The sequence below is a fragment of the Meriones unguiculatus genome, chromosome 3 (genome assembly GCF_030254825.1).
Source record: "Meriones unguiculatus strain TT.TT164.6M chromosome 3, Bangor_MerUng_6.1, whole genome shotgun sequence".
In the NCBI taxonomy this organism is placed as follows: Eukaryota; Metazoa; Chordata; class Mammalia; order Rodentia; family Muridae; genus Meriones; species Meriones unguiculatus.
The window spans coordinates 71563848-71635936 of record NC_083351.1 but is presented as its reverse complement, the minus strand read 5'-3'; the positions used below and the strand labels follow the sequence as shown (position 1 = coordinate 71635936).

Sequence of the window (72089 nt, the reverse complement as noted above, 5' to 3'; positions counted from 1 at the left end):
GGCTCCTGTGTCAGTGTCACCGGCTATACCATTGTGGATACTACTCTGTAACTCCACTCATCCATGCTAAAATAAAAATGATAATAGTATTATCAACTTCACAAAGTTGTTCTAAGTAGTAAATGAGAATAAAATATGTTTTCAAATTCTTTGCAAACTACTATTTTATTTATATGACCTTATGTTTTTGTGATGAGTTGTAGCTGAGTGGAAGATCTTGATAGTTCATCTTTTTATGGCTAAGTAATAATAAGATGTAAACAGAGTAAAGGAATTTTCAAATGTAAATTTTCATGGTTTGGCAAGCATACACTGTAACTGCTTAAACTAGATTGCTCCTATCATTTTGTTTTATTTGTTCTAACAAGTACAGCAAGCAATGACTTTTGCTAAGACTTATTTCCAACTAACCTCGCTAGCATAAAGCACTCAATTTTTATAGTGTATGCGAAGCAGGTAATAAGCACAGCATATGTAATTGCATCTTCAGAAATATTTGTTTTCAATTTAGGCTTTGGAGTAATATAGAGAGCTAAATTATGTTATTTTAAATTGCCTTAGTTAGGTAAAACTCTCAGTATCAGTAATATATTAGGTAATAGAAGCATAGTTAGAGAAAAGGGAAAATGAGTTTATAGAAGCATTGGACCTTGAATGCTATCATTTCTCTATAAACCACAATAGGAACAAAGACTATTGAGATATTATCAATCATATCGCATAGTATTTTATTTTCAATTAGTTCTACTTTGTTATTGTATTATTTTAATATAGGATTTAATTTCATTTTTATAACCAAGAAATAAAATGCATGTGTCCAAATTGATGCTAACTTTAAATTCTTTTCACCTGTATGCCTTTTTAGCTTCAGATTTTTTTTTTAAATACCATGTTTAAAAAATATTATTTAAGGCTCTTGTCCCTACAGGTGATTCAAATATGTGGGTGTCCCACCCCATCTTTTTTCCTTTATTCTAGAGCTGAACTATAACTTTCTCTTCACTCCAAAATATGCTCTTGCCTACTGTGTTTTCACCTTGTCTGTCCAATTCTATGCTAGCTACATCCCAGTTATTTACCTTGTACATTCAATTATTTTTCAGACAAAATCACTGTCTTCACTCAGGAAAGGCTGGCAAAAAGGATATCAGCCATCTTCATCCTCAAAAAAAAAAAAAATTCTGGCTATAAAAATAGACTTAGTATGTTTCTTGCCTAAAAGTGGAGATTCCAAATGGAATAAGCAAACATCTATGTGTATGTTCATTCATTCATACTCCATCCCCAACTCTCCCTCTCACTAGCTTTGTTACCTTCAGTGACTAAACCTCTGTTTAACCTCTGTTCTAGATCTTTAAAATATATAAAATCAGTGAATCTGTTCTATTAGATCATTGTAAGAAGTTATTGAATTAACATGTATGAGGTGTTTTTTTAATGTCTGATATATAGCACAAGTCAAGTAGGTTTCTTGTTTTATTGCTGCTGTCATTGGTTTATTGTTCATTAAATATTTGCTGATCTCTGCTAGTGTTGTGATGCCAGGCAAAGGAATACAGAAAGTCCTAGAGGAATAATCTACAGAATCTACATGAGGCAGATCAATTTCACCCATGTATGAAGATAGAGAAGCATGAATATGATATAAATACCTAAAAGATGACTAGCTTCATGGAAAAAAAAAAAACTATCTTGAGCCTACCCACCAAGTTTCTGAATACCTGTCGTTCTGTTTCTCCTTTGTCAAAGGAAGAAGCCGGCTCTATGGCCAGTCAGTAAACTAGTCCTGACTTGCTCACCAAAGGCCTTAGTGTCTGAGTTCCAAGCAAAGGCCTTATTCCTGCCGTCTGCAATCTTGCTTCGGCACGTTCTTTAGAACAAGCTACTCTCTCTGAGATAGCATCACAGCACTGCTCCTGGATAGTCGTGTCTCTGGTCTAACTGCTCCAAGCCAGCAGTGTGTCCTCTGGGCCTCTTATCACCCATAGCCTGAGGACCCTTCCTGCCTGCCCTTTGCTGTCCTTTCAAGTACCTACACCTGGCTTCTGGTGTTTCCGGTGCAGCCCCTGCTGCTTGCAGTGCCCACTTTACCCGGTCATTCCACCCCCTCAGTCTTTGTCACTCATCAGCAAACCGGAAATCCCAGAACTCAGGGAGGCAGACGCAGGTGGATCTCTGAGATTGAGGCCAGGCTGGTCTACAAAGCATGTCCAGGACAGCCAAGGCTACACAGAGAAACCCTGTCTAGAAAAAATATATGTATATAATGTTATATATAATATATATTAGCATGGAGGGGCTTAAATAGGATTAAACGTTTCAAACAACTTACAGAATCTTAGGATTCAATAATTATATTCATTTATTTAATAATATTTACTCTCAGGCACTAAAAATATTTATGCAAAAGGTAATCTCCAAGCATAGGCTGTACAAAGTAAAGACAAATTATTTCTTTATTTACAAGGTTTATATCCTATAGTGTATTAGCTACTTTTCTTTTGCTGTGATAAAATTCCATAACTAAAGGAATTTATACGGAAAAATTAATTGATTTGGGCCATAGTTCCAGAGGTAGTCCACAATGGTAGAGGAGGCATGACAGCAGGTGGCTGGAGCAGAAAGCTGAGAGCTAACACTTTCAACCACAAATATAAAACAGAAAGTGGATTGGAAGTAGAACAAGCGATAGACTCTCAAAGCCCACCCCTATGCATTTTCTCCAGCAAGGTTGCAGCACCTCGCCAAACTGCACTAATTGAGGACCAAGTGTTCAAATGCCTGAGCCCATGGGGAACATTTCTCATTCAAATCACCATAAACGGGGGGGGGGGAGGGGGAACACCTAAGTAATAACTAATTGTAATTACAACCATAAAGAAACAATACAGCCTGCTGCACGCAGAGAGCTGCACGCTCAGCTCCGCGGTACAGACAAGCTGCGCGCCCCAGTACAACAGGGACTGGAAACCCCTGTCCGGAGAGGACCCCACAGAGAAGAAAGAAACCGTGCTGCTGGGGTCACCTAGGGAGAGTCTAGCAGACTGCAGATCACAAACAGATGAGTACGGCCAGCCATCACAGATCTGGGCCCAAACAGGGAGCACAAAGTGATTGGAAACTCAGCTCCCGCAGACTAGCAGGTGGGCACACGCTCCACCAGCCCAAAGGCCTGCATTGTACCAACTACTCCTTACAGACAGAACTGAGTGCCCCAAGACACCAGAGCAGTACTCACCCACTACAGATTACCCCTTGGGTTCTGGGGCACAGAGCCCCAACCTCAGACCTACAAAACACCGGAAACCCTGAGATCAACCCCCAGATACTGCGCCAAGGGGCAACCAGTTATCCCTAACAAAACCGACCGAACCACGGGACACACAGGTTACAGCAGCTGATCACTAAATTTACAGCAAGAAACCCAGAAGGAGGGCAGCTGTCTCCAGGACTTCTCCCGGTGAGAGGAGAGCCCTCTTGACTAATCAGGACCACAGTTACCACCCAGGTCTCTATGCCTGAGGTGAGCTGTAGCAACTCCTGAAAAACACCAGACATCCAGGGACTATACCCAAAAATCTGGGAAGGCTTCCTTCAAGAAAAACCATCTTCCTGCCAAAGGGATTCTTTCCACTACAAGAGTGCAGGAACAACCAGAAACTAAATTCAAACAACTAAGATAGCCCAATGGGTAGAGGACAGCATAAAAGTTCAACGAACAAAAGCCAGAGCATTATGGCATCTCCAGAACCCAGTTATCCAGGGGCAAATAGCCCTAAACACCCCAGAATAAATGAAATTCAAGGAGATGACCTAACATCTATGCTCAAGAAGATGATAACAGAGGAAACAAATAAAATACAAAAAGAAATAGAAGAAGCTGCAGCCAAAAAGTATGTGGCCTTTACAGAGGAAATGCTTAAATCACTGAATGAAATAAAAGAAACAGTGGATTGTTCAAACAAACAGCTGAAGGAATTGACGGAAAAACATGAAAATACAGTAAGACAGGGGAAGGAAACCAACAAAATAGCTCAAGACCTGAAGATAGAATTGGAAAAATTAAAAAAAAAACACAAATGGAAGAAATTGTGGAGAGAAAGAACTTAGGGAAGAAAGCAGGAACTACAGAGGTTAGCATAACCAATAGGCTACAAGAAATGGAAGAAAGAATCTCAGGTGTGAAAGATACAATGGAAGAAATAGATGTATCTGTCAAAGAAAATGTCAAATCTAAAAAATTCCTGACACAGACTGTCCAAGAAATTCAAGACAACATAAAAAGACAAAACCTAAGAATAATAGGAATAGAGGAAAAAGAAGATTCCCTGCACCAAGGCCCAGAAAATATTTTCAACAAAATCATTGAAGAAAATTTCCCCAACTTAAAGGAGAGGCCAATAAGAATATAAGAGGCCTATAGAACACCCAATAAATTAGACCAGGAAAGAAAATCCTCCCACCACATAATAATCAAAACCGTAAGTATACAGAACAAAGAAAAAATACTAAAAGCTGCAAGAGAAAAAGGCCAAGTAACATATAATGGCAAACCCATTAGAATCACACCTGACTTTTCAACAGAGACTATGAAAGCCAGAAGGGCCTGGATAGATATCATGCAGACCCTAAGAGAACACAGATGTCAGCCCAGGCTACTATACCCTGCAAAACTCTCAGTCCTCATAGACGGAGAAAACAAGATATTCAATGACAAAAACAAATTTCAACAATACCTACAAACAAATCCAGCATTACAGAAGACACTGGAAGGGAAAATACAACCCAAGAAAGCTAGCTACATTCAAAAAAACACAGGAAATAAATAACCCCACTACAGTAAAACAAAAAGCAACCAAGCACACAACCATATGACCACAGCCAACATCAAATTCAAAGGATCTAACAGCCACTGGTCATTACTCTCTCTCAATATCAATGGGATTAATTCTCCAATAAAAAGACACAGAATAACAGAATGGATGAAGAAACAAAACTCAGCAATCTGTTGTATACAAGAAACACACCTAAGTCACAAAGATAGACATTACCTGAGGGTAAAAGGATGGAAGACGACTTTTCAAGCAAATGGAGGCAAGAAGCAAGCAGGAGTAGCCATTCTAATATCTGATAAAATAGTCTTTCAACCAAAATTAATCAAAAGAGATGGGGAAGGACACTTCATACTCATCAAGGGAAAATTCCACCAAGAAGACATCACAATCCTGAACATCTATGCCCCAAATACAAGGGCACCCACATTTGTGAAAGAAACATTGATAAAACTCAAACCACATATAGATCCCCACACACTAAAAGTGGGAGACTTCAACACCCCACTCTCAACAAAGGACAGGTCAACTAAACGGAAATTAAACAAAGAAACAATATCTCTAACAGAGGTCATGAATCAAATGGACCTAACAGACATTTACAGAACCTTATACCCAAACACAAAAGAATTTACCTTCTTCTCAGCACCTCATGGAACCTTCTCCAAAATAGACCACATAGTTGGTCACAAAGCAAGCCTCAACAAATACAAGAAGATTGAAATAATCCCTTGTATCCTGTCTGATCACCATGGAATAAAGCTGGACCTCAGTAACAACAGAAATAGCAAAAAGCCTACACATACATGGAAACTGAACAACTTGCTATTAAAAGACAGCTGGGTCAGGGAAGAAATAAAGAAAGAAATTAAAATCTTCCTAGAACTCAATGAAAAGGAAGACACAACATACCCAAACTTGTGGGACACAATGAAAGCAGTGCTAAGAGGAAAGTTCATAGCACTAAGTGCCTTCAAGAAGAAATTTGAGACAGCGCATTCAAGCAACTTAATGGCTCACTTAAAAACCCTAGAAAAAGAAGAAGCAGACACACCAAGAAGGAGCAGACGGCTGGAAATAATCAAACTCAGGGCTGAAATCAATCAATTAGAAACAAATAAAACAATTCAAAGAATCAATGAAACCAAGAGCTGGTTCTTTAAGAAAATCAACAAGACAGACAAACCCTTAGCCAAGCTAACTAAAAGGCAGCAAGACACCATCCAAATCAACAAAATCAGAAATGAAAAGGGGGACATAACTACAGACACTGAGGAAATCCAAGCAATCATTAGGACTTACTTTAAAAGTCTATACAGAACAAAATTTGAAAATTTAAATGAAATGGACAATTTTCTTGATCGATTCCACTTACCAAAGCTAAATGAGGACCAGGTAAATCAATTAAATGGTCCTATATCCCCCAAGGAAATAGAAGCAGTCATCAAAAGTCTCCCATACAAAAAAAGCCCAGGACCTGATGGTTTCAGCACAGAATTCTACCAGACATTCAAAAAAGAGCTAACTCCAGTTCTCTTCAAACTATTCCACAAAATCGAAACAGAAGCAACATTACCAAACTCATTCTATGAAGCTACAGTCACCTTGGTACCTAAACCTCACAAAGACCCAACAAAAAAAGAGAACTTCAGGCCAATCTCCCTTATGAACATTGATGCAAAAATACTCAACAAAATACTTGCAAATCAAATACAAGAACACATCAAAGATATCATCCACCATGACCAAGTAGGCTTCATCCCAGGTATGCAGAGGTGGTTCAATATACGGAAATCCATCAATGTGATCCACCATATTAACAAATTGAAAGAAAAAAACCACATGATAATCTCCCTAGATGCTGAAAAAGCATTTGACAAAATCCAACATCCATTAATGTTTAAAGTATTGGAGAGATCAGGGATACAAGGCACATATCTAAACATAGTAAAGGCAATATACAGCAAACCTATAGCCAACATCAAACCGAACGGAGAAAAACTTAAAGCAATCCCACTGAAATCAGGGACAAGACAAGGCTGCCCACTCTCTCCATATCTCTTCAACATATTTCTGGAAGTCCTTGCTAGAGCAATAAGACAGTTGAAGGAGATCAAGGGGATACAAATTGGAAAGGAAGAAGTCAAATTATCACTATTTGCAGATGATATGATAGTATACATGAGTGACTCCAAAAACTCTACCAGGGAACTCCTACAGCTGATAAACACCTTCAGCAAAGTGGCCGGATACAAAATTAACTCAAAAAATCAGTAGCCCTCCTGTATACAAAAGACAAAAGGGCTGAGAAAGAAATTAGGGAAACAACACCCTTCACAATAGCCACAAATGACATAAGGTACCTCGGAGTAACCCTAACCAAGGAAGTCAAAGACTTGTATGAAAAAAAAAATTCAAAATTCTGAACAAAATATTAGAAGAAGATATGAGAAGATGGAAAGATCTCCCATGCTCATGGCTTGGCAGGATTAACATAGTAAAAATGGCCATCTTACCAAAAGCAATCTACAGATTTAATGCAATTCCCATTAAATTACCAACACAATTCTTTACAGACCTGGAAAGAAAAATTCTCAACTTCATATGGAATAACAAGAAACCCAGAATTGCTAAAACAATCCTCTACAATAAAAGATCTTCTGGAGGTATCTCCATCCCTGATCTTAAGTTGTACTATAGAGCAACAGTTTTAGAAACTGCATGGTACTGGCATAGAAACAGAATGGTGGATCAATGGAACCGAACAGAGGACCCAGAAATAAACCCACACACTTATGGACACCTGATATTTGACAAAGACGCCAAAACCATACAATGGAAAAAAGATAGCATCTTCAACAAATAGTGCTGGTCCAACTGGATGTCTACATGTAGAAAAATGAAAATACATCCATACTTATCACCCTGCACAAAACTGAAGTCCAAGTGGATCAAAGACCTCAACATAAAACCAGACACATTAAACCGGCTTAAAAAAAAGTGGGGAATACCTTAGAACACATTGGTACAGGGGAAAACTTCCTGAACAGAACACCAACAGCACAGGCTCTAAGAGCAACAATCAATAAATGGGACCTCATGAAACTTAAAAGCTTCTGTAAAGCAAAGGACACAATCATCAAAACAAAGCGACCACCTACAGATTGGGAAAGAATCTTCACCAACCCTTTATCTGACAGAGGACTCATATCCAGTATATATAAAGAACTAAAGAAGCTGAAAAGCAGCAAACCAAGTAATCCACTTAAAAAATGGGGAAGAGAGCTAAACAGAGAATTCTCTGGAGAGGAATACCGAATGGCAGAGAAGCACTTAAAGAAATGCTCAACCTCACTAGCCATTAGGGAAACGCAAATCAAAACAACCCTGAGATTTCACCTTACACCCATGAGAATGGCCAAGATCAAAAACTCAAGTGACAACACATGCTGGAGAGGTTGTGGAGAAAGGGAACCCTTCTCCACTGCTGGTGGGAATGTAAACTTGTACAACCACTCTGGAAATCAATCTGGCACTTTCTCCGACAACTAGGAATAGTGCTTCCCCAAGATCCAGCCATACCACTCCTAGGCATATATCCAAAAGAGGCTCAAGCACACAAAAAGGAAATTTGCTCAACCATGTTTGTAGCAGCTTTATTTGTAATAGCCAGAAGCTGGAAACAACCCAGATGCCCCTCAACTGAAGAATGGATGCAGAAATTGTGGTACATCTACACAATGGAATATTACTCAGCAATGAAAAATAAGGAAATCATGAAATTCGCAGGTAAATGGTGGGATCTGGAAAGGATCATCCTGAGTGAGTTGTCCCAGAAGCAAAAAGACACACATGGTATATACTCACTCATATAGACATACAACATAGGACAAACCCACTAAAACCTGTGCATCTAAAGAAACTAAGCAAGAGAGAGGACCCTAACTAAAATGTCCAATCCCCATCCTGAAAGGCAAAGAGGATGGACATCAGAAGAAGAAGAAAACAGGAAACAACCTAGGAACCTACCACAGAGGGCCTCTGAAAGCCTCTGCCCTACAGACTATCAAAGCAGATCCTGAGCCTGATGGGCAACTGTTGGGCCGAGTGAAGGGAATTTTATGTAAGAACTGGGAAATAATAAGAGCTGGAGAGGACAGGGTCTCCACAAGGAGAGCAACAGAACAAGAAAATTTGAACACAGGGAACTTCCCAGAGACTCATACTCCATCCAAGGTCTATTTATAGAGATAACCCAGAACCCCTGCACAGATGTAGCCCAGGGCAGTTCAGAGTCCAATTGGGTTACATAGTAATGTGAAGAGGGACTGCCTCTGACATAATCTGATTGGCCTGCTCTTTGATCACCTCCCCCTGGGGGGATTAGCCTTACCAGGCCATAGTAGAGGACAATGCAGCCACTTTTGATGTGAACTGACAGACTAAGATCAGAAAGGAGAGGAGAACCTCCCCTATCAGTGGACTTGGGGAGTGGCATGCATGCAGAGGGAGGAGGGAGGGTGGGGTTGGGAGGGAAGAAGGGAGGGGCTTATGGGGGGATGCAGAATGAATAAAGTGTAATTGATGAAAATTTTTTAAAAAAAAAAGGGAAAAAATAATTTAAGAACCTTAAATGACTTTCAAAAGTGGAGGAAAACATGGAGTTAGTCAATCTACATGGAGCACGTCTCGCCCCTGGGGGCAATGGTCTCCTGAACCTACTCAGACCTTGGACACCACCACTGCTAGTTCTAGAACTGATGCAGGATGTTCCAACGAGGGGGTTAAGGCTTCCCATAATATTTCCTATAAGCCCACACCTGTTTGTTTATATCCCCCATTTTTATTCATTATTAGCCAGATAGAGCCAAGTAATTGTGGTAATGATACTTGCTTTTTTGCCCAATGCTGGAATGCTAGTAAATTTAGGTATGCCCTGGTTACTCGCATGCCTCACTGGGTGCCTGTGCCCATTGATGCCCCTCACACTATGACTATCTTCAGACAGAAAAGGGATCTTGGAATTACAGCCGCCATTGTTACTGCCATCTCATTGGCGGCTCTTGGAGCTACCACCGCGGCATTAGCCATGAGTCATACTGTGCAGACTGCTCAGACCCCGAATAATCTTTTAGCCAATGTAGCTCATGCCTTAGATGTACAAAAAGAAATTAATGCTCAACTAAAAGGAGGCTTGATGGTGTTCAATCAGAGGATTGACCTCGTGCAGGAGCAAATTGATACCCTATGGCAAATCGCTCAACTTGGCTGTCAATGAAAGTATGTTGGACTTTGAGTCACTAGCATACAACATGAGAATTTTTCCTGTGCTGCAAATCTGTCTAAACAATTGTCGAGCTATATTTTAGGTAATTGGACTGGAGAATTCGATACTACGATGGAGCAGCTGAGAGTGGCCATTGTCACGGTAAATTCTACCAGAGTGGACGCAGGACTAGCCACAGGATTATCATCATGGATTGCTGCAGCCATGAATCATCTGAAGGAATGAGCGGGCATGGGAGCGTTAGCAGGCCTTCTGGTGTTGGTCTCCTTGGTTTGCCTGTGGTATATATGCAAGATTAGAGTTTCACAACAGCGTAATGCAGCCATGACCATTCAGGCCTTTACAGCCATTGAAGCAGGACAGTCTCCCCAAGCATGGTTGGCTACCATAAAAAGCTAAAATGTTACGCTCAGGATGCGAGGCTAAGCACTGCACTCAGGGTCAGCCGCTTTGGACCCAGAGAAGAGCATGTCTGATTGCATGCGGGTTGATGCCCCAGGTCCTGCCTCTGAGAAAAAGGTATCAGACGGGCCTGATGCTCTTTGGGTGGATGACACCTAAATGAACATCAGTACAAAGTCCCAATTTATTTATAATATCAGAGATCAGACCTCTACTCTTGCCTGATGCGTCTAAAACAAAAAGGGGGAACTTCAGAGAGCTGTGTAATGCCGTGCCTTAAAGATGAAGCTGGTTTCTGCCTTCCACCTTCCCGATGGTGAGTGCTCTCTGTCACGAACAACTCCACATTTGGCTAAGGCCAAGGATCTGGCTTGCTTCCATGTATGTGGACCTATCTGCATTGCCCACATGGCACGCTGGGGTTGGCTACCCAGAGGCTATTTAAGCTGTGGGCTGGCTTTCCCCAGGGTCAGATGATTGTTCAAGGTTCCTGAATAAACTGCATTGAAAAAAGAAACAATACAAATTGATGCGATAGAAAACTAGGATTTACTATATGTAGAGTGGTCATGAAAGAAAGAGAAAAAGAGGTAGGTAGCATTTACAAACGTCCTGATGTGGGGAGGGTTAACATACCCAAAGGCCTAAAGTTTTTCTGTGGCTGGAGCTTGAGAAGACAAGCACTAAGGCAGATATGAGGCTGGAGATGAGAATGTTCTAGGAATTCATGGTAAGTGATTTGGAGATTCCTTGCAATCTGATTTTCTCTCCCTCTCATCACTGCCAGACCATGGCTTTCTGTTTTGAGTACCAAAAACCTGTTACTTCTCAAAAATCACATGGATCTATGCTTTGGGAATTAATTCTAACTTTTTTTTTTCAATGAAGAGGAGAAGGGGAAGGTTGCACGTTATGGTCTTCAACTTTCTTCCTCTACTGTAGCACAGGCTACTCCAAAATGCATGTGTTGGATAAATGAATGAATGGATTAATAAACAAATGCCCTAGACTATCCTACATGAGCAGTGAGGCCCATCTAGGACTTTATCCCTCCACGCATTCAGAATAGCTGAGATAGAGGATCTTTACCAATGAAATCTAAGGACTGGGGCCTGAGGGAACAGTTCTTAGCTAAGTAGGCAGATCTTTACTTGATAGCTGCTGTGTCCCTGATGTCAAAATGCTCAGATTCAACTATGCAATTTTTTTTGTTGTTGTTCAGGTGTGCATTCAGTGAGTTAATAAATGTGATAAACACAGAACCCTGCCTGGCACATAGTAGGCCCTCAAGGATCATTAACTGCTGTTAGTATTACTACTTCTATGGCTGCAGTTAGTGTTTAAAACATTTTGTTACTGTTAAAGTAACTTTTCCAAACATGATCATATCATTTTGGGTTCTTAGTTAGAAGCAATGTAACCTAACCCCGGCTGACTTAAGTAATAATAATAAAGTTTTTTTAAATGAAGGGTGGGTCTCAGAACTCCTGTGAGAGCTGGGCAGAGGGGTATGAAGTTTGCACTTTTTCCATCAACACTCCAGTCCCGCCTGCTGCACACAGCCAGCTGCTACTGCCTCCCATTGCGTTTCTCATAGTCCCCACATCATCTGCTCCGTGAGTCTAGCATGGTCTACATGTCAAACAGTATTGAACACTACTGTTAAGGTCAAAGTCTGGTATCACTGGACAGCCCTGAGCTTGAGGATGAAATTATGGACTCCCTTCCTCAGCTGGGTTCCCACCTCTCCACCTGATCCGGGGAAACCCCAGATCCTCTAAGGGGTGTCACATAGCCCTTGGGGATATCACAGGCCCAACCCTTCCCTGATTTAAAAAAAAAAAAAAAAAAAAAAACCCGTTCAGTGTGAACCTAAGAACTCCTGGAAATACACTTTCCCAGTAATGAGATGTCTTGGTACCTTTCAACCATATCTAAAGTTCTTCCCCCAACCCCTGCTGCCCGCGATAATTAAGTATCGTGTTCTCCTTATTACAGGACTGTCTTCCGCATGCAAATAAAGTACCCCTGGCACACCTAGCCCCATCGAATCAAGCACATTCACCCCTGAGCCCCTCCCACTGCCTAAGGTTTATAAGCCCTGTTTTACAAGAAATAAAGAAGGCCACCATCATCCACTTCACCAAAGACCACCTGAGACTCATCATTTATTCTGGGGAAGAAAGCGCTCCCACCCCCTGCCTGAAGGATTCACTGCTGGACCTGCCAGACAGGCATAGCTGTCTTCATCACTGCTGAAGCCCGCTTGACCATCATGAACTGCTGACTGCCTTGGAGCAGCAGCCGGACCTGCCTTCCGGCTGTGAACTGACCATGCACAGGAGTTTGCCCAGACCCTCTGCCATTAGCATGGCAACTTAACTAAAGGGCTGAAAACACGGCCACATCACCATCAGCTGTGGAACTCCTGAGCTTCCGCCACTCACCTGCCTGTCAGGGCAGATTGCTGCCGCCATCTTTCTAGTGCTGCTCCACCCATGCCCGTCTGCAAAGGCCAGTGGTCCGCTGTTTTCCGTCTGCCTGAATCAAACTGAACTCCAGCACTGCCTCTTGGAGCCCCGAGTGTCCTTTACCAACTATTCTCAAAGCAGCCACTGACTCGCCCAAGTCAAGCCGGGGCTTGTTGCCGCCCTTGCCACCTCGCTCCAGTTTCAGAGCCGAGAGCTCCTCGCTGCCAACTGGCCCGGTGTTGTCAGCTCAGCTGAAAGGGCAGTAACGCTTGTTTCGGAGAAATCTTTTTTCTCCCATCTCTGGCTGAACTGGAGATCTCCTGGCATGGATCTCAGCTCCCTGTTCTGTTCTTCTTTGCCCAGGGACTGGTGTTCCTGAGAAAGGTAGAACCTTTGACCCCTCATTTCACCCTTTTCCACCCAGAAACCTGGAGGATTGTGCCCTTCCAGAGTTTCCCGGGAAAGGACCTGACAAGGCTGGATGCAGGACAACAAATCAGAAGCTGAAATAAGCAAGCACTTGGCATTTTAGTCTTCTGTGGGTGCACACAAGCTTGCAACTTTCAATTTCAAATTTTCAAAAACATAATTTCAAAACATAAAGTAGTAACTGTCCACCACAATGGCCAGTAATGATTTATTCCTGATGAACATGGGTTTTTTAAGTCTAAGTATTAAAAATTCATTAAGTTTTTGCAGAGTTCTCTCAAAGATTTACATTCATCATTTTATTCCTTTCTGAGGTCTAAATGTTAATTATGGAGCTGGAATAAAAGAATGGTCAATATACGGGTTGTTTGTCTGATTTCCTCGGTGCTTTATTTATTTACTTATTTACTTATTTTTTATTAATGGCTTTTCCTTCACCAGAAAATCACTGTGACACTATTTTTCCTCCAAGCCTCCTGACTCTTTATCACTCACAGGCTATTTTAAGCTTTACATAATAATTATGCATATTTGTAGGACACAGACTGACGCTTTAATGCATGCATACATTATGTAATGATATAATCCGAGAATTTAGCGTATCTTTCGCCTCAAATATGTATTACTTCATTACAATAAAAGCATTCAAATCCTCTCTTCTAGTTATTTCATAATATCTAAGTTGCTTGCTTCTCGGAGGAGGTTCAAAGTCGTAGCATCAGGATACTTTTATTTGTCAGTTTCCTTTCTCATCAGACACTTCAGGGTGGTGGCTCCAACCATTGTGGGTGGCTCGAGGGAGCACGTTATGAAGATGCATCTCCTCAGCATGCTGCAGAAGTGACTTTAGATGCCACAAGTCAAAGAGAAATGGTCTTTTAAAAAATATATAACAGCATTTTACATGCCTATGGACAACTACATCACTTGTAAATGCTGGAAACCTGAAAAATTTTGGCTTCAATTGCTAGTATTTTAACAATCTGGAATTTTTCTCCAAAGTCTGTTCCTTGAGATCATAATTTCCTCTTATATTTTTTTTCTGATGTTCCTCAGCTGTGGAAGGTCACCCAAAGAGCATATGTTTGGAAATTTGATCTCATTGCCTTAAAACATACGTTCAGCCTCCATATCTAAGGGTCGTACATCCACATACTGAACCGCTCGATCAAAAATATAACTTTTTTTAAGAAACAATTACTTACTGGGGGACCAGGGAAACAGATCAGTGTGTGAAATACTTGCCATGTACGCATAAAGGTTGGAGTTCTAGTCTTCAGTGTGGTAAACTTTGCCAGATATACCTCAGGCTCTTAATCTATTAGTCCAACGTAGTTCTTCAGGGTCCATTTCAGCCATCATTGTTAACTGAATAAAGCAGCTTAACATTTGGCTTTTTAGTTGTACATTTTGGATGCAAATTTCACATTTGAGATAATTTATCCCAACATGGACTATACCAAAATTCAGGAGCCAGCAAAGGTGAATAGTGGTACCTATGTGATTCCACCTGGGTGTAGGTTTCTAACAGGGGAAACAGCTTGTCTCTAATTTATTCTATTTTTGTCCAAGGCAACACATCTGGACCTGTATTCGTTACTTTTCTGTTGCTGTGATAAAATACCTGACCATAACAACACATGAAAGAAAGAGTTTATTTTGGCTTAGGGTTCCAAACGTGAAGTCCATAATAATCAGGAAAGCATGGCAGCTGGTGTCCAGAGCAGGAAGCTGGAGACCACATTTTGTCGTAAAGAAAGCCACAAGAGCAAACTAGAAGTGTGATGAGGCTATGAAGTCTCAAAACTGTCTCCAGTAATGTACTTCCTCCAGCAGGACTCTGCATCCTAAATGTTCTATAACCTCTACAAACAGTGCTACCATTCAAATACCTAAATCAATAGGGGGCATTTCCCATCAAAACCATTACAGTGCTTCTTAAAATATAAACTTATAAAACTGCTAGATGTCAGGACACTCGATCTACATAATAACATCCATGACTTAAAGAGAGTCTCAGATAGATGGGAAATAGAATGTTACACTCACACAGACTTTCCACGTGGTCTTAGTGCTAGTTCAGAACATGGCTGTTCTCACCATGTAGGAAAAGTATAACAGCTTATAACAGCTTAGCAGCTTCAAATTATCATCACAACTTGCCTGGACTTTTAACTTACCCATTTCTGCCATCAGAGCCAACCCAATCACTGATTCCACCAAGCCTAAGCTTACCTTGACCTTTGCAATTGCTCTTCCATCTGCTGGAACATTATGCTGAATGGGTGAGTTGCTTTTTGTCTGCCCTTGGAAGTCCCCTCTCTAACAACCCTTCTTTGACTGCTCTAAATAGCTCTTGTTGGCCTCCAACACATAACAGTCATTATAGCCACACCCTCTTTTTAAAAATTCTCTTATGTTTAATTTCTAAATACCTAATAAGGGAATTGGTGTGGGACCTGGAAACATACGAAGAAAAAACTGCCAGTGTACTATTAAGTTAAATCCCTGGCAGCAGGGATCTATAGTTAATTTTTATAGTTATTTGAAACCACTATCTTCTTTTTTCTTTTTTCTTTTTCTTATTGAAGATAGATTCTTTTCTCATCCAACATATCCTGATTATAGTCACTCCTCCCTCTTCTCCTCAAAGTTCCTCTCCACCTCCACTTCCGTCCAGATCCCCTCTTCTTGTTTCTCATTAGAAAAGAACAGACTTCTAAGAGGTAACAATCCAACATTACAAAATAAAATATAAGATGAAACAAAACTAACATATCAAAGTTGAACACAGAAACCCAACAGGGGGAAGAGTCCCAAGAGTAGGCACAAAAGGCAGAGACCCCTTGTTATCACAGACAGGAGTCCCATTAAAATACTAAGGTTATAGCTATGATATATATGCAGAAGACCTGATATTGACCCTATAGCCCTGTGCTTGCTGCTTCAGTCTCTGTGAGCTCATATGCACCTTGCTTAGTTGATTCAAAGGACCTTCTTCTCCTGGTGTCTTCTATCTCCCCCAAGAATTTCCTGAACTCAGAGAAAATGGATTTGATGGAGACCTCCGATTTAGACTTTCTGCATAGTCTGGCTGATAACCACACTCTCTTAGGCTTCATCTTAACACTTAACACTTAGCACTTCACTTAACACTGAGCTGAAATGGACCCTGAAGAATACATTGTTTATTCTTTGTCTCTTCCATGAGAAGGGGGCTTGTCTTAATTACTGTTCTATTGCTATGAAGATACACCGTGACCAAGGTAAGTCTTATAAAAGAAACCATTTAACTGGGGGATTTAGAGTGTTAGTCATGATTATCATGGCAGGAAGCAGACAGGCCAGGCACTAAAGCAGTAGCTGAAAGGGTTTGTATCCTAATATGCAGGCAGCAGGCAGAGGGAAGCGCAGCTTCAACTTTTGAAACCTTAAAGCCTACTCCCAATGACAGGCCACACCTCCTCCAACAAGGCCACACCTACTCCAACAAGGCCATGCTTCCTAATCATTCCCAAACAGTTCTACTGGAAGCCAAGCATTCAAACGTATAATCCTGATGGGGGAAGGTGGAGCTGAACTGGCTAGTTTTATGTCAACTTCATACAAACTAAGTTGTATTCATAAGGAACCTCAGTTGGGAAAATGCCTCCATAATCCTGCTGCAGGCCTGAAGGACATTAATGAGGGACTTTGATGAGGGACCCATTGTGGGTGTTGCCACCCTTGGGATGGTGGTACTGGGTTTTATAAAAGAGCAGGCTGAGCAAGCCAAGGGGAACAAGCCAGTGAACAGCGCTCCTCCATGGCCTCTCCATCAGGTCCTGTCTCCAGATTCCTGCCCTGCCTGAGTCCCTGTCCTGACTTCCTTCAATCATTAATGAAGGAGACGAGGAAGCATAAGCCAAATAATTCTTTTCTGCCCAAGTTGCTTTGGTTATGGTGTTTTATCACAGCAATGATAAGCTTAACTAAGAGATGGCCATTCTCATTCAAACTACCATAGAGCTCTTATTTTTTAATCATTACTTCCTTCTTGATTCCTTAAACAGTTTAGTGTACTGAACAAAAATGTTTGCATTATTTGTTTCAAAACTATTTTATGTTGAAGATCTAGTAGAATTAGTATTGTTGCATTGCTTCTTTCTGCTGTCTTTATAAATATAATTATTATAAAGTCCTTCAACTAAGTTAAACATGTTCTACCCTATATAAGTATAAAACTATAATTTGTTTATAAGGATTAGGAAGCTTACACAGATATAAAAAAGAAATCAACTACAAGCCCACAGTTCTGGGAATATCACAGTTAATACAAATATTAACTCTTTCTTTCCCTCACAATGGGGGCAAACTAGAAAATGGACTCTTACCAGAACTCAATCATACTACCATCTGATCTTGGGTTTCCTGACCTTTAGAACCATGATAAATGAATGTATTTCTTTAAATCTTCTATCCTATAATACATTATAACATTTTACACTATAATGCAAGAGATAAATAAGAAGCAGTTGTATTATTCAAGATGGGATATGGTATTTCACTGTAGCATACAATGCCTACAATTTTAGTGCCATTCAATATAAAACATTGCTCAATGATGCTATGTGTATACTATGGACAACAAGGGAATCTTCTTGACACTGTTACTCCAGATCTTGGCTTATGGTTGCCAGTATATTTGGAAAAGGATACTAGAAAAAAACCCACAACAGCAATCAAATGCTTAGGTATTTTGTTAAATGTTAAATGTTCTGTTTCCATCTCACTTGCCAGAACTAGTCACAAGTCTCCACTTAAGCCCTAGGGACCAAAGTGACCTCCCCAAAAGAGAAAACATGAGCAAAAACTATTGATAATCAGTTTAACCTTCTGGTCCATAGATATTGGGGTTATGCTTTCTCCCACATGCAAAATAAATTTATGTCATCTTATAAGGAAAATAGTCCCGAAAGTTTTATGCTATTAGAGCATTGGGCTCACTGAGGAGCATAGCTTGGTGGTAGAGTGCTTGCCTGGAGTATCAGGTTTCCTAGGAGCACAGTTCAGTGGGAGTTTGCTTGCCTAGCAAGTGCAAGACCTTAGATTCAAAAATTCAAAACTACAGAAAGAAAACAAACAAAGCATACAGGGCACTAAAGTATCAAGCTCAAAGCCCAGGGTCTCACAATAGGGTTTGTATGCCTTTGTTGATCTGGAGAATATTAACTGAGAAACAAAGTATCCTTCTCTTGTGCCTAGTACACAGATGTATGTGGGAACATGATAACCACAATAACCACTCCCATTCAAAAAGAGGAAGAATGGGATAGAGACACCAATCATATTCTATGGCAATTTTGCAACCTTGCCCAGGCATTGCAAGGAGCCCCTTGGGGGAGGGGTGGTCTTTGATTAGGCCCCAGGTCTAATCCTTAGCACCCTCCTCCTCCTGTCCATGGCTTTTGGCGGTTCTTAGCTACATTCTCCTGAAGGGTTCTTTCCATGCTCTCACTTCTCAACTTGAGTAAGTATTGGAGAATATGTGCTCCTTAGAGTTCAAGAAACTTTCTCAAACAACATCCTGTATATAGAGGAAGAGGCCCTGAATCATTTCAAGACTATCCACAGTTTTCTAAAAATATGAATGATAGGCCATTTGCCTTACTCTTGAAAGTTCACTCAGTTGTTTCTACAGTTGATCCGAGTGTGCTCTATGTGCCCTAATACTAGCCACTGTCATTTCCTGCTTATTTCTTTCTTGTTTCTTTCAGCCTATAGGCTAGCAATACATGTGGTCTTTTGTATTATTGAAATACTATTTGAATCCACAATGTGATTCTGTCCATAAGTCTACATTCTAACCTTTGTTTCTCTCTGTGTGTATGTATCTCCTCTCTTTTTGTTTATTTTAAATAACTGAAAGTGAAAAATCATTTATTTCTTCTAATTGCTCTTATTTCCACATGTTTGGGCTCCCTATAATTGACTTAGTTTTTCAAGCATTTTATTTTAAATATATATATACATATACATAGACAGACATAGACATACATATACACATACATATACATATACATATACATGTACATATACATGTGTGTATATGTCTATATCTGTGTATGGGCATGTACACGTGAGTGCCAGTGCCAGTGAAGGACTGAAGAGGGCACTGGAGTTGAAGTTACAGGCAATTAGTTACACACTGCCCAACCTGGTTGCTGGAAACTGGACTCTCTGCTCAGAGAGTAGTACACACTCTTAACTCTGAGGCATCTCTTAGGTTCACTTGCATTTTTATTTGCAAACTGGACAGCTGTTTTCTAGGTTGATCTTTTCCTGTACTGTTTTGTATAATTTATTTGTCTCTATTTACCAACACAGGAAACTGGGTTTCTATTTCCAGGCTCTTCCACTACAGCTACAAGCATGTGAATTGCATTATTTGCCTCCAGGCTTCACCATGTTCTCATAAGAGTCTTTCTCAATCTTCTGCTCCTGTGAATATGAATCACCATCCTGTGACTTCTATCATTTCCTTTTATATGTAAACATCTACACCTTAGTGGTTAAAACAATGACTTGTCTCAATCATACTACATATTCATCACAGGATGGGGAGAGCTCTGTGCATGTGCTCCTACAGGATCCCTGGTTGTCTATGTCATCACTGACTTGAGTGTCGTTCATTGCTACAGCAGAAGAAAAAACTGGGTTCTAGAGAGTCTTGAACTAGCCAGGCTGGCAGTGACTCGTATCACTTGTTTGTACTCACAGCAAGAGGCCAAAATTAGTTACATGAAATTACTCAACTACAAAGAATCCAGGAAAAGCAATTCTCTCTTGCACCAGAATGCCTTTGACAGACAAAAAGAAGCATTTATTGAATACCACAAAGATCTTCCAAAATAGGTAAATGTAAAAATAAAAATATTTGAGCTAAACACCATGAATTGAAAAAAAAAAAAAGGCTATATGATTGAAGTGAGTAGTTTTAGCAACCTCACTAAAGGTAACATCTGCATGCAAATCTCAAAGATTGGAAAGAGCCAGTAAGAATTAAAAGAGAATCCTGGACAGTAAATAACATACATGAAGACCATAGGCTGGCTTTTCATGAAAATGACAGAAGTAAGATAGATGGAAACTCAAGAAGCAATGTTTGAGGGAATGTCATGGGATTAGGGTTTTCCAGAGAAGATCATAGAGGGCCCTGATGGACATACAAACAGGATGTACACCAGGAAACTACTGAACACTTAAGACGAGAATTCATGCTTTGTTTGTGCTTTAAAACAGTAACACTCTGTGTGAAAAATTACCTGGAACAGGATGACAGTAAAAATGAGATCAGCTGAAAGTCTATCTCTGTCTTCTTGGTTGAACAAAAGGATCAATATAGAAATCTACAAGAAGTCAACTAATTCCGGAGTATTTTGAGGGACCTTAAATTGTTGGGTTAGGGGAAAGTTGGGAATAGCTGGTGCTACTGTCATGTTCATGTTTCTGGTTTTGGTGTCTTGGTGGCTGGTGAGGCCATTTATATAATCTGGAAGTATGGAGAGTTAGCTCAGTTTAGAATCTATGAGACAAGGTCCTATTTTAAATATAAAAGCTTAATACACTTAAGTGAAATGCTGACTGTAGGAGTAGATCACAGAGGAGAAGTCTTGGTTAGTGATGAACCAAAAGCTGCCATGTCCTGTAACTCACATATCACTGGGGTAGGTTTCTGAGGAAACAAAACTCAAAACTCACCTTCCTTTTTTTTTTTTTTTTAATAACTGAAGTTTCCTTCCAGAAAGATGTCATTGTTGGGCAAATAGATTTGTATTCTCAACAATCATAATTAAAATGAAGAGAATAACTGGCTAAGCTGCTCTTAACTGTTCAGAGGTTTTTCTTTGTGAGGTGAAGTCTTTAGCAATTGTTATTAAATGATAGCAAATGCACACATACTCACCAAACAGCATTAATCCACAAAGTTTGAAGCAAAGGGTTAAATAACTTGCTGGGGGTGACACAAAATCCGTCAGAGTGCATTGTATATTTAAAATCCTGTGCATTTCACTCCACTGTGCTTCCAACCTCTGTAATTTGTGATACAGAAGTAAACTAGTTTGGTTTATTTGTTTACTGAATAATAAATAATAGGCTATATGCATAAGAGTTCCTGTAAGATTTTTTTTCTCAACGTTCTTGGGTATATACATATATTTGAATCATTAGTATTGTATGATAGAATTCACCAGAATTATAAGATGTTTGAGCCAAACCCTAAGAACCAAACTTTCTTCAGAAAAATACTTTTGTGGCTACAAATCAACTAAAAAGTGAGCGTTTCTTAAACCACACACATTTTTAATGCAGATTATGCTAAACATGTTTGTTAGCTGTCATTTGCTGGTCAGGAAAATGAGCTAGTTTTTAATCACCATCACACTGAAGTATTTACCATCATGGAACATAATGCACAGTACTAATGTACTAAATTTACATTGTTGAGCTGGCAAGATGGTTCACCCAGTAAAGATGCTTGCAACAAAGCCTGATAGTGACCTAAGTCCACCAGAACCCACAGAATAGAAATAAAGAACTCTCCCGTGGATGCTGTAGCACCCTCGTCCTACATGCATACATCTGTGTGTGTGTGTGTGTGCACATAGTATACAATTAAAAATAAACATATCGACATCTTTGTCTTAGCTAAGTGTTGAAGAATTCCTTTTGGGCAAATTTTGCTTCATTTTTTTCTTCTTATTTCTTTCTGGTGAACAGCAGGGTCTCCAGAGTTCCAACCAATACTGCCTAGTTAAGGAAAGGAAGGAAAAAAGCCAGGAGTGGTGATGGGGAGGGGGAAGAGAAAGAAGCAAGGGAGCAAGAGAGATGTCTAAGAATAGGAATTCAGTCTTAAAGACGAAACAAAGCCGGTCCCACGTGCATGTACACACAGGAAGCACCAAGTGGACTCAGCAGGCTCAAAACACAAAAGAGAAGTGCTGGAGAGATGCTCAGAAGTTCAGAACACTTGCTGCTCTTGCAGAGGATCCTAGTTTGGTTCCCAGCATGGTCCACATGAAAGCTTACAACTGTATGTCACTAGCTCCCTGAGATCTGATGCCTCTTCCAGCACCTGCACACATAAATGCATACGTTCTGGCAAAACATCTATACACATAAATAAAAACGTCTTTTCTTTTAAGGGGAAAGGTTGAGTAAGGAAAAGTGGTGGTGGAGATGGGGAAAAACAGGAGAGGAAATCAGGATTGGATTTGATCTAAACGTGTAATATGCATAAATGAAATTCTCAAAAATTTTTCAGACTGGGTTGTTTTTGTTTGTTTGTTTATGATTTAAAGTGGGAAAGCGAGGCCATCTAAGGTAAACACATTATTTATGTTTTTGTTATTATTATGAATATAAATTATTGGGATTATTAGAAAGTGAGCCCTCGAAGACTAACTTTCCCCTCTGTAGTGGAATGGTAGTGTCATACTTCTCACCTAAAACCTGTAAACCTTCCCAGGTTTAGACCCTGAAATTCCAGACCTCCAAGAGCCCTGTCACTCAACCTCTTGGCCCCGCCCACTGGACCACGCCTCTCCTCCGCGTTGGCAAGCCGGAACAATGCGCCTGCGCACAAGTGCTCCTCCGGGGTAAGCAGCCGAGGTGGGGTTCCGAGACAGGCGTTCTAGTGGGAGGAAGAGGAAGAGGAAGCCGGAGGCGGGTCCTAGCGGGGCGTGAACCGGAAGTGCAAGCGTCCTGCTTCTCTCCAGCCAGGCGGAACCTGCTCTGCTGGGCCCCGCGGCTGCAAGAGAACTTTCTCTCTCCGCTACGGTCGCCGCGGCCCACGGTCTCGCCCGCCCGGCGGCCTGAGGCACGTCGTCTCCTCGCGTCCCCTCGTCGGGCGTACCCGCCACTTCTGCCCGCCCGCCGGCGCCCCCGCTGCAGTGATGTGCGACAAGGAGTTCATGTGGGCCCTGAAAAACGGAGACTTGGATGAGGTGAAGGACTATGTGGCCAAGGTGAGCGGGGATGCACCGAGGTAGGGTGGCCGCAGGGAGCGCCGGGAGCGGCGCCGGCCGGGGAGAACGCGGGATGCCGAAGGGCCTGGAACTCTGTGGCCGTTCGGTGCCAGGGAACCGCTGTGTTGCTAAGGCGGCTGTGGCCTTTCTGACCCCTCGGGTAACCGGCGCCCAAGTAGGCTCTTCGATCGTTAGAAGCTGGGCCCTCTTCAGTTACTGGAGTCTTTCTTTGAATGAGGCATTTCTCCATCTTGGACTAGCGAGTTACTGAGAAGTAACCCAAGGAGTTAGAATCAGGAACGATTTCTTGAACGTGAGGCCTGGTGGAAAAGGGAAGAATTCATAGAAATTCGTTAACCGTGAAACTAGGTGCTCAAAATAGCCATAGTTAAATTTCTGAAACTTGGTGTCACTTCACCGTGAAGACTTAACTTGGGTGTGGCCTTTTTCCTCTCCACTACCACACAAAATGTGTGTGTGCATTATTTCCTTCCAGTGATAAGGTTGTCATTTGGCATCTGGAGTGTTTAGGAGTAGTTTTTTCAAAAGCGTTTTAACTTTGGGTACTCCATGATTTTATCTGAAGTTTGCAGTCTGATCACGTTGTATTCGGGGTAAAAAATATGGTTAAGAAAGCCAAGTTCAAAGCGAAACCCAAATTCATAGAAATAAATCCACTTTGTGAGGGACTTGAAAGTTTTAAGCTAACTGCCTTTGGATCTTAAAACTGCACCTTTTGTAAGTATAATAGTTTTTGCATAATAGTAATTGCATAGTTTTTAAAAATTGTTTTCCGAAAGTAAAGTTTTACAACTGCGAGCGCCTTGGTCCTCTTCCAAGTGTGAGCCTGCGGTCAAGATTTCAGTTCTTGAAAGGTGTGAGCAGTGCCTCACAGGCCTGTGTTAGGAAGCAGCAGAAGCAGGTTTTCGTTTTTGTTTTTAAACTACAGCATTGTACAAGGCTGGTTAGATTTTTCTGCATTTGATGCCATTAATTTAGACTTTTCGCGTGTATTTGACTTGCATAATTGTTTGCAATGGGTGTTTAAGGCAGACTACCTTCTGAACTGCATTATCTAGTAGCAGGCAGAAACCTGAATCAATTGAAACCTTTCAATGAAGGGAAAAAGAAAAATACATCAACCAGTGGAACACCACATAGTCTGTGTAAGTGAATGTCTCTTGTTTTTCCTGTGCTCAAACTTATGTGATTTAAAGTACAAAACATTGATAAAGACTACCTGAATTTAGTTACAAAAATAACATGCATGAAATTGTTTCTATTGTCTTCATGTTAACTACAACTTCATGACTGAACCATTCATCTGAACTGGAAACTGGGAGACTATCTGAGGGCTGTCAAGACTATTACTTCGCTCTCCAGGCTTAGCACCGCTTCAAGTTAGTTGCTGCAGTTTTCCAGCCCGAAGTTTATTTTCTTGATTTGGTTTTCCCATTTCCCATCCTGGTCATCTTAGATAGTTAGCTGAAGGGATCGTATTTATTTAAGCATGTTGTTTTCTGGATGAACTTCCTTCTCCAACTTGGTGATGGATTCTACATCTTGTGAGTCTACTTCACTTCCAACTCCGCTTTTGGTCTACTGAGCCATTGTGAAATGTTGAGGGATTGTTTTTCTCACCTGTCTGAAAGCTAAACTCCAGACCCTGACTTGTATTTCTTAAAGTAGATTTGTCCATGTCCTCTTACATCCTGTTTGGCCAAGTCAGCTTCAGAAGTTAGCCTCCAAGCCGGTGAATTCATGTTTGTCCTCTTAGCCTAAATATCACCTCTTCCAAAAATCATCTTAATGTGAAAGGGAGCTGAGCTTCTTATACTGTTTCATTTGCCTGGTCACTGATTTTGCTGCGTGTCTGTCCTTCCTTAAGCCCTGAGCTTCTGGATAGTAGATGCTATGTTCCTTTTCATTTTTGTATCTCCAATATAACCTGAAGGAGTTTCACACATTAAAAGCATATGTTCCTAGTAAGAAGTTCTTCCATTAGCTTTTAATAAACTAGTAGTTATATAATAGTAATTACCTTTTACTGATTAGTTTGTTACAAGGTAGTAGATAGCACTCTGAGACTTTTTTAAGCTCATTTTCAACTTTAACCATCTTATTTCAATATCCCCATTTTAACAATGAGGAAATTAAGGTTTGGAGGAGTTAAATTGACAAGGTTGCAGACTAGCCCAACTTGGATTTAAACCAAAGACTGTCTGAATCTAAAGCATATACATTTTTTAAAGCAGTATCAGTTTGCTTTAAAGTAGTTGTGTTTTTCCATTTTCTTAGGGTACTAAGGCTTAAGAGGCTTGCTAAAAGAACTTAGCATGAATGATGACAGAGAGAGAAGGCTTTTTATTTAATTGTAACAGTTGAGAAATAATTAGCATAAATATGGATATCTGTTAAACATAAATTTGCACCAGATTGTCTTGTTCAATGATTATTTTGGCAGCTGGTAGAAATTATTTTTTCATGATCATAATCTTGTTTATGTTTGTAATTGTGATCCTGAACAACAGTCCAGAAAAAGGTAACATTGTATCTGTTGGCCTTAGAAAAAAATGGCTAACTAAATTTCTGAGATTTCTATTCATAATTGTTTAAACACTTTAAAAAAGAATATGTTTTTAACATTTTATATACTTGGCCATTGTAATGTTACAATGTTACAGATGTTATTTCATTTTCTTATTGAATCAACCCATAAGTGTAATTTTAGACACTTTATAGGTAAAGATTAATTTGCCCAAGATCTTGAAGTTCTTGAGTGGGTGGTAGGACTGAAATTTGAACTCACTTCCATAGGCTGTGTAGGGCTTTCAGAATTCCTGGCTGTTAGCATCTTCACATACTTGTGGCCTTTGTTGCTCAGCAAACTCCGATAACTAACGGGGATGGTTGCTACTGTGTATATAGAAATTAAAGATTGGGGCAGAATGATAGTGGTTCCCTTGACTATTTAGAGATAAGTTCTACCATAGCTTTTGAGGATCCAAGGTTCCATCTCGGGGTGCTTGTAAGTTGTGCTGGTGAGCAGCCGTTGTATTCTCCTGCCACTCTTATACATGCACTGTCTTGTTTACATGTACTTCTGTTTCACTGGCTCTGAAACACGGTACATTAGGTCTCTTAACTTCCCTTTCTCTGTGGCTTCTCCCTAATACCCATTCTAATTACATCTGCCTTTGACACTTTAGTAGGCTTGGAAAGTAACAGTTGTACATCATGTGAAAGGAGAGGATCTCTCCAATCCAAGGGAGGTATCTAGTTTAATCTTTAGAAACTGGAAGACTTACTGGGATCTTTTTTTACTTTTCTTAAAAAAAAAAAAAAAAATAGACATTTTTAAAGTGGTCCAGATTCAATAATCTTGCATTTATTCCTTTATTTTATTTTGTTTCCCTTTTCAAACGCTTTTGTCTAGCAGGATGTTTTTCCTATAAAAATTTATTACTTTGTTGTTCTTTCTACAACCTGGCTGGTGAGCCTGTAAGAAAGCTTCTATCAGCTTGTAGGAAATGGAGTTGCTATCAGTAAAAACAGAAAATTTAGTACAGCATAAATACTTTCTATTAAAGTTTTCTGTTTTCCCAGATGAAATAATAACAAAGTATCTTTCAACAAAAATATACAGAAGACAAAAATTAATTCATAACCCTCCTATCCTAGTAATTTTAAGAAATAAAATTAGGGGCTTAGGGAGATGGTCCAGCAGGCAAATCACTTCTTGCCCAAGCCTGTATAATGGAGTTCAGAGGCCAGCACCCAGGATTCAGAGACGGCATCACTATAAAAAGCTGGCTAGTTAGATTAGCTAAATCAGTAAGTTTAGTAAGGTGGAGAATGATCAAGGAAGACAGCCACCCATCATCAATTTCTGGCCTTCACAAACTCATGCACAAACATGCAGTAGCACCTGTGTGCATGCATGTGCATCCACAGGTGTATGCACACACAGTACAGCATACACATGTTTGGGGGGAGGGCAAAGTCAGATTAATTCAGACACAGATTAGACTCTACCCAGCAGGGTATCTAGGCAGATGCTGAGACTCATAACCAAACTTTGGGCAGAGTTCAGGAAATCTTCTGAAAGAAGGGGGAGATAGAAAGACCTAAAGGGACAGGAGCTCCAAAAGGACAAAAATCTGGGCACAGGGGTCTTTTCTGAGACTGATACTCCAACCAAGGACCATTCATAGGTATAACTTAGATAACCTAGAACCCCATGGGCTCAGATGTAGCCCATGGCAGCTCAGTATCAAAGTGGGTACCCTAGTAAGGGGAACAGGAACTGGCTCTGACATGAACTCAGGGGCTGGCTCTTTGATCACCTCCCCCTGAGGAGGGAACAGCCTTGCCACAGAGGAGGACAATGCAGCCAGTCCTGATGAGACCTGATAATAAGCTAGGATCAGACTGATAGAACTATCAGTGGACTTGGAGAGGGGCATGGGAAGAGATGAGGGTGGGAGGGTAGGATTGGGAGGGAATAAGGGAGAGGGCTACAGCTGGGATACAAAACGAATAAGCTGTACTTAATATAAAAAATTAAAATAATTAAAAAGAAAAGAAAATTCAGCCATTGGTACCGAAAAGGTAAAGACCCCTTCCTCCTCTGTCTCTGAGCAAAATTAGCCATTCTAAAGAGGTTTGTGTAGGTAGTATCAGAAGAACATTAGAAATTCAGTACTCATCCATTTTCCCCATTTAAAAGTTCTTTAAACTCACTGCATTTGCTCTTCTTAATTCCTGTTTTATCTTTAATGCTTTTTATTGGAATTAGTTACTCTGAAATGATTCATGATATTCCATTGTATGGATATAAAATAATGTCCTGTGCTCTCACCTTTGGATTTGGGTCTTGTTCATTAGTCCAGTCTATCCTGGAACGTGCTATGTGGTCTAGGTTGGCCTTGAACTTAAAGTTCCTCCTGCTTTGGTCACATCTGGCTCCTGTTTCTTTTCTTTCTCACTCTTGCAAGCTCCACCTTGCCTGGCTACAAGTATATCTGTGTGAGGGTATCAGATCTTGGAGTTACAGACTGTTGTGTGCTGTGATGTGGGGCATGAGAATTGATCCTGGGTCCTCTGGAAGAGCAGGCATCTCTCCAGCCTGGCTCCCATTTCTTAATTTGTACCTTATGTTCATTTTTGTAAATTACATATTTGGCCCATTTGTAGATTTGTATGATTTCTATAAATTAAGGAGAGTTTTTTTGTCATGTAAATGTTGTTCCCAGTGCATCTCTTAATTTTAGCTGCTTGTTCTACAGAAGTCTTGTGACTTGACTATTAGTCACTTATTTGGAGTAGTAAAGTAGGAGTGTAGTTTGCTGAATTATATAATGTGCCTGTCACAGTGTCTTTGGGTTATTACTATGTTGAAACCCCATGACCAAAGGCAACTTGAGGAGGAAAGGTTTGTTTGGCTTACACATCCCAAGTCACAGTCTATTGAGGGAAGCCAAGCAGACATGGCAGGAACTGAGAGGCAGGCAGGAGCTAATGCAGAGGCTATGGAGAAATGTTGCTTACTGGCTTGTTTCTTATGGCTTACTCCTCCTGTTTTCTTATAAAATCCAGAACAAGCAGCCCATGGATAGCAACCACCCATAGTGGGTTGGGCCCTCCCCCATCAATCACTAATTGAGAAAATACCCCACAACTTGATCTTGCTGAATTATTTTCTCAAGTCAGGTTCCTTCCTCTCAAATGACTCCAGCCTATGTGAAGTTAACATAAAACTAGCCAGCACACATGGTAATGTTCAATCCTTATTAGCTGTTGTTAATAATTGTAAATATGTTTGTAGGCAAAGCTACTTAAAAGACACCTAGTTCATTTTTGAACATCCATGTTTATTTTTCCACTGTTCACAAGGGCTAGGAAGTAGAATCATTAACAGATGAATGGATTGAGAAAATATGCATGTTCAGAATAGAATTTATCACTCATAAAGAAAAGTGAAATCGTGATACTTGAAGAGAAGTAGTTGAAACTAAATCATTATCTTAAGTGAAGTAAGCAAATCTTAGAAAGACAAGTACCAATATGTAACAGATTTAAAATTGTATGTGGGCATGAAACCAGAAGGGAGATCATGAGAAGGAAGAAATCTGAAGGGGATTGGGGGCAAAGATAGGGTAACAGAATATATATGCCATGAATTGCAAAGGGAGGAATTTGGTTAAAAGAAAGGATGCAGTGATGGGGTGCAGTAGAAAAAGAGCCAATTAGAACAAAGTGTATTGATAAATGTGTGAAATTCTATGAGAAAGTTCATTATTTTGTTACATTTTAAAATTGTTTTAAAATAAAAACAACAACCAAAAGATCTAACTCTTATATAAGGAAAACTTGGAGGTTAAGGGTCTTAACCAGGACCTTGCTAGTTAATTGGGACTTCAGTTAGGTTTTCCTAAATCTGAAGTGAGTCTATTTTTTTCATCAACTATTGTGTTTTCTAATGAAATACTTTTTAGTAGCTACTCCTTTTCTAGCAATATTGGGGTTTCTGTCCTACTCCACCTATATGGTAAATTTCTGCTTTTGCCAGGCAGCTTTTTAACTTGCTAGAATGAACTACTTAAAGCATCTAACGTAGTAATAAAAAAAAGAGGCTTTAATTAGTTCACGGTTCTGAAGGTTTAGGGGCATGGACCTGGCACTCGCTCATATGTGGTAAAATCTTTATTTTCTGTGTCACATCATAGTGCATGGCAAGATTGAGTGCTGGTGAGGAGTGAGGTACCAGCCACATGACAGACAGTAAAGTTAGTTAGGCGAGTGAGCTGAAAGAGGCCAAACTCAGGCTTTGCTAGTGGTCCTCTCTGGGAGGACCTAAATCCCTTCCCAGGGGCAGCAACTAGCCTTAGAGTAGCAACTACATACACCCCCAAATTTTCATCAGCTCTCCCACCACCACTTGCTTGAGAAGCAAGCCCCTATGGCTGTTTACACTCAAGTTTTTGTTCATGTGTTTTGTTAAACAAAGCTCCCAACTTCAACAGTTTCACCAGTATGGCATCTTAGCATCTCTATATGAGATGCTAAGTTTTCTTGCAGTATTCATGCTATGGAGTTTTGTTTTGGTTTTCTTTTTGTTTGTTTTTGTTTTTTTTTAACTTTTGAGAGCTAGAGTTAACTGACAAATTCTAGTTTTGAGAAATAAATCCTAGTGGACAGTAGCCAGAGAAAGGAGAAGGGAAAGTAGGAGAGAAAATGAGAGTTCAAGTTTTGCCTTAGTGGCTGCTTTAGAAAAAGAGACAGAGAGAAATGAAAGGAAAGGTGCATTTGTAGGTGTAGAGTGGGTTAGTATTATTTATATATTTAAATAGTGCTGCTGAGAACTAGGCAGCTCTCCGTCCCCGGAAGCATTCATCAGCCAATGTCTAGTGGGGAGTGGAGCATTTGTCTCATGAAGAGAGGCTTGCCAGCAACTGAAGCCCCTTCCTGATCTTTTGGAGTTTCCTGCTGTTCAATACAAATCTTGATGAAATGTGAAGCCTGGCCCATACCGCAACAAAATCCAAGAAATAAATTGCTTTCTCCCGCCCACACAGGAAATGGACTTAAAACCCAAATATGACTAAGTGAATGCTTCTGGCTAGAGCTGAATATAAACGTGTAAGCAGAGCGGAGGGCAGTAAAGGTTGTAGTGGCCACCTCTTGTCCGTGTCATTCTTATGACAGATTTTAATCTTTATTTCTTGACTGTAAGCTTTATGTCTTACGCATTTCTCCACAGTTCGGAGAACTACATTAGTGTCTTGTACAGTGTGTTACACTTGTTAGTAAATCTGAATGGGCCTCTGTTGCTCAGTTTTAGTTGAAAGAAATTACCTTTGTATTCCCAGTTATTGTCACATTTCTCTCATCTGGTATACAGTCTAGTTAAATTTGGATTGTATTGAATTGCTATTTGGGAAAGCTAGTCCTTTTTTTTTCAAAATTGGTTTACTATATATACCTCTTCTTGGTGTAAATGCTTTCTTTTCTTAAAAAAAAAAAATAGCCCTTAGTGTTCAAGTTCTTGGTTTTAAACTTGGTGAACGTTATGCAGTTTCCCATGATTTTAATGACAATAGTTGTCTACATTTCTTAACAATTTTGACTTTGTCTTGTGACTATCATTTTAGAATTAAGTGGTTTCAAAACCATCCATCTAACTTGGAAGTAAAGTTCTGCACTTGATGCTTTATGAAAAATAATCATCAGGTTTTTTTTAATAGTGACATAAAAGCACCAGTTCAAGCCTCAGCACCCTCATCTGAAAGAGGATCATGATATAGCCAACTCATATATTTTATGCAGGTTTTAAAGAGACAGAGTGTCAAAACAGAGCAGCATATACATATTGCAGCTGTGCGGTGATGTTTGTTATTTATGCTGTCTGGGTAGATTGTTTACTAAGGGAAGGCTTAGAGGAGGCTAAGGCAAGAGGCTGGCAAACTTGGCCTTGTTTTCATAAATGATCAGTTAGTGCCTATGTTAGGACTTGCCAGCCATATGATCCCTATTGCTGCTGTTGTGCAGAAACAGGCATAGATAGTATGTAAACAACCAAACAGTTGAATGTGCAGTTTGTGTTTCAATAAAACTTATCAAAAATAAAAAAAAGCAACAGACTTGACTTGAATTAGCCATACATAGATTGTTCATCATACAGACTGATGTTGGAAAAAATGAATGTATCCAATAAATTTCATCTTTATCCTCAAGATTTTGACATCTAAAATAAATAAGATATATAATAAAAATATAGAACTTTTATTTTGAGGGTGAATGTTTCCAAAAATATATTTCAGAAATCCTTATGGTAATGAAAACAAGTGTAGAAAGCCATGTGTGGGTAAATGGAAGAGAGAGAAATTAAACTAAAATTCTCTGAACTAAAAAGCACATTCTCTAGTGAATTTAAACCTTAGGCAAGAAATGTGGGATTATTCTATAAATTGAGCATTAGGAATCTATATTTATAAATATGCAAACAGAAGTTAACTTGAGTTCTTAAACTGAAAGGAATTTCCAGAGAATCCTTTCTGCTGTTAAAATGTTCAGGAAAATATTCTAGAATTCTCTCCCTGGTTCTGGTGCCAGTCCTATGACATGGTTTGGTTTCTAACTCCAGCAGTGAAAGAGAAAGCTAGTTAACACAGTTTTCATTGGTTCATTCATAATTAATTCAGCAAATACCAGTTGAGCATCTAACCGTGCCAGCCATTGTATTAGGTAAACATGAACACAACAAAAGTTAATGCTTCTAAGGATATGTGACTTTTTGAGGGTAGTGGGGATTCATTTGAGTGTACAAGAAAACAGCAAATGTGATGATTGTATGGGTTCTGAATAAATTGTTTTTCTTAAATACATGAAATATGGATAAAACTTAGAAAGTAGCTTTACATCTTGTTAATAAAATGCAACTCTATAAAATGGCTGATATAAGCTCCATAGTAAATTTATGTTTGGTTCCAGTAGAAAGAAGAATCAACACTGTAAAATATCAGATTCAAATCAGAATTTCAGTTATGAGTAAAAACTGCACTTTTTGAGTACTCTGTTGTGTATATATATAGTTAACACAGCAATGTACATAGAGGTACACGTTTCATTAAGCCTTACCCTTGCCTTACAGAGGGAACTGAGTAACTTTCCATAACTCTCACAGGTAAATCACGGAAGGACAGGATTTCAGGTCAGATCTGAGTCATTCCAAACGAGCATTCCTGTTCCTTTCCAACTATGCATTGAATGTTTGAGAACTACAAATGATGGGGGTGTAAGATGAAGACTACTTCCTCCCCAATTCTTCCTGTCCACTTGTTTCCCTCTCTTGTCATAGGTTTGTTTACAAAAACAACGTGTAGATCCATTACAACGTGTAACCCATTAAATAAAGATATCCGATTCTTTCCAGGCTGCAAAACCTTTTCAGAAGGAATTCTAGATATGGATCATTGAGTTTATATTTTGTAAATGAAGCTACATTTTGATTTTTTTTTCAAACTGAGAGAAAATCAGTGTTTTGAATGTATTTCTTAATTTGGTAAGGCTTCCTTCATATATATATATATACATACATTTTTATATATATATATATATATATGCATACCCTTAGCTATTAAACTTTTAGCTTTATACCACAAGTAAAATTATTCTTTAAAAGCAACTTACTATTTTTGTTACAAAATGTATGTCTGATTATTTTTAGACTTTCTACCTTCTAAAGAAAAACATTAAGTTTTGCAAGCAAACTGTAAAATTTAAAAGTATTCCATAATTTGAATCATTATTTGGTTATTTTGAGCAAAAAAAAAATCCTAAGTTGAAGTAAATGCATAAATAGGGGAATATGATTAGGATCTTAACTTCATGGGTTCTTCTTACAAACCGTTTTTTATTGTAGGTCAGATAGTTAAATACTTTAATCAGCTTAAAATATTTGACAACAGTAAAGCTTTGTATTTCTTTACACCTAAACTTTTTTTCTTGCACATTTTATTTTTCACTTCATTGATACTGATACTTAAATAACATAAACTTACAATATATACACACATATTTCCTTCCAGAACTTGAATGGTCCTAGGATAAGAATCCCAGAAGTCCCCATTCACCAAATTTTGTAATCTTCATTCTTAAATATGATATTTTATTTGTTTGTTACTGTGCTCAGTTTCTTTCCTGCAAGATCCACAGTCATCACTGCCCACTATTGAAGTCTTTCTTAAGTGATTTGTTAGGGAAATACTCAATTAGAAGCTATCTGAGATGAGTGCCCTGTACAACTGTAGAAAGTGGTCACTGTGGTCATGATTTTACTAGTACTAAGGAGAGGCTACATTATTACATATTCTACTAATTAAGCCGGTGCCTATTAAGTAATTATAGTTGTGTGAATAACTATTCATTACTTTAAATGAGGTATGATTCACATTTATTTATATAACAATTAACTTTTTACAAAACAAGGAAAAGGTTGGAGATATAGCATACCTTTTTACCTTCTGTTGGCAGTTTTTCTGAATTAGTTCCAGATAAAGTAGCAAAACTTTTCTTACCTCTTTGACTCTTTTACCCTCAAAGGTAGATTTGAACCCACTGCTATCATGTAATTTATAAATCTGAAACTGCTCTACACTGCTGACATCACTGGTAAAGTAATATGATTCTTAAATTTGCAAAATTATATCCTAAGGTAAAAGTTTTAACTAGTGAGGTAGATGGGTTGGAAATAAAGCACACACAGGAACAAAAAAGGTAGGAAATTATGGGCCAGAATATATTTCTCAAAAGGTTCTGTTTAAAAACCTGATCTTAAAGTATTTTAAATAGGACAGGAAATACTTAACACTGACTGAATGACTAGGAACATTGGCTCAGCTGTAGAATTTGGTAAATTTAATACATTCTGTGTGCTTTCTACTCAGTCAGGTGTCCAGTGTTAATTTACACACTGTCCTAAAAAATTTTCAGTTATATCCTGCTTTTTAGTAGCTTTGGGGGACATTGGTCTCTTATGATAGTACAATATCAACTTATGCCTTAGATCCTGGTTTCACAAAGTATACATTTGAAAATCAAAGGAAGATAATTTTATCTGAAGAACAACGACCTAAAGAAAGTTATCAGCAGTAGTCAGGTGGCCATTTAATTTAAAACATTTTCCTCTCTATGATTCTGTCATTTACATGAACTTAACCTAGTGTAGTTTAAGATCCATAAAAAAGAACTGAGAGTTAAAGGATAAATCTGTGGCTCTTAAATGTATGCCACACAAGATTCAAATGGTGTCTTCAAACAAACTCTACCATGTTGCCATTTGTGTTAGAATAGTTTTAAACACATACACAGAGGTTTCTAAGCATGTTTATATTCTGTGTAAGATCAACTAGGAAAATAGAAGAGACAGAGATTGAAGAAGTCCAGGAAAACAAATCTAGTAAATATTGCTTTTAATCATACCTGCTATGCCCTTATCTGGTAGAGAACCGAGGTGCTCACTTCTGTTTTCATCTGCTCTCTTGCTATTGTCCACATAAAGAAACGCGACTAACTTACACATTTTTAAAGTATAAAGTTAACCTCTGCTTTTTTGCTTTGAGTTCTTCTTTATCATTGATTAATATTCTTAGTTTTGTAGTTAAATATACCTAAAAATATATGCTGTCAGAATCAAAACCACCATAAACTAATGTTGAGGTTTGAAAGTTACATGTGTCTTAGTAGTAGAAGTACAAGTTGTAGTCTCTAAACCCTATGGTCCTTTAAAATGTAACGAGATGAGATACAGATACCTGAAAAATCAATTCAGGGTGAAAGGTAAAGTGCCAGGAAGTTAAGTTTTTGATCACTCTCTTAGCTGAATTCCTATAACTTGTGCTGTTCTGAGGATACAAACTTATGGCACCCATCTTACATGCTTGTTTTCCCCAAAAGGCAGCTAGTTCTTTGATGCAGACAGGACTTCCTGTTTCATCTCAAGCAAGTAAAGCTATGCCTACCTTACAGTAAATATTTGTATAGTTAAATCAGTTTGTAGATGCCTTTTTCTGATGTTGTTTCATCTCTTTTAACCTTTGACTACTTTTATAAGTAAAATTCAGAATAAACAATACATTTTTAAACAATATTTTTACTTTGAAAATGTTTCTTTTTTTCTTATTATATTTGGTGTGTTAAAACTGTTTTGTTGAACCAGTTTATGTCAGATATTAAGTATATGGCCGTGGCTTTGTCTTTCAAGAACTGTTTGCATAGCCACTAGTTCAGAAAAACCTTCCCTGGTCTAGGAGATAAGAAAACAGAGAAGTTGTAGACTGACATAATTATCAACAACCCTATTACCTATAAATGTAAAAAGGTGGCTGCAGATGACTTGTCCATTCACCGACTTAACTGGTGCCCATACGGTAGGTAGCAGCACTTAGCAGACTAGAAGTCTGAAGCTTCTTCACAGAACTCTTTTTCACAGTTTACCCTATCTTCACAGAAAATAGGAAGTAAGCATATAATGAAAATGTAAGATTTAAATAACTAAGGAAGGTTCCTAACTTCTCTGAGAGTGTGATTCTCAAAGTGGGCTCTTTCCTTGTAATGTCTTTGCTAGCTCATACATCTTCCCATTCCTTCTGTTTTCTGGAAGTGTTCCTAAGTACTTGGGAACATTTAGCAGTGAGTCTGTCACAGGGCTGGAAGTTCTCTTGTGAAGTCATCTGTAGAGTCCTGTATTGGCATTTGTGCCATTACCTTTCTTTTCCTGTTTGTTTGGTTTTTTTGTTTGTTTGTTTGTTTCATAATGGTTGATCAGTTGCATTGATCTTCCTAAACCACCTTTTGATTTCTCTCTGTGGTGTCCTGATTTGTTTATCTGATTTCTGCTCTGGCCTTTATTCTTTTGTCCCGTTTGCTTTAGGTTGCTTTTTTCTCTTTTGTTTTTTGATTGTGTGTGTGTGTGTTTGTTTGTTGGTGAATGCTGAAAGAACATTATCTTAAAGCCTTCACTTTCCTAATACATGTAATGCTATATCTTCTCAGTATTGCTTTACAAAGTGCCCATCTAGAGAATCCTTTCTTTTTGGTCATGCAGACAGTCTTTGCAGTGTTGTCACTTGTCAGCTAAAGTAAGAATTGTAATACAAGTATGAAGGGATAAAGGAGAAAGTTTAAACACTGCTCTATGCCATATGTATTTTGCAGTCTAATATTAAAAATACAACATTGTGATTCAGGGGAACATATTTTTAGCAAAAGCATCTTACTGGGTACTTACTAAGGGCATTTATCTACTGTATTTCAATACAAGAGTCCATACAGATAATACTGACATGAAAAGTAAATAATAATAATGGAAGGAAAACTAACTTTTATCAGTGATTAATCTCATTAGCATCCTTTGTTGATTTGTGTTTCTGCATTTGTGACTGGACTGTAATGTAAGGTGATAACAGCTAATCACCTTTATTACTTAAATTTGTTCCTAAACAGTTTATATTAGGTTAAGCTCTATGTTTGTTTATATTTTCAACCATTCTTCGGAAACTTGTTTTAACTCAGCTTTTGATAATCTTAGTTCAAATATAAATGAATACCCGGACTGGATAGTGGGGTAATCACTCAGCATACATAAAATCCTAGGTTCTACTGCACTCAGGGTCAGCCGCTTTGGACCCAGAGAAGAGCATGTCTGATTGCATGCGGGTTGATGCCCCAGGTCCCGCCTCTGAGAAAAAGGTATCTGATGGGTCTGATGCTCTTTGGGTGGATGACACCTAAATGAACAGCAGTACAAAGTCCCAATTTATTTCTAATATCAGAGATCAGACCTCTACTCTTGCCTGATGCGTCTAAAACAAAAAGGGGAACTGTAGAGAGCTGCGTAATGCTGTGCCTTAAAGATGGAGCTGGTTTCTGCCTTCCACCTTCCCGATGGTGAGTGCTCTCTGTCACGAACAACTCCACATTTGGCTAAGGCTTGCTTCCATGTATGTGGACCTATCTGCATTGCCCACGTGGCATGCTGGGGTTGGCTACCCAGAGGCTGTTTAAGCTGTGGGTTGGCTTTCCCCAGGGTCAGATTCCCCAGGGTCAAGATTCCTGAATAAACTGCATTGAAGAAAAAAAAAAATCCTAGGTTCTGTCCTCAGTTCCACATAAAACTAGGTGTGTGTATACTTGCAGTCTTATCATCCTTAGCTACATAGTAGCTAATTCAAGACCAGTCTGAGCTACCTGAGACCCTGCCTTATTAATATGGATGGGATGGATAAACAGATGGACAGACAGACAGATGTATACATGGGTTAAACCAATACCAGTGGTTCATAAAAATAATAGTTAACCTTTATTAAGTGTCTTCCTCTGTTAAGCACTATGCAACCTACTCTTCATTTATCACCACAGGGGAACTTTAAACATTGTGAGGGTACAGCCATTCTTACTTCATCTTCCTATTAAGGACTCTGAGATTTAGGAATTGAGTAGTCTCTGGTCATATGATGAAGTAGTGAAGTTAGGACACTTAACCCATTCTCTCCAGGGGTCTTACAATATTATATGCATATCTGTATGTATATTAAAATATGTGTATATTTTAAGTCCCTGTTTTAACACGTTACTCCCAGGTGCCACATGCTCCATTCCAGAACAGAGCATATGTACATGGTGGTTCTATAACAAAATACCAGTGAGGTTGAGAGCTGTCACAGTTTTTAAGTATACTGTTTCTATTTTTAAAATACATTCTATGATGTTTGCTCAACAACAAAATCAGCCAGCTACAAAACACTTAAAATCTCACATTTTGCAGAGATTGTCTTTATTAGAAACCATGTTTGGCTGTATTGATTTAAGTAAACAGCCTGTTAAAAGTCACTACTTTTATTGTACTCTTAACTTACAAGTAGTTATCTTATCCTCCATTAACTCAGAAGAGGAAATTATTTTCTGGTGAAACTCAGTCTTGTAAAGAGACAATATGTTTGAAACATAATATTTGGAGCTAGGTGCACATTTGGCTTATCCAGTTTAATTCCCTACAACAGTGCTGTGAAAGCTAGGTAATTTGATCTCCATCTTAAGTTATAAAAGCTCATACACACAGAACATAAGTAACTTGCCTAGTGTTTAGTGGTGATGAAGTGCATATTCTAAACCCATAGATCAGACTAGGAAGAGATAAAGAAAAAAAAAATGATCTCTGCTCCCAGAATTTGCATCCTGTTGAGAAATAAAACCTATACGTGTAAAAAGTGGCAAAAGTACTCTATACCCAATGTAAAAGATGATGTAGATAAGAAAGATCTTGAATTTGGGGAATCTATAGTACATTCATTAATGAGAGGGAAAGAAAAGACTAAGTGAAAACTATAGAAATTGAGGGGCTTGAAAACACAGCTGGTAATGGCTATAAAATGTTAAGGCTTGGACAAATTTAACCAGGGTTCGTTTTGGTGGATTGACTAAACTAAAGTAGGTGAATAGGTTAGTTGTTGAGAAAATAAACTTTAGGTATTTTGCTGAACTCTCTTTAAAAGGAAGCAGATTTGAATTAGAAACATCATGGTGCTGTAGAAAAAGAATGGCATTCAATCTATACATTTTCAAATTATACATTTTAAAATTATTCTCTTTTAGGGGCACATTTGATGCATAACAAGTCCCTTATCCTAGTGTAGATTAGAAATTATGTATATCGCATGATACCACACTAGATAATGTCTTAACACTACATCCCCTATTAACAAGATGAAGCCATAGTCTTCTGGTAACCATGTGACCACGAGTTTCTTTGTTGTTGTTTATAGTACACTAATATTTTCAAATTAGATAATCTCCATGCATTTGGAGGCCAGGCTTGGTATTGTTCATCATTGTCTTCCCAATGCCTGCTTTACCATACCACTTTTATAAAAACTGAAAGAACAAAGTAAAATCCTTATAAGTATTATTTCTAAAAATGATACATCATAGAAAATACAAAATCTCAGTACTTATAGTCTTCTTTGGTTACATATTTGCAGTATGCTGACCAAACTCATTAGAAGTAATGGAACAAAATGATATATTTCATTGCATTTAGTATTGTGTGTTTTTTCTTTTTTTTCAGCTTGTCTAATCATGACTTGTGTGCTATATCTTAATTTTATTGAAACTCTTTAAAGTTTTTAAGAAGTTAAACTATCAGATGCCTCATTTTCCTCTTCAGTCTCTTATCTATATAAAGGTCATTTTTGTTTGGCTACTCTTAAAAGGGAGAAGATGTCAACCGGACACTAGAAGGTGGAAGGAAGCCTCTTCACTATGCAGCAGATTGTGGACAGCTTGAAATCCTGGAATTTCTGTTGCTGAAAGGAGCGGATATTAATGTATGTAGCAAATATACATTATACTTAATGGTATATGTATAATGTATGTAATTGTAGTAATTTGTCATATGGTTTCAGAAATTCTTTGTTGTAGGTATATAAAATAGTTACTTTAAATAATATAGCCCTACACAACCATTCCTTTTTTCCTTAGTTGTTACTTTACAAGTTCTAAAGCTTGGCAAGTTAACACTAGGTAGTAAAGTAGATGCTGTCATGTAATAATTCATAAGACCCTTCAGTGATAGGTTACACTATCCTGGACTATGGGACAAGTGTGAGAAAGTCATCAGGCAGGAGCTGTTATCTCCTGACTTAAGCCCTCTGTAATTCCAGGATTTTAGGAAATTGTTTTGGTGATCATGATAGTGAAAGGGGTAACTTTTCACCATGTCAGTTGGCCTAATTTAGCAGTCTTCTTTTGCCTCCTAATTGACATTTTTACCCTTCTTCCTTTCTGAACCACACTGACATTTCTATAATAGTGAGAAAGATAGTTTTGGAGAAACTAATGTATCAGTGGCAGATAAAAGATTTGAGCTTAGTTCAGATTTTTATTGCACTCTGATTCCCGAGAAAAGATATTACATGTTGACTTGGGCTTCTTGATAATTTTTGAGCAACCAGAAACTTTTCTCTGGAGGTGTTTTGTACAGAAAGGAAAATGGGTATTAATTTTGAAATAGTCATAAAGAATTCTCCAGTTAGATGTAGACAGGTTTAAAAAGAAAGAAAAGTAAATAAAGTTATGTCTTTGATGTTCCGTAGGCTCCAGATAAACATCATATTACCCCTCTTCTGTCTGCTGTCTATGAGGGTCATGTTTCCTGTGTGAAATTGCTTCTGTCAAAGGTGAGTTCGATGTTCATTTTATCACTTGTCTTAAGACCCTTATTATTTTGTAACTGTTTACTCTAAGTGTGGCTGCAGGGAAAACTAGAAAACTAGAGGCAGTATCCAAAATTGAATCTAGAACAGTGTTAGTTATAATAGCTGGCTACAGACTATTTGCTTCCAGTTTGTGATTATTAAATATCTTGGCCTAGTTTCCTTCATAAGAAAATCTTATTAAGCAAAAGGAGTCAGCTAAAGTAAGCAAGTAGTAGTGATGTTGTTATGAATGAGTACAGTTTACATACTGGCACAGGGTCATAGTCCACAGTTTGAGTTAAATTTTGCATTTGTTTTCTGTGGTATATACTGAGAAATATATCAAAGATACTTTACTATACAGGGTGTCTAGTTTGTTGATGTGATTGAGATAGTGATGAGTCTGGGAGTTTTCTTATGTTTTCGTCTTTGTTAATATAAGCTGTGATACACGGATCCAGCTGTAGGAGCAACCACTTAGTAGCAGCCATTCCAGCTGTGTTATATGCTGTAAGGGACAAAATCTCTATAGAAACCAAGCTTGGATTTCATGACCATATACAATAGAGAGTGATAGCCTTATTTCTACTTGGGTATCTTAGATTACGGCCTGCTAAAAGAAAGCAGCAAGGAAAAAGAAGAAGAAGAAAAAAAATTAAATTCGTAAAGGTGTATAAAGGCTTGTCAAGTGCCTGACACAGAATATTTATATAATCAGTAGAGTAGTTTTATTAATAACTAAGACCAAAGGTGGGCTTTACATTTTTGTTGCTTCAGTTTTAATACAGCAAAGAATTAGGGAAGATAACGCACTTTATCTTAACACTGACTCACTACCTCCTTAGAGCTCTACAGCATGTCCTGTAATATTGGTGTTGCATTCTAACCTTGGTTTCATATTGAAAAAAAACTGGGTATATGTAAATTGTGGTTTGCATTCTTTTGTATTCTGTATGTGTATTAACATTTTAAAATACCATATATTCCTATGAATAATACAGACCTTCAAAAACTAAAATAAATGAAAAATGATACTCTGCCATTGTAGTGAATCTAGTATGAGTAATAGTATGCGATGTCAAAGATTTCCATATGCTATCATTGTCAAGTTTCATCCCTGGGGATTTTTTCTTTCTGTTTCAAACACTTATTGCTAAAGGCTACAGATACTGATTAAAATTTTATGAAAGATTTGTTCCAATAGTAATAGGCTGTCTATAAAAGATACTTAAGCCCAGTTTAGATAGACTTCAATAAAGTCTTACTAGCTCATGTACTATATGGTTGGACACAGTTTAATCCTAGATGTACACCACATAGCATGTGTTCTTCCTCAGCGTTGACTGAATGTCCATGACCTATGCCTGTCTTCCAGCTAAGTATAATAGTTAAAGAAATGGGGCCATGGACAAGGAGGGGAATTCATTCTTTCACTGACCTCTGCTCAGCAAAGTGTTTCGTTCTCTGAAAATAGAACCCTCTGGGATCCTTTTAAATAGGATTATTTACTAAATTCAGTGTGTTTTTTTACTCTTAGTTATTTCTTGAACTATAGACAGACCTTTTTTTTTCTTTTTTTCCTTTCTGATATACTTGTTTTTCTTCATAGGAAAACAAAAAAGATCCTAGAGCTAGTGGCTGTTCTACATTTTTTAGGCTCATAATATGCTTCTTCAACTCATTTAGACCTGTGTTTTTAAGTTTCCATTAGTAAAGAATATTCTGGTAAAGAATTCCTAAAAGACCATGCAAACCATGTGGTCTTAGAGGGATTCTTTTAAATAGACATGTTACATCCTAGCATAAGAAAATACAGTGCCATATCATGCATTATGGTGTCATAATAAATGCTTTATAAATATGTGCCGTGTTGCCAGATTACTGAGTTGTCTTAACTAGTTATTTTATATTCTTTTGGGTCTATGCATTGTTTTGTTGTCAAATAAATGACATTTGAAAAATCTGTATTGGTGGCAGATTAATTACAATTTTGTGGAGCTGGTGTCTTGTGAATTTTTTTTAACATGTTGTAAAGCAATGGAGAAAATTTTAGTTCTGCATTCTCAAAATTAATAACTTTGATTTTATTATAATATGAGCTTTTTTAATGGACATGCTATAGTTTTCTTAGCCAGTCTTTTCCTTTAATCAATAATGCTTCTTTAGAAATTATTAATTGCTAAAAGAGGGCTATCCTAACACATAGTCAAATATTTGTATTAAGTCATTAAACCTAGAATCTTTATAGATTCCAGAATTTCTCACATTTCTCATTTCTTATCCAGCTAGTATATATTTGTTAGCATAAGAAAGGGGTAAAATAATAAGCAGCAATTTAGAAACACTCAGTATGATCACAGCTAGTAAGTCACAGAAATAAAGAAAAATGCCAGAATCAAAACTGTATGTGCTAAGTAATAATTTATTCTCAAGTCAGATACCACAAGTGTTTATCTCTTTTTATGGGTAAGAAGATCTATCTGCCTGAAGGTGTAACAGAATTTAACAGATTCCAAAATCTGTTCCAAGGTGTTTGATTCAACAGCCTGTGTTATCTCTACTACTTAGAAATGCCTTTGGAATTAATCAGAGCAGTTTTGAGGCATGAAACATACCTATAGATAGACATGCAGACTAATGTTTAATTGCTGAGCTGATAAATTAGAAAACTGCAGATATCTACAGAGACCAGACCTTGATTTCAGGACTAAGGTCTAGCCACATGTCCTTACCTCTTGGTTTGTTGGGGTTTTTAGGGGGAGTTGTTTTTGGTTTTATTGTTTTGTGTGTGTTCCCACCCACTGACTCAAAAGATGTTTTGTTATTTTAATTAATGAACTAATGACTATTGGATCATACAGTCATTAGATAAGAAATGATGGTGAACCCTGAAAACACAGAAAGTAAGGTAGAGTCAAAGAAAACATTTTCAACTGTATACTAGACAGGATTTTTACAAAAGGTAGGAGCTGTACCAAGGCTGCTCCAAGCTCAGGTACTTGGTATCCTGATCAGCAATTGGCATAGAAGTTTGATGTGCTTCAGGAAGAAGCACAGTGCAAGAATCAGAAAGAAAAATTATAATGGGAGTAAATCTAAGCAGATCTTAAAATACAAAATAAATATTAGCTAAAAGGAGAGAATTGGTAAAACGTGAGTGTATGATATTGACACCCATGAGAGAAGAATGATGACTACACAGCATCAAGTATAAGGACCAAGATCACTATGCTTCAGCCTGTTTTTATCAAAGCAAAACAGACTGTGTAATCATGTGTCATTTAGAATAGTAATTATCTCAGTTGAAAAAAGTTCTCCATTTTGCCCTAAAACATCTTTGCCAGGAAATTCTCTGAAATGTGAGCAGTTCTATAAAAATATAGGCCAGGCTTCTGTGATCTTAGTATTTGGGAAGTGGAGTCAGGCTATATAGAGAGTTCAAGACCAGTATGAGCTACTAAGAAGTATACATGTTATGTGTGTCAGGGTTTTGGGGGTGGGGTTACAACATGTTCTGTGCCTTTGCAAACCATGTGGTCTTAGAGAAATTCTTTTAAATAGACATGTTACATCCTAGCATAAGAAAATACAGTGCCATGAAATGAAAATTCAATTAAAATTTCAAGGCACCATATTCTTCCTGTATCTTAGATTGTAAAAACAGATAGCATATTTGTTTCTTTTACTATTTTGCATTTTAAGGCTTTATTTTCTGAGAAGAAGACCAAAGAAACTTTGTTTTCCTTTCTTATACTATAGCAAAAATCTTAGCTTCTTGAGAAGTCTACATGTAAGGGGAAACATGTAACAACTCGTTATTCTGCATCTCTAATTTTAGTGATTCACCACGATTTCGGATCACTCTGTAAGCTGTTTCTCTCATTTGTTACAAAATTGTTCTGCTAAGAAAATAAGCAAAGCCATCTTCTCTGTTAACAAGGATAGATTTTGTTTTTAATTGTTTAGATAGCTCACAAGTGTAGTAGGTTTCCTTATGGTATTTTCTCATATGTGCTTAGTTTAGTTAACCATCTACCTATTCCCTCTTTCTCACCATGCACCCTCTCCCCACTTAAATATTCTGCCGCCAGTGTTCTCTGCTCGCACTCTCATATCACCTATGTTGTACTACTCATTTTTCTATTTTGTGTCCCTTTCTACTTTCTAAGTCTCTATACATACTCTCACATAAATACAACAGAAAATTAGGAGTGAGAATCCACAGTGGAAGGAGAGCATTTCATGAGCCTTGGTCACCTCAGTGCAGGATTTTCCAGTCCCAACCACTGATGTTTTTAATGAACATGTTCTGTACTTTTTTTTTTTTTTGAGCAAGCAGCCCCTTGGGCATTCAGGTCCATTTCAAGTCCCTGAACAGTTGAGTCACCAGGAAAGTGTCTAGTATATTTTGTGACTTGAAATGAAAATTATATACATAAGATATAAGAGGGTACCAGAAGTCTGCCTTTATAGCACGAGCAAATAGATGAGCTCGGAGGGATAGCCATTTTTATTCAAATTATTCACTAACTCAAGCCTAGTAGACAAGTTTGGTTTCATAGAGTTCTTAGGCACACTGACTCAAAGATTCAACAGTTGCCCTTCTCGGTTGCCTTATTTTAAGAAGAGATTGGACAACAAAGAGACTAGCAACATGCTTTAAAGAATTTACCCTGTAGAAACTAAAGAACTGTTCTGATAGGTTTATAAATGTCATGCACAAATGTGCCATTTTAAATTTATTATTTTCATCCATTTAGCTCTTTCAAGCTGGAGTACATTATTATTGTAGATAGTTTCTGCTGGTGACATGTACTGTGTATTGTAACACCTATTTCTTCTCAGTTCTGCTTCCTAGTAGCTCTGGCTTTGAGCAAATTCCTTAACATCTCATCATCTCATTTTTTGTAACATGGGTCCAGTACTCACCTCATGCAGTCCATAATCGGATAAAGTAACTCATAGCTATGTAATATTCCCAATGTGCAAATACTGTTTTGAGGTCACTTAATTTATCCCAATAATCCTATGAACAAGGGATGGTGGGAAGGGCATATTTTATGGTTGGGAAAACTACACAGAGGAGTGGGGAAACTTGCCCAAGCTCACACAGCTGGTGATCTCTTAGTTCATTTTCTGCTGGTGTTTAACAAAATGGCACAACCTGTTTAATTTATAATGAATAAAATTCAGTTGACTTGTCTTTGAGGGCTGGGCAGTGTAAGCATATGGTACTAGTAACTTTCAAGAGCCATTGTGCTCCATCATCCTTTGTCACGTTGGCAAGATTAACCGTCACAGGGCCACACATTCAAACCCTAACAGTTATGGACATTGACACCAGCTCAGGTTGTCTCCAATGTTCCTCTGTAACCCACAGCATTAAAGCCAAGAACAGTGTGCTGTATATGTAAGCTATTTGCTGCAGTGCCTAGCACTATACGTTGTCACATGCTGCGGTGCCTAGCACTATAAGTTGTCACATGCTGCGGTGCCTAGCACTATACATTGTCAGTAAATACTATTACTAGTCAGGATTGATAGACTTATCAGAATAGGGAAGACTTGCTTCTATAGGAATGAGGAGTTCCTGAAACATACTTCATGTAAGAACTTTGTTTCAGAGGTCAAAAACTTTATCTAAAAGTTGAAATGTTCCAACTACTAGAAGTGTTCAAAACTGAATATCCTTGGAGAAAACAATTGAAAGATGCATTTGTATTTATTCCATCCTATTTTCATGAAAAAAATAAGGTAAAACCTTCAAATATTATTTTTATTCTTCCTAACAAAAAGTTTGCATTTGAAACATTAACATCTAATTTCACAAGAAATAACAGAACAAATGCACATCATTATATTTGCACCTAGAAGTTAACAGTAGTCACTGTGTCCAAATAAAATGAAATGTAATATTGTACAACATTGGTCTTACATGTATTGGGGGTCTGGGAGGATCAGTCTTACAGTCATAAGTTATGGTGTTACTTGGAAAGCTTTTGAAGAACTTGACTCTTAAAAGCTAAGTGAAGTTGGAGCTGGAGAGAGACATCAGTAAATACTTGCTGTACAAACATAAGGACTGAGTTCAAGTTCATAGTATCCACATAAAAGCTGGGCATAGCAGTGCTCCATTGTAACCTCAGTTGCTGGGAGATGGAAACAAGAGGATCCATAGAGCTCACTAGCCAGCCAGACTGCTAGCCATTTGGTGAGCTGTAGCTTTAGTGAGATATCCTGTCTCAAAATAAATAAATAAATAAATAAAGTAGGACACAGTTAAGGAAGACATTCAACATTGACCTTTGGCATCTACATACACATGTATGCATACAGAACACACACACCCCAAATTTAAAAGGTTAAGAGTTTGTTAGAGTTGATTGCGTGGGAAGATAAAGAACAGCTGAGACAGACAATACCAGCAACATTTAAAACACATAGCCCACCAAATAAATAAAAACTTTCAAACAGTACTATAGTTAATGTGTGTGTTATTCTCCATTGCACAGTGAACATATTGTTAGAGGCAAGGTAGTGCAGACGGAAACTCCTAGCCATGAAGTTCAGAGACATGCATTTAAGATCTGGATCCATTGTATAAAACCAGTAAACAGATGAACCCAGCTAATAGTCTTTATGATCTGGAATACTCCAAGGATCAGAGAAAGTAGTACTTGTCCTGTTTTTAATACAGTATTTGCCTCCCTAGTTGTACATTTGATTCTTCTCTGAACCATTTGGATTATGATGTAGGAGAAACCATTTCCCTTCCTTCGGTACCGTACAACAGAGTAAACATTTTCTGTGAAGGGCCAGATAGTAAATACTTGAGAATTCTTAGACCAAATGGTATGTTTATACTACTCATCTGTGTCACCACAGCACCAAAACAGCCATAAACTACTTATAAATGAGTGAGCGGCTGGAAGTTTTAATTAGCAAAACTGTCACTTAATTGATGGTCAATCGGTAGTTGAATTAACTTATAAACTGTCTTTAAAATGTTTCTTTGAATACTGATGTAGCTCAGTGCTACAGCACTTGCCTTTAAATAAGCAGGTCGTTGAGTTTAATTACTGTGTGTGTGTGTGTGTGTGTGTGTGTGTGTTCGTTCATGTGTTCTCAGGTTTAAACAGATGAGATGATAGATCCTGTCTCTGTAAGAACTTTCTTTTAAAACATACAGTTAAGTTACAAAAGGAAACTGTCACATCCTGACATTTTTTGCAACAAAAGCCATGGGTAATTTTCAACTAAATATGGCACAGAATACAGGACTATAACTGGAAACTCCTTTGCTAACTGACCTTAAACAAATTTCTTCTCTCTCTGAACTTAAGAATTCCAGTCTACAAAGTAGTTAATTAACAGTGCCTTCTTTTTAACACTGCTGTGAAAAAAAAAATTGTCTATACTATTATGTTAAAAACCTAGAACTACCAAAATGTAAGGGTCATAATACTGTTCAGTATTAAATTAGATGTCATGATCTAAGCTGTCTTTATATGGTATATCCTGTATTTGCAAGTTAAATGTGCTATCAAGTCCTGTACCAGTAAATAAAATTTTACAACTTATGTAATTTTATGTATTTGAATGGTTTCTGATGTCACTAAATACCAAATCCATTTTTAGTAGTCTCCAAAATGGAATAGTATCTGTAAGTTTCTTGGCAGTGGCAATATTTAAATACACATTCAGACAGTTGAAGTCTCTGAGTTTGCAGTATCCTCACAGTAGGAAATGGGGCACACACTGAGGTGGAGTGATAGGAAAGGGAGTTTGGATGCACATGTTCACTGCTGTAAGAGACTGATGTGCCGGAGCATGTGTGCAGCAAGGTTACAGTTGTTCCTAAATATGCAGCTACACCAAGAGACATGCAGAAGGTTTTTTCATTAAACAGACATGTAATGAGCACTAGTAAATTTGAGGCAGTCTCCAAGGTGTCATGTTACAGAAATGACTACATTAAAGACCTTGTCCTAATGGATTGCAGCCTGAGTTTGTAAAGTTGTCTGTTACTCCAGTGAGGACAAAAGAGGAGTGGGGCTCAGTTGTAACAGAACCCCCTGTTATCAGAATCTAAGCAAGACTGGGTCTCAAAATAAAATGCCTAATGGTTACAGCCCAAGGCTAAGCCACTGGCTCTGATATATATACAGTACACATATAATTCATACGTAGATAAGTATTATATGTATAATATATATATTATAATCAGCCTACCATCTGTACCTTGCAAACCCTGTGGTCTTTATGGTTACAAAATGAGTATTGCACCTGCAAGGATTATCTGTTTGGAAAGGAGGATGGGGAAAGGGGCTGAGAATGTTTTTCTGGGCTTTTACTGGGGAAAGATAGATAGATAGATAGATAGATAGATAGATAGATAGATAGATAGATAGATAGATGGATGGATGGATGGATGGATGGATGGATGGATGGATGGATGGATGGATGGATGGATGATGGATGGATGGATGGATGGACAGTTTAAAGGCAGTGATGCATAAGAAAAGCTGAAATTATGCCAGATGGCCACCTCTTGAAGGGAGCATTGGAATTCCATTTCTTTTTAAACTCTGTAAAGGGAAAGCAGACATAAAGAGATCCCATTGACCTTCATGAGAGACAGCATACAGTGTTCAGCTCAGTCTGATAAACAACACACTGTGGGCACACAAATGCAGGAGCCAACTGCTTGGGAGATTGCAAAATACTTCATAGAATGTAACAACTGAATAGGAGTTAATTGAGTGGAAGAACAAATAATTTTTTGTTCCTTTACATTTTTCAGTTGGTAGGCTATTTAATATGAAATAAAGGAAAATACACTGCTTTCATTTAAACACTAGGAATATATGGGGGAAAAAATTGAAGCACATCCTCAGACCTCAGAGACTGCATTTTTCTAAAGGCAGAAATTTTAATTTCAGATAGTAACAAGTACTTCAAGAAAAAAAATAGGAAATGTCTTTGTAATGCTAAAAAAAGTTAATTATTAGGGTAGAAAATTTCTTGAGTGTATTATATGTTTCTCTTAAGCATAATAAATATAGCATAATTAAATATTTCTTTAAAGATTTATCCTGTTTGGGGTCTTTTGCAAGCCCTTTAGAATGAAAGACTAATAAGATTGGCTCCTGCTGACAACATATTTGCTATGGTAAAGGAGCAAGTTTATTAGGAAAAATGTCAGTTTTAAATTAGGAAGTGTTGAATTTGAGGTATTTGTGATACTTGATATAGATAAATTTTGAAGCAGATAGGGAAGGAGGGAGGGTGAGGTTTAAAGTTTAAGGTAGAAGTTCAGGGTAAAGATAAAGGAGCAAAGTATTGTGAAAAGAAATTATTTTTTTATTATTAGTTACAGTTTATTAACTGTATCCCAGCTGTATCCCACTCCCTCATTCCTTCCCAATCCAACCTTCCCTCCCACATCTCCTCCCTACCCCTTTCCAAGTCCACTGATAGAGGAAGACCATCTCCCCTTTCATCTGACCCTGGTTTATCAGGTATCTTCAGGACTGGCTGCCAAGTCCTTCTCTGTGGCCTAGCAGGGCTCCTCCTCCCTCGGGACAGCAGGGGAGGTCAAAGAGCCCGCCATTGAGTTCATGTCAGAAATAGTCCCTGTTCCCCTTAATAGGGAACACTCTTGGATACTAAGCTACCATGGGCTACAGCTGAGCAGAGGTTCTAGGTTATATCCATAAATGGTCCTTGGTTGGAGAAACAGTCTCAGAAAAGACCCCTGTGTCCAGATATATTTGGTCCTTGTGGAACTCCTGTCCTCTCCAGATCATACTAACTCCCCCTTCTTTGTGAAAAAATTTTTGAGTGATTGCTTAGGAAAGAGTTAATATGTAAAAGGGGAGGGAACTGAAAAAAGAAGTCAAGTATACTCTTGGAGTCCAGTGGATGTGTGTTCAGCAAAGGGTAGCATTAAAATGGCATGTACCACTAACATAACTCTTAAGATAATCAACAGGAGCTCAGAAGGTTGGAGAGTCTTAACAGTATAAAAGGGAATTGAGGTGTCATTCAAGGCAGAAGAAGCAACAATGAAAGAAGCTGCAAGTACAAAATGGAGATGGAGACCAGAAGGGTACATAAGTTTTCTAGAGGCTACAATGTTGAATAGAAAGTATTTAGCAAGAAAGAAGATATAAGGTAATATTCTAAACACCATGACCAAAAGCAGCCTATGGGAGAAAAGGTTTATTCAGCCTACACATCCAGGTCACTGTCAATCTCTGAGAGATGTCAGGGCAGTCTCAAAAGCAGCAACTGAGGCAGAAACAGTGGGGGAACACCACTTTCTTCTGGCTGTCTCTGGCCCATGCTCAACTAGCGTTCTGTTTTTTTGGATTTGGGGTTTTTTGGGTTTGGTTTGGTTTGGATTTTGTTTTTATCATTGTTTTGGTTTTTTGAAATAGGGTTTCTCTGGATCCTTGGGTGTCCTGGACTCACTTTGTAGACCAAGCTGGCCTTGAACTCAGTGATCTGCCTTCCTCTGCCTCCTGAGTGCTGGGATTACAGGCATGTGCCACCTTACCTCACTTAACTAGGTTTCTTATGCAAGTCAGGCCCCATCTGCCTAAGGATGATGCCACCCACACTAATCAAGATAATCTCTCATAGACGTAGCCATAGGCAGTCTGGTCCGGGAAGTTGAAGTTCTCTCTTCCCAGGTGACTCTAGGTGTGTCAAATTGATGAAAATTAAGCAGGTGGTGAGAAAATTGCTTGTGGGTTTTTTGTTGTTGTTGTTGTTGTTGTTATTTTTCTTCATTTTCATTTATGAGGATGCCACTATAAGCTCTTAAAAAGGTGAAGAAGATTGTCAGCGTTGTGTTTGAAAAAGATCCAGATAAATGTGAGCAGTCTAAATTGCATGATAAAGAAGTAAAACCAGATAGGAAACTATTGCATCTAAATGTTGAGAAGATCCTGAAAATAATGATTGCAATGGAGAATTAAGGGCTAATAGGAAATGTTAAGATAGTACAGATTTAGTAACTGGTTGTATAGAAAGTCAACAAGAAAAGGTTCACAGTGTGCTCACATTTCTTGCTAAGTTCTTCACCATGAGAGAGAGAACACTGAAAAGGAGTAAGCTAAGCTTGTGGAGAAAGGTGGCAGGCTTGTTTTAGGATACATTGTTCAGCATGGGAGTAAAGCTACCTGAGATAGCTAATGAGAAGCACCCGAGCAAGTGTTGCAGTAATCTGTAAAGAACAGGGAATGTATAGGGGCAGTCAGAGAGGGTGGAAGGGCTAGGAAAAAGAGCAGGGAAGAGCAGGCCAAACAAAGCAGAGAATGGGGAGATCCTGTCTTGAGAATGGGTGTATTGAGTTAGGGATTTGACAGTCCTCACTGCTCAGAAACATTAACACCCAGTGAACTCAGCATTTAGAGAATAGTATTACCTTGTTTCAAAGTATTTTTAGAGCAGTTTACGTCAGTTGCCAGTTGTGCGCTATATCTATTTTTCCTTCTTTAAGGAAGAGAACCTCAGGGTTTTAGTACTATATATGGCAACCCAAATGAGATGTGCACAGAGTGTATGTGCCATTTCCAAATCATCACCTGAAGTAGGACTGCTATGCGCGTGCCCACCCCAACCCCCAACCCTGTCACTGCCACCATCACTCCTAATCTAGCAAACTGAAGGCAAATGTAAACCACCTTTCTACCAAAGGGACACAAAAAGTACTCATGGGAGAAAAACAAGACAAAAGAACCTATATGCTTAAATAACCTTCTGAATAAATTTGTCTTCCATTTTATTTTTCTAGTTTACCCTAACAGTAACAAGTAAGTTCAAAAGTTTGTTGTTTGCAGATGAATAAGACTGAGAAGGCTGGAGCTGTTACCGTAGATATATCACAGTACTTCACTGTGTATAGTTCCTTCTATTTGTAAGGGCTGCACAGGGTTGCAGTATTGGAATAACAGAACTAAGAATAGTAGTTGTTACATGCCACAGAAAGCAGTATTTATCCCAAATAATTAAACATTGTTATTACATTTTAAATTTGAGAGTCAACATACAGTTTTTACAGGCCAGAATGTATAAATTAATTCTAACGTATACAAAAGTTGGCAATTAAAAGATCCTCAAGGAGAATGACGGGCAAAGCCAGGAGGGTATCTAATGATACTATATTATGAGAGACGCTATGCCATCAAGATATATGAAGAAGCCTAGGTTCAAGTAACTATTTAAATGTTCAAAGAAAATGGTGCACTAAGTACAAGAAAGTGGGAGTCTGAGGAAGAGGATGTTGGTAAGCTAAGACTCATCTCTGCGGCAGGAAATCAAAGCCAGTAACTCAAATAGTAACAGGAGCATATTATCTAAAGCTATAGAAATTATCACATAACTAAAAATGAATGTACAAAAATAACTTGCTTCCTCAAGAAAGGATGGGACCAGATATACCCAAATTCTCCAGTAACTTTATTAGTCTCAAAAGCCATTTTCCTTAATATTCTCACCCGTTGACAGGTTCATTATTTTTCATGTTATTATAGGATATCTTTTACTTTCATTTAAAATACTAACATTAGTTGTAACTTATAGAGTTAGAAGTATTTTGTCAGCTAAATGTTGGCATAATAGTAATTCACTCTAATAGGAACTTTTTGAAAAGATGTTTAGCTAGTGAGAGAATTATTGAAAAGTGGAAGCTGGAGAGCTGGGGCCTTGAGGAGCAGGGATCTTTCAGGTGTTTGGTCTAGGTGAAGCCATAGTTAAGGGAGCTCCAACTCTCTGTGGTCACTTCCACTCCTCCCCATAACTCCTCAACTGTGCGTGTATGCATGTGTCTCTGTCCATTTATCCCACAGAAGGTAATTGGTACTGACTCTATTTTGCTGGGTATGAGGCCATCCACTGGAAAGTAGCTGACCTACTAGGAATGATGCCCTTAAAAAGGTCCCTCCCAGAAGCCAAGGAATATAGGAATATTACTGCTTTGAAACTTGGTTGATTGGACAAATATGATAAGTAAAAGCTGATCCACTATTTTCCGTGCTATTGTAGAGGTGGTAGTGGTAGTTTAAATGAGAATGTCCCCCATAGACTCATAATTGATGCTTGGTCCCTGGTTGGTAGAACTGTTTTGGGAAGGATTAGGAGGTGTGGCCATCTGCAGTTGGGCTTTGAAGTTTCCAAAGTCCACAGCATTCCCAGTCTCTTACTCTCTACTTTGCGCTTATGGATCAGATGTACGCTCTCAGCTACTGCTCTTGTGTCATGCTGCTGTCATTGCTCCTCACCATTATGGTCATAGACCAGCTCTACAACACTGTAAGCAAGGCCCCAAGTAAATGCTTTCTTTTATCACTTACCTTGATCATGGTGTTTCTTCACAGCAGTAGAACAGTAACTAAGACAGTTGTTTTGTTTCTTAAAATTTCTAACACTTGAAAAATAACACTGCCTTCTTAATTTTTTTTTTTATCTTATTAGTGTGGGAGGGGGAGACATGTGCATGTCATAGCATAGTGTTAAAGACAGAGGACAACTTTCCAAAGTTGGATTAGTCCTTCTACGATGGGTTCCAGGGATCAAAGTATAAGAGGCCTATGTTACATAGCCCCTTCTGGCATTCTTTCCCTAGTGTGGGTTCAGTTAATGAAGGTTTTTTTCTTCTCTTTTCCAGGGTGCTGATAAGACTGTAAAAGGCCCAGATGGACTGACTGCCCTTGAAGCCACTGACAACCAGGCAATCAAAGCTCTTCTCCAGTGATGGATAGAAGGACTAATAACATGGGAAGAATGACTCTCCTGTGGCCTCACATTGCTGCCTGTCTGTCTGTCACTTTCTATCTGCCAGCTTCTTCAGCTAAATACTTTTAAGAGGAGTGAGAGGAGAGAGAAATTCATAACAAATCAGACTACGGGGGGGAGGGGGGATACATGTTTTGGAGGAGCAGTGGGGAATGTGATCAGGCTTTTACTAGGATTCCTGATCAAACCAGCCTCTTTTCTGTTTCCAGCAAAATATATAGCTTATACCCAAGGGAGAGCAAAAATACAGTGTACTGGAATCATTGGACCTTCTCAGCTCCCTAGCTAATTTATTAGTGTATTGAAGGTCTGACCGTACAAGGCCGACTGTACTTATTTGGTAGCCCTAGCTGTGAGCAGTAGTGGCTGCTGTTATGTCAACTTAGGGTGCTGAGATAAGCAATCAGCTACAGCCTTCTGCCTTAAGAATGCACTCTCCTGGGGGTTCCTGGCTAGTTAAGAGCGCTGCCTGCGGTTAGTGACCAAAATCTTTCTGGAATGACTTTAATCTTTATGTGAAAGCGTAGGTAAGTTAAGGAACGGCGCACCCCTAAATTGCTGGATGCCTAAACTTTGGATTTTCTCTCCCCTTTCACATCAATTTCATGTCTCTTTAGATAAAACTGACTAGTTTTATTTATAAAATGTTAAATTCTAGGAGCCTAAAGGAGGAATCATTCCAGTATGCTTATTTCTTTTTTCTCCTTTAGACTCAGACATTTATATAACATTGAAACACTTTGAGACTCCTTCTGGTAGTAAAGGAGATTTAAAAATAAAATCATAGCCATAAGCGTGTTAGTATCTTATAAAGAGAGAACAGTTGTCTTAGTACCTATGGATTTTCTTTATTTGCTTTTTGAGTGAATCGGCCTTCGTTGTATTTTGGAGAATGAAGACTATTCTTTGGAATGCCTCTCTAAGACCCACCAGGGATGCTGATTTTGTAGTGCACCAAAGCTATCACTGGGGTGAGATGTACTATTTGGACAGATGGAACCTCATCCTTTCAAAAACATTCTTGTTACCAGGGTTTCCTGAGCTGTTATAGACTCCTGCTGGGCCAACACCACCCCACCTGCATAGTATTTTTGTTTCTCTTCACAGTCATGCATTGCATACATGTAACAACTTCAAAATGCATTCTGTGTTCTTAGAATACAGTGCCCTAAAATGGTGTTCTTAGTACCTGCAGAAATTTTGAACTTATCTCTAAATTTTTATTTTATGAACAGTAAAGTGAATTAAAGCATACAACCTTAAATTTGATAGCCTACATTTAAAGTATTAAGATTTCTTTGATTTTTGATTTGCCATTCTTACAGGCTTACAAAAACTATTAGTCTTTCCCTATTAGTCTTTCTTTCATGCAATAATTGAATGTACCTCAAATTTTTAAAGGGTGGGTGGGATAGGGACTTCCATTCACATATGGATAATAAAATTTAATAATGATTTTTTTAAGGCAATGTAGCATTCTATACCAGGGATAAACTATTACCATGAACAGTCAGCCTATCTAAAAACTATTGATCAATTGATAATTGATTGGTTGGTTAGTTGGTTGGTTGGGGTGTGTGTGTGTGTGTGTGTGTGTGTGTGTGTGTGATGCATGTGTGTGTGTGTTCCTATGAACTCTTTTTTTATCCTGTGGCTTTTTTCACTTTCAACTAACCTGACCCTGTGATTTTTCTATGTCCAAGAAAACAGTCACAAAACAGTACTTTAAATACTTTGATATATTTGGGTAACTCTGCTGTCTTAGTGCAGCCTACTAGAGTTGGACATCCTACACTTGATCTTAGCCAAAAGGCCAAAAAGCTGTAGAGTTGCACATCCTGGTAGGAAGTGGAGGGCACTCAATCAGTCTGTAACTATCATAATGCAACAGGGTGTTTTGAGACCTTTGTTTTCACCTCTTGGCATACTATTTTAAAAGCTTGAATTGTACCCTTCACACAATTTTCAGTTTGTATTTCAGAATGATCTGTTACAGTTGGTTATTGCAGAGAGTTTATTGTCTTATCATTCCTAAACTTGGGTCTGCTTTCTACAGTCATTATGGTACCGAAACCATTTGATTCTTTGTACAGTTTATCCTGGTGTTCCTTGTAATGAAGTAGAGGCTCTTTCGCCTTCCCTCCTTTGTTGGCCATTTTGTAAACCCATAGCTATGAAGTGATTGCTTAAGAAAATAGCATATAAACATAGACTAGGATAGACTGACCAGGATGGTTTACAGTTTCTTTTAAAATAAAATAAAATAAACAAACAAAAAAAAACTAGGTTATTTATAATGTATTTCTAAACCACTTGGTAGAGAAATTCATGACAATTAATGTTAATATTTTTGAATAAATGAAGCTACAATGTCTGCTTTTGGTACTACACGCATTAATAAAAGGTTAAGTTTTGTTCTCCACTGAAATACTATTTAACATCTCAGAAATTAAAACCTGCATGTTCTATAGTTTTATATTAAGTCCATCATTTCATATGCACTGTATCAAGTAAAAACAGGTAACTTGCCTGTTGATGATTAGTGTACTAACAAATCCACCCACAGCTTCGTGCCGGCATATGTAGATTTGAGTTAACAGCACTTGCATATCCCGTGTAGTTCTGTGCACGGCTCACCTGTGTAGAAGCAGCTGGGCACAGAAGAAAGGAGAATCTGCTGCATGTGGAAGCTCAACAAGTAGCCTTCTGTTCGTTTATCCCTTACCCAGGTAAAGGAGCTTCAGTTTCTGTGTACTTGATTTTTTTAACTTCAGCTGAGCTGCTGTTTCCTCATGTAATATTGTATACTCGGTTGTGTATAGAAGAAGCTGGTAAGAGTGCCCTCCTACATAAATAAGCAATTGCAGTGTTTTGCATGCAAAATCTAAAACTTTAAATTGTCCTGATTCTATTTTGTAAATGGAGAAACAATCAATCTTTCTAAGCAGTATGGAGGAAGACTAGTGCTTTGTGCATTTTTGGTATATTTGAGTTCATGTTTCCACAATGTCATTCCCTTCGACACAGTTGGGTTTCTCATAAGTGCCCTAGTTCATGTACATCCGAATGCTAACTAATACTGTGTTTAAGTTTTGTGTTGCAAGAACAAATGGAATAAACTTGAATTGTGCTATAGAGAACATGTCAGCAACATGTTTATCCCCATCACTGTTGCCTTCCTTTCCAGACTTTCTTCAACTATGAAAATCTTGGCTGACTTGAGCTTTTAATCTGATTTTATCCCACTTCTTGAAGAAATAAGTAGAGAAAGACACCAAATATTAAAGACTTGGTGGGAATAGATTGTGCTACTCATGGAGAGGATTTTTTTTTTTTTTTTTTTTTTAGCTTCAGTATTAGTCTTCTGATACACGTTGTTGTATATAGGTTCAGGAACCCACCCTAACTGACTGGAACAAGATACAGCCAATAGCCAATAGAGCATCAGAGTTCTGATTGGCATTGAAGAAGACAGGATCATGGGCTCTCTTTGCGAGCCTTTCATTGCTCAGATTGCTGCCTGTTTCTTGGAGACCTATATTTTAGAGTGTACTTTTTTGGATAAGTAATCTTTGAATCTCAAAACTAAACCAGATTATATATAAAATTGGTTTGATTCTGTTGTAATCTTATTGAAACAAGAAAACTTTTTAAAGGTATCAATTAACTAAAATCAGGAATCAAAACATGACAGTGCTATGATATAGCAAACCCTATTGTTGGTTAAAGTATAAGCAGGTAGCTGCTATGGCTTTAGGTAAATTTGTTCATAGAAAAATTTTCAGATAAAATTCTCAGTTTAAGAATCAAGTCTAGGAGGCTGGAGAAATGGCTTAGCAGTTAAGAGTACTAGCTGCATGGCAGCCTACAACTGTCTGTAACTCCAGTTCCAGAGGACCAAACCCCTCACACAGATACATATAAAAGCAAAACACCATTGCATATAAAATAAAAATAAATTTAAAAAAGAATCAAAAGTCTGTAAGAAGAGCCTTCAGTCTGTTTAAATTGTTCTGAAAGGAATGGAGACCTTTTCTATAACACTTGAAGAACAAACTAGTGATGTGGGTGGAAGGCATACCTGCAGAGAAGAGTGAACTTAACACCTCATCAGTCTCCCTGCTCTGACTTCTCCGTCTCTCTGCAAGACCTGTGGCTGCCATAACTTCGAAAGTTGATGTAAATGCAAATTTGCAAAAGTCCAGCTGAGACCTATTGAATCAACTTCAGTGCTAGACTTGTGGGAGATTTTGATGCACAGTGAAGGGAAAGAACCCTGAAAATAGCCTTAAAGAGAGAGATCATCAAATGGGATAATCATCAAGTATGGTTCCCAGAGGTAAGGGAATAGATTGTCACTGTAAAATGAAGTTCTGGACACCAAGAAAATCTTAAGATGAGCTTGAGGATCATGCTTTAGCTGAAAGGTTTAACTGAACCTAAGTATGTAGTACTTCTGAGAATGAATCTTGCTTGTTTTGTTCTGTTTTGTTTTCTTTAATAATAGTGTATGACATACCAGTTGTTCTGGACAATGTTGCTATAGTTCATCAGCCCGGGGTTATAATCTCCACAGTTGAATTCCTGGGGCCTGTGCCTTACCGCAGCCCCACTCCACCCCTTTTTTATTTTATTTTTAATCTCCCAAACCACAAAAAGGGAGTTTACAAGAAAGTTTGGGAAACATCATGAACTATTATACTTCCTACCCTCAGGTCCAAGTGGGATTGCTTTAGTAGCAGCTCTGCTACTCGTAGCACTCTAGCAGAACACTTAAGACTGAGTTCTGCCCTCCAGTATATAAAGGGGAACTCACCACAGTGGATGCACCTCTACTGGCTCAGGAGCAGCCTTCATGCCAGACCTACAGGATACAATGTCTTCCTTCTCACACGCCACAGAATGGCCTTTCCTCCTGACTTGATGGTGTCACCTTCACCCAAGTGATCTTTCCCCGGGTACAGGCCAGATTAGCACATAGCAGCCTCTTCAAGGCTTTCTTACTTCATTGAAATACAATTGCTAATAAAGAAGAAAGTTTGTCAGCAACTTTAATAGTGCTTGACCGTGGCAGACATTCACCCTGTCCTGAGCTAAGGCCGTCAAACTATTACACCATTACTTGTGAGAGTTCTGATTAACAGTATGCTGAAACAAAAGGCATGCTGCTCGAATCCTGAAACTACCTGAGAGCCACTGTCCCCAGCCTTTGACCAAGGAACCCCTAAGTAGAACTAGTACAAACCCAAAAGATGAGATGAAAATGCACAGGTAATACAGTAACATTGTATCACTGAAATGCTGACCACCAGGTCAAATGCAGAATTGTTGGATACGCTAAAGCACAGCTGTAAACACTGCAGAACAAAGGATCCATCCAGCCACCCTAACAACTTCTATAGGCTCAGCTGCTACCACAGCAAGGACAGTATTTGTAAGTTCTAGATAGAACAGTGGCTCCCATGTGTTAACAATATTCATAGCAACGGCATCTTGTACAAAGGAAAATAATACATAGACAGCTAGCTAATGGATGCTGATTTTGAGGCTGCTACTAGCTATTTTTAAAAGCATTTCCAAGTTTTTGAGCTGACCAATCTCAAGATGTATTGTGTATTACATGTCTTCTTCCTGGTATCTGATAACAGTGAGTGTTCATCCCCACAGCAAGCTACCAAGTCTGTGTTGCAATGGCTTGTGACTTGCTGATCAGATTTTAGTAAACGTGAAAGCAGTACTCAGATCTGAATCACCTGAGAGTGGAATATATGCCAAGTAAACTCAGGGAATGGCCTGCTTACCATCCCCAGGCGTGCAGGCAGGGAGGGTGAGAAGCCTGGTGAGTTCTGCTCTAGAGCGCTTAGTAGATTATCCTAAAGGAATCAGACAGAAACCCAGCACTCTCTTATAGAGACCTAGTATGCCTCTAGATTCAGGAACAGGGCCCTGCTTGCTTAGCCAAATAGAAACACCAAGGAGGTAATGTGTTTTCAGTTATTTGTTCCCCAAAATACAGCGGGCATGGAAAATTGGTTTTCATCTTACTTTTTCCTCTTTTGTACAGAGAATTGATTTCGTATTTTTTTCTCCCTCTTGACTGTACCCTTGAATAAATCCTGTAGTTCATTTCATCTTCTGTAGCTTTAACTGTTGCATGCCACTATAAGTAAGAATTCTCATAGTAACAATAATCAATAAAAATCCCAATGGAAATATGGACAGCCAGCACAGGCAACAAAACAGCTCACCAGGGCATAGCTGTGCTTCATTAGTGCAGAGAAACAAGTAATTTCCCTAGGACAACTGGTCCTAATGCAAGTAGATTATCTTTTAAACATTTAAATTTCTCCATGTCCAAAAGTTCAAAGAAAGAAAAACACAAAGATAGAAATAGGTAAATAGGAAAGATCTTTTTAATGAGACATTGCCTTTAAAGTTCCAAGATCTGACTTTTAAAGGAAGTCCTGGCTGGTTAAACTGGAATTTTTTTTTTTAATCTAATCCTCAACCAGAACAGCTTCATTTGCTGCAGTATATTTTCTTTTCGCAAAATGTTTACTATTTATTTGTATTAGTGAGTTAAAGGTATGTCTTTACATGCTGCTAAGTTATTATTGAACAAAAGGAAGTTAACTGGAGCTACTAGTTTTCTCTTGCCAAAACTGCAAGGGTTAGAGTTTGCCTGCTGCTTCCTGTCATACTATGTTTAGAGTTTTGTCATGCTGCGAATTCAACCCTTGGTATTTTTTTTCTAAAAAACTGCATTTATGTTTTGGCTCCAGTAATTCTCTTTGAAACTGCCTGCTCATGAAGGAGGATATATGTTTTCTTACAACAAGCCTCTGGGCTAATTATGTCAAAGAAAGAGTTGTGGAAGCAGATTCCAAATACAGGATTCTTTAAACTCAGCCCACAGCTTTGGAGCAGCACTTCCTGCTATCAGACTCGGAGGAAATCTGGCACCAGAGACCAAGTTTCTTACATATCCATCCAATGAAAATTAAAAGTTTCTCTTTGCTTAGCCCTACTCCCCACCTGTAATGATGCTCAATGGGTCTAAGAACATACAGTTAAATCTTGCAGATCTCCATGGAATAATACAGCATCTTGAAGATGGCAGTGACCCCCAACTTCAGCTGTATTTATTAAGAGGATTAAAAATGCTAAGAGTACCTGTCCTTGAGCCAGAAGGCAGCTCTGAGAACTTCGATATCACCAGTTTAGGGTACAAAACAGGAAATTATAAGGCTATTTACAGTGGTCAGTTTTGAGAAGGCATCTGTACTAAACTTTCAGAAATCTAAAAGCATTTTGCTTTCAGGCCTAGGTGAGAGTTCTAAAAGTGTGTAATGGGAACAGTGTCCCAGAACAAGGATGTTAGACCATCTATCTGACTCCTAAGGTACTTCCATCATTTCCAGGGGAAGTCCTCTATCTCACATCTCACCCAAGTTCTGGGCCCTTACCCCCAACTGCCTTATATGTCTGGGAAATCACCACCACCCAGCCACCTACACTAAACATTTGTCTTCCAAATAAAGTGCGTATTGAGCTTAATTTATGTTCACTATTCTTGTAATTGCCCAAATTTAAAACCTATATTTCATCTTGACTATAGTTTCTTTTTGTTCATTTTCCACAAAGAGCCACCAATGTCAAGCCCCAGTCATACTGCTGCCCCTGGTGCAGGGCATGGTACTGTCCCAGCTCCCAGTAGGAAGGATTTCCTGCTTGGAAAAAAAAAAAAAATCTTAATTCAGACTCACAAACACCCTGCTTTTACCAGCTCATGCAATACTGTTAAGTTGGGGCTTTAAAAGAAAAAGGAAGAAATTGAAGTCCCTGTTTCCAGGGACCTCAGAAACAGGGGCTTCAACAGCTGGGGCCCTGACAGCAGGAAGGCATGGAGACAAACACTAGAGTAATAGAGCTGTCAGTCAAAGTCAAGGATTGACAGCTACCACAAGAAGTGAGGAAGAAGCAGGGAATGATTGTAGGCTGGAGTCCCAGAGGGAACCCAGCTCTGCCAATATTGTGATTTTTGACTCCCAGGCTTTAGCACCAGGAGACAAATTCCTATATTTTAATCCACCCAGGATCTGGCAGTTCATCTTCCTGTTGTCTCCACTGTTCATTCCTGCCTGCCCATAAGCCACCTGAGACTTATCTGACATTTTCAGTCTCTAGGGAGCATCCAAATTCCCTAAAAGCCCTTATAAATGAATTGATTTAGTATCCTTCAAACTTTCTCTGGACCTGGGCATACTGAGCTACCCACTTGAGGGACCACCGCTATCCTCAGTTTTGTGTCCCCCATGCTAGTATGGTGTCTTGGATTTCATAGGTGCTCAGTAAATACTTTAGTTACTTTAAAATCCAGTACCTAAGTGTATGTGCTGGGTCCTTCCCAAGTAGACAGTGTCTCTGCCTTCTCTGAAAGTATTTACTAATGAAATGCCTTTAGTTTCTCCAGACAAAAATGGCAAAAAGAGGAGGAAATAGTTTTCTTCCCTAATAATCTTACTAATAATAGATCCTTGGAAGAGAACCCACCTTCCATGATCAGTCTTCCTGTTTATTAGTACATGACAGGCTTGTTCTTCCACCCATTGTTACCTGGGCTTCCAGAGTCCTTTGAATGCATAAATAAATGATGGTTAGCTGGTCTCGTTACCCCCAGGAGGTTGTCAGCGGTGAGAATTCTGACAGCCTCTTCTAGACATGATTTGCTACTGCAGTTGCCAACTGAGGAAGCCCTGTCCTATTCACAGAGATGAATCAAAGAACCAATAGAACCAAACAGGACATGTCTTCAAGTATGGCAGCTGTGCAGGTGGCTTTTCAAATAGCTTCTGCCGTAACAGAGCAGAGAATTTTAGCTCTTCAGGTAAGTTGTCCATGATTCTAGTACCCACAGTAACTAGTGTATCAAAGGTAGGCAGTGGGCCCAGAAGATGGCTACTCTTCCAACTACCTTCCCATACCTTTTCCTTTTTTATCCCATCCCACATCTCCTGCCATTCTTCAACACTGGGTTATTTTATTTTTTTTATATTAATTACAGTTTGTTTACTTTGTATCCCAGCTGTAGTCCCTTCCTTCATTCCCTCCCTTCCCACCCTCCCTCCCTCATCTCCCTGCCCCTCTCTAAGTCCACTGATAAGGAGAGGTCCTCCTCCTCTTCTATCTGACCCTAGCTTATCAGGTTTCATCAGGACTATGTGCATTGTCCTTCTCTGTGGCCTGGCAAGGCTGCTCCCTCCTCAGGGGAAGGTGATCAAAGAGCCAGCCACTGAGTTCATGTCAGAGACAGTCCCTGTTCCCACTTTGATACTGAGCAGCCGTGGGCTACGTCTGAGCAGGGGTTCTAGGTTATTTCCGTGCATGATCCTTGGTTGGATAAGCAGTCTCAGAAAAGACCCCTGTGCCCAGATATATTTGGTCTTGTGGAGCTCCTGTCCTCTCCAGGTCTTACTAACTCCCCCTTCTTTCATATGATTCGCTGCACTCTGCCCAAGGTTTGGTTATGAGTCTCAGCACCTGCTTCGATCACTGCTAGGTAGAATCTTTCAGAGGCCCTCTATGATAGGCTCCTGTTCTGTTTCTTGTTTTCTCCTACTTCCAATGTCCATCCCATTTGTCTTTCTAAGTGAGGATTGATCATCTTACCCGGGGTTCTCCTCTTGTCAGAAAAAAAAAAAAAAAAAAACCGACAGCCTACAGACGGGAAAGGATCTTCACCAACCCTATGTCTAACAGAGGGCTGATATCCAGAATATATAAAGAACTAAAGAACTTAAAAAGCAATAAATCAAGTAATCCAATTCTTAAAATGGGGTGCAGAGCTAAACAGAGAATTTTCCGTAGAGGAATATGGAATGGCAGAGAAAAAATTAAGTAAATGCTCAACATCCTTAGCCATCAGGAAAATGCAAAGCAAAATGACCCTGAGATTTCACCTTACACCCATCAGAATGGCCAAGATGAAAAACTCAAGTGACAACACATGCTGGAGAGGTTGTGGAGAAAGGGGAACCCTCTTCCACTGCTGGTGGGAATCTGAACTTGTACAACAACTTTGGAAATCAATCTGGTGCTTTCTCAAACAATTAGGAATAGTGCTTCCTCAAGATCCAGCTATAACACTCCTAGGCTTATATCTAAAAGACGCTCAAGTACACAACAAGGACATTTGTTCAACCATGTTCGTAGCAGCTTTATTCATAATAGCCAGAACCTGGAAACAACCCAGATGTCCCTCAACAGAGGAATGGATACAGAAATTGTGGTACATTTACACAATGGAATACTACTCAGCAATTAAAAACAAGGAAATCATGAAATTTGCAGGCAAATGGTGGGATCTAGAAAAGATCATCCTGAGTAAAGTATCCCAGAAGCAGAAAGACACACATGGTATATACTCACTTATAAGTGGATACTAGACCTATAAGATAGGTTAAACATACTAAAATCTGTATACCTAAAGAAACGGTTATTTCTTTAGCCTTAACACTGAAGAGACAACTCTGACCGTTTACTGAGTAGAGGAGATAGGTGGAAAAGATGTATAGCATAAAAAAAAAAAACATTAAAAAAAGATGTATAGCATAGAAAATTCTAACCTTGATGCTAAAAGCCAAAGAAAGCTAACAAGATGGCTCAATAGGTGGCAACATAACACCAAGGCAAAAGGCCTGAGTTCAATCCTCAGGACCCAAATGATGGAAGGAGAGAACTAACTCCCACAAGTTATCCTCAGACCTTGGCATATTCTCACACAGGTATACTTACATAAGAAATACACAATAAAGCAAATGTTTAAAGCCAAAAAAAATGTAATATGTATTGTCAGAAGAGAATATAGTCAATATGGGCCTGTAAGGTAGCTTTGCAGTTAAAGGCTCACCAAGCCTAATGATCTGACTTTAATCCCCTGGACCCAAGTGATAGTAGGCGAGAGCTGAATCCTCAAGCTATCCTCTGACCACACATCTGCTCTGGTGCATACACACACACAAATGGGAAAGGAGGGAAATGAATAAATGATTAAAACAAAGGAGAAGAGTACAGTAGAGTTCAATTAATGGCACAAATAGGAGTAGGTCAAATCTGGGAGTTTTATAGAGAAACATCTTTATAAGAGGATTCTGAGGTCTCAAGTGGCTCAAACTCATCAAAGAATTCCACAGGCTTTTTTTTTTTTCCCCAATATTCTTTCCTTAACAACTTTCTGGCTCAAAATACCAATGCACTCCACCTTCCCAAAAGAAAAGGCAGAGGAATGCACTTGGGAATCTAAAAGAAGGTATAGAAGGTAGGTTCAGCCTTAAGGAAATGTATAATCTCTAACAGTTGCTGATGACCCTCTGCTTCCTCTCCAAAGGCCTCTTTTGCCTCCGAGTCATGGCTGCTAATCTGTGGCCACTCTGAACCTCTGTTGTAGATAACTCACTCTGGAGTAGTTACATCATCATATACTCCAAAGAAGACTGTTAGGGGTTACATAACCTTCCAGACCTATAGTCCATCTCTGAGGTAGCTGAAATATAGCAGGGTGACTTTTTTTGTTAGTGTTGTTACACAAGTTTCTAGGGGACCACAGAATTTCAGACACTATGATAGTTGAAAGCAAAGAACAAAAGCACTGATACTGAAGGTTCTAGGGCCTTTATCATGACAGGCAAGCACCCAATGGTACAATAGCAGTACACGTATTAGGAGGTTAACCAGTCACTCTAGTTGGATTTAAGGGCCCACTACACAGGAGACATTGCACACTTGTTACCGTAAGTGTGGTTAAAACCCATGGCTGGGGAATTCGCAGGCTATAGAGGGGAACTCACTGTTGATTAGCTAAATTGACATGACACTAAACTACTTTCTGATTGTGTTCATACCCATAGATAACAGTGTTATTCAGAGAAGCTTCTCTTTTCAGTGCATGGAAGTGAATATAGAAACTCATGGATGTTCAGGATGCTGAGAGTGACAGGTGAATGTGCAGTTCTAAAGATATTTATACAACCCCCTTTAAGGCTCTGAGAACCCTGCAGAAGATGAAGCAGAAAGAACACAAAAGCTATCAGACAGAAAGCTGTAAAACACTATATTCAGGGTACAACACAGCCATTATTAACAATATCACACCAGCTGCAGTGGCTAGTACAGGGCCTGCATACAATTGAACCTACCAACAACCAGTCATTGGCAGGAAAGTGTTCATGGGACTTTCCCTGATGGACTCTAGGTAAAGAATAGTCATTGTCTTCAGTTGTGTATCAAATTGTGACCCCGTCAGACTTTAATAGTGCTAAATCCATTGCCCTGTAATCAGTCCTGGTTAAGATCTGTGGGTCTCATGGCAAAACAAAAAGACATGAATGCAGAAGTAGAAGGGAGGATAATAGGGGTGGGAGGAAGATAGAATAAACAGAATTTACTATATGCTTATATGAAACTCAAATTTAATCAAGAAAAAGTATATGTATATTTATATAATTTATAATATACTTTATGTAATTTTAAGAGTTTCTCTTTGCCCTTGATAACCTGCGTATGTAATAGGGGAATATGTCTTTTTCAAAAGCATCAACTACACAGTCGAACATGCAGTTGATCATAGATGAAGGTATTTGAACTTTAAGAGACATAGAAGAGCACATATTTGGCTATGACACAAGTAAATAAGAAAACTTCTTAAAAGATAACTGGAATTTGTTTCAAACTTAATGTGCTCATAAATAAGTCAGGAGCCAAAGAAATTGTCTCACTAAATAAACAACAACAACAAAATAAAGATCCATAAGACCTGATTCCAAAGCTACAGCTGGTTGTTTTGTTTTGCTTTGTTTTGTTTTTTTACTTGAGGTCTCCCAAGAGATCTGAACACTGTAGGAATCAGTAAAGTGGAGAATGGTCCAAAACTAAGAAGAGTTGATGGTCAGTTTAAAAAGCTAATAGCTAGAGGAGCTTCCTTCTCCCGTGGAGGCGGCTTGGTGATGAATCTGGAGAGAGCAACAGAAGTCTCTTGAACTGGGAATACCAGGCAAGGAGATGTTAGCCTTACTAAGACTGACAGATTCCATAGAAACTTGAAAATACAACCAAGCTTGTGGGCTTCAGGCAAGCTGGGAGGAGCCTGGGGACTCAGTACAAGATTCTGTAGCCTGGGATCCTTTAGCTAATCATGTACAACCCATGCACAAGCCCAGGGGTCCCTGCTCTTCTATTGTGTGGTGTTTCTTGTACCTGTGTGGATATACAGCATAAAATATGCTACTTGGATCATTTTTAAGCTTCTGCTTCACTGGAATAAAGCACATCTGTGCAATCACTATTACCACTACCTGTTTCCAGAATTTTTTGTCACCCTAAACAGAAACTCTGTGACCATTAAGCAATAACCCTGCCCCCAGCTCCAGTAATCCCTATTTCACTCTCTGTCTCTCTGATTCTTCCTCCACAAGATAAGTAGGGTTGTGAAATGCTTGTCCTTTTGTATCTCACTTACTTTGCTTAACACGTTTCCTGATTCGACCATGTTGTAGCATGTATCAGAATTTCATTCCTTTATGACTTCAAAGGATTTTATGGAGATACTATATTTTTATCTAGTCATCAGCTGACACATTTATTTCCACTTCTGGCTATTATGAATTTTCTTATTGCTGTTACAAAAAATGACTGTCAGAAAGAAGGTCAATTGAGACTCTTGATTGAAGGGGGTAAAATCCACCCTGACAGGGAAGACATGGAAGCAAATGGCTCCATGGCAGCAGGAGCAGTAGGCTGAGAGAGCAGTAGGCTGAGGCACTGTATATGCCAGAGGCACAGGAAACAGAAAGGGGAATGCTAACACTCATTGCGCTTTTTCCGTTTCTTCTATTCAGCCCGGGGGCTCACAGACCTAGGGGTAGGTAGGTTCACCCACATCCAGTCTAGAGCTTCCACCTGTTTAATCCTCTCTGGAAATAACCCTGAAGACACTCCCAGAGCTATGTCTCTAGTGACTTAAACCTATTTGAGCTGACAGTGAAGATTACCCACCACAGTGCAAAGGTATCTGAATCCCTCTTCACATCTTTGGATATTCTAATCACTTTTTAATTTCTTACAAATCCCCTAGTAAAAAAAAAAAAAAAAAAAAAAAACAGGGCTCAATGAACACTTGAGAAATACATGTTTAATGAAAGACAAAACACAAATAGGAAAAAAAAAACACCAGACGAAATCCCATAGGAAACAAAGACCATCTGGAAAGGAAAAAGTATGACAAAACCAAAAAAAAGAAAAAATAAATAAATAATAGAAAAGCTGCCCTAAGAAAAATACAGTACTTCACCTATGAAATAGGGGTTTTCTCTAAAACAAACAGAAAAATAAACATACCTAGAACAAAAAAAAAAATAATGAGCTCTATAGAAAGTAATCTTACAGCAACAAAAGTAAACAGTACAAGAGAAACAGATGCTAAAAGTTGAAAAAGGTCACCCGGGAAATAGAAAAGAAGAAGAAATAGAAAAGAAGAGAAGCTAAAGAGGTGAACTGGCATCTGGACATGAAGTGCCATAGATAGGAGAGAAAACAGCAGCAACAAAAAGAATGGAAATGATAATAATAATGACACAGCAGCAGCAAAAGGATGTCCTGGAGCTGATGCTCATGCGAAGGAGCCAACTGAGTGTCTAGCACAGAGGGTGCACACCCAGGCAGTCTTCTGGAGGCTGCAGAGCACTAGGATCTGGCAGAAGACCCACCTGACTTCCAGAGAGAGGAAAGGAGTCAGGGTGACGCCTGACTTCTCCCTGACGTTCCTGAGTCTAACGATGACAGAGCAGTGTCTTCATATTTCTACAGGAGAACAATCTAGATTATAATCCATATGGCCAAATCCAACACTGTACTTAGCAGTTTTTCTAGAGCATCCACCATGCACACACTACCATCAAGGGATGTTATTTCTACAAAACAAACACTTGGGGTAATTGTCACTTATTAAATGAGTCCCATTTTTAATTGCAGGAAGCATCTATTACTAATCTGTCCCAACAGTTGACTAGAGATTACTAATCTTATGTAGAACTGAACAAATCAGACTTGCAGACTCTTTCAGAGCAGATTGATGGTCACTTTCTCTAATATCAGACTACAATAGTCTGAATTTCATGTTTTTGTTAAACCAACTTTTTTCCTAAAAATACAAGGAAAAATATTTAATCTCCCTAAAGTTGTCTCTTCCTATAAAAATTTTTAAGTACTCAATCAAAAGAGTCAAAGCATTATGAAACAGAAAAAGAAGAAAAATATAAAAGAAAAACCTCCCAAAATGCCATTTTGTTTTCTGTTGGCCATCTAATTGCGGAGCATGGGGCCTGTACTTAAGTGTGGTTTGTATGCTCAGTGAGACTCCACTGTAGAAAATTAATTTTTCCTTTTTGATCAGTTGTTGATTGGATATAGCTTCTGGATTAGGGCTGCAGCTCATGGTCATTTCCCCTTTCAGCACTGGAACCCCATCTGGCTTGGATCTGTGCAGGCCCTGTGCATGCTGCCACAGTCTCTAAGTTCAAATGTGTGTCAGCCCTTATTGTGTCTACAAGGTCTTGTTTCTTTGGTGTCTTCCATTCCCACTGGCTCTTACACTCTTTCTACATCTTCTTCTCCGGAGTCCCCTGTTCCCTAAGGGGAGGGATTTGATAGTGACATCTCATGTAGGACTAAGTGTTTTAAGATCTCTCACTCTCTGCACACTCTACAATTATGGGTCTCTGTATTTGTTCCCAACTACTTGGAAGAAGCTTCTCTGATGATGGTTCATCAAGACATTGATCTATGAGTGTAACAGAATGTCATTAGGAGTCATTTTATTGCTACATTCCTTTAGCAGAACAGTAGTATTTGGTTTTCCCCTATGTCTCTGGCCTATCTAGTGTCAAGTTCTTGGCTACAGAGGAGTGTCAGGCATGGGTTCTGTCTCATAAAGTAGGCCTTAAATTCAATCAGATAGTGGTTGGTTGCTCCCACAAATTTTCTGCCACTATTGCACTAGTATATAATAAAGGCAGGCCACCACTGTAGATCGAAGGGTCTGTAGTTAGGTTGGTGTTTACTTTTCTCCTTTAGTTATGTGCAGAGTATATCACAACATCATAAACACTAGTCAGTTGAGATAAAGGTTATAGGTAGGCACCAAACCTACTTCTCTATATTCAGTGAGTTATGTGAGTTTTGTCTTCAGCAATAAGGACCTACTGTCAGTTTGTGGAGAGTAACCAGTAACCTTGGAATAGCCTGAGTTTTGGGGGGTTTAAATTGCACATCTTTAGCCAACAGATCAGTTAGATATAACCCATTTCTAACACTGGAGGTTTCATTTGGTGACAAGAAATATCTAGTTAGGACTTTGTCTTTCCTGCTATTTTGTGATTCTGTTTATAGTCCTTTCCTATAGGTAGCTAAGAAGCTTCTACTGCAGTAGGTTTTCATATGACCTCTTAAATGTCCCTTCAATTTAACTGTCCTACTCATATTTCCTGCCTTTCCTGTTCTTTCCTCTACCTCTCCATTTAATCCTCCATTTAACCCCCACTGCCCTGTCCACTCATAATTATATATTCTATTTTTTTTCTTCCTTGGGAGAGCCATCCCTTCCCCAAGTCCATTACTCTATACCTAACCTCTGTGGTTATACAGATTATAGCCCAATTATCAAAGAACTAAAAGCTAGTATCCACATAAAACTGAGTCACTTTTTATCCTTAAATTGCTAATAAAATTCATTGTGAAAAAATAATCTATCTCCTAGGGTACACAGAATAAAATCAAATAAAGCAATGATACCAAGTTTTGCTGAATTCTACTGGCATCCCAAATATTGGAGGCTAGAACCTATCTCTATATCATAAAAGAAAGTTCATCTCCATGACAGCAGTGTTAAGGACCAGCATAGTCTGATATGCTTTTTGATGTAATCAGGAAAGATTGAAAATGACTTGAAAGAAGTAATTGTCGGTGTGAGTCAGCATTATATAATACCACCCCAGCACACCACCTACAGCCTGGGGCCTTTACCCTCCACCAATTCCTTGTCGTGAAAACTCTTC

At 38.7% G+C, this 72089-nt stretch overlaps 1 protein-coding gene across 1 annotated transcript; it reads left to right on the top strand.

The window, feature by feature from the left end:
• The first annotated feature begins 23063 nt into the window (after positions 1-23063).
• Mtpn (myotrophin) lies at positions 23064-58124 on the top strand. Its single transcript, XM_021653562.2, has 4 exons — positions 23064-23428; positions 40198-40311; positions 41080-41163; positions 54857-58124. The coding sequence occupies exons 1-4, from the start codon at positions 23357-23359 to the stop codon at positions 54941-54943; spliced, it is 357 nt and encodes a 118-aa protein (XP_021509237.1). The 5' UTR covers positions 23064-23356; the 3' UTR covers positions 54944-58124.
• The last annotated feature ends 13965 nt before the right edge of the window (positions 58125-72089 follow it).

Coding starts and splice junctions, on each gene's coding strand:
- Mtpn (XM_021653562.2), top strand. CDS start 23,357: ATGTGCGACAAGGAGTTCATGTGGGCCCTGAAAAACGGAGACTTGGAT. Junction 23,429..40,197: donor TGAAGGACTATGTGGCCAAG/GTGAGCGGGGAT, acceptor TACTCTTAAAAG/GGAGAAGATGTCAACCGGAC. Junction 41,164..54,856: donor TGAAATTGCTTCTGTCAAAG/GTGAGTTCGATG, acceptor TCTCTTTTCCAG/GGTGCTGATAAGACTGTAAA.